At 34.6% G+C, this 70,940-nt stretch overlaps 2 protein-coding genes and 1 long non-coding RNA gene across 4 annotated transcripts; 2 read left to right on the forward strand and 1 right to left on the reverse strand.

The window, feature by feature from the left end:
- The first annotated feature begins 9,296 nt into the window (after positions 1-9,296).
- Positions 9,297-12,149, forward strand: LOC112707633 (uncharacterized). The gene is made up of 4 exons (XR_003156113.2): positions 9,297-9,592; positions 9,688-9,741; positions 9,818-9,981; positions 11,861-12,149. It is a non-coding gene; the product is annotated as an uncharacterized lncRNA (long non-coding RNA).
- Positions 12,150-15,511: 3,362 nt separating this feature from the next.
- On the reverse strand, positions 15,512-30,199 carry LOC112707634 (DNA-directed RNA polymerase I subunit 2). Its single transcript, XM_025759460.3, has 27 exons — positions 29,767-30,199; positions 29,500-29,582; positions 29,262-29,384; positions 28,973-29,049; positions 28,440-28,503; positions 28,162-28,232; positions 27,440-27,517; positions 27,255-27,300; positions 26,918-27,098; positions 26,783-26,835; positions 26,622-26,695; positions 25,683-25,800; positions 25,408-25,495; positions 24,764-24,879; positions 21,713-21,840; positions 21,529-21,608; positions 20,689-20,930; positions 20,439-20,603; positions 19,788-19,952; positions 19,634-19,708; positions 19,347-19,450; positions 19,190-19,265; positions 18,169-18,306; positions 17,919-18,059; positions 17,233-17,445; positions 16,788-17,042; positions 15,512-16,291 (listed from the first exon to the last, which is right to left on the reverse strand). Exons 1-27 carry the CDS (start codon positions 29,930-29,932, stop codon positions 15,878-15,880), a joined length of 3,534 nt encoding a protein of 1,177 aa, XP_025615245.1. The 5' UTR covers positions 29,933-30,199; the 3' UTR covers positions 15,512-15,877.
- A 14,982-nt stretch (positions 30,200-45,181) lies between these two features.
- On the forward strand, positions 45,182-56,293 carry LOC112707635 (uncharacterized). 2 transcript variants are annotated; one of them, XM_025759463.3, is made up of 5 exons: positions 45,182-45,319; positions 45,527-45,611; positions 53,274-53,866; positions 55,114-55,289; positions 55,384-56,293. In XM_025759463.3, the coding sequence occupies exons 2-5, from the start codon at positions 45,590-45,592 to the stop codon at positions 55,835-55,837; spliced, it is 1,245 nt and encodes a 414-aa protein (XP_025615248.1). In that variant the 5' UTR covers positions 45,182-45,319; positions 45,527-45,589; the 3' UTR covers positions 55,838-56,293. The 2 variants fall into 2 exon arrangements, with proteins under 2 accessions (XP_025615248.1, XP_025615247.1); XM_025759462.3 differs by having other exon boundaries at positions 45,274-45,379.
- Positions 56,294-70,940: the final 14,647 nt, after the last annotated feature.

A 70,940-nucleotide genomic window follows, 5' to 3' on the forward strand; every position in this document is an offset into this window, starting at 1 on the left:
AAAGGTGAAGGAGAAAACAGAAGAAAAATTGTTAATTCACTTAGCACTAATGTAGAAAATATTGGTGAATATTTGTTGAATCCAACCTCTGATAAACATCATGTATCCTTCTTTATTTTTTCAAGTGTGGTAAATGATAATTGATCGGTGCAATTTGCAACGACATCTTAACAGGATTTAATACAATTGTTTATCACCTATTCATAAATCTATTATAATTGTTTTTCACATGCATGTCCACTATTTTAATAATCCTTTAAAATAATATCTCAAGATAAGGTATCTTTATGATAGCGTTTGTTTTGATGTACTAGAACAGAGACTGAGAGACTGAGACATAGTATTATATTTGTTGGCTCAGAGACTGATATTAAAATTTTTGTTTTTGTCCCTAAAATTTCAGTATTTCAGTACCTCTAAAAAGTAGAGACACAAGGAACTGAAATTTTAAAGATAGAGACTAAAATTTTAATAATATTTTATACCTAAAATATCCTCATTTTAATTTATTTCTTTTGTGCAAATTAAATTAGAATTTTATTCTTGTTTCAATTTCTATCTCTCACTTTGCACCAAACAAAATACTGAAATTTATTTCGGTCTCTATCTCTTAGTCTCTATCTCTCAGTCTCAATCGTTCAATTTTTGTCTCTCTACCAAATGCTACCTATGTGTTCTGGTAAAAAATGGCATTTCGAGAATACGAATAAACAAAACAACTACGTTACTAGCTAACGACTAAGTCATTAAGACTAATAAAGTCATTGACTCACGAAACTGTCAATTCATGGCATTAAAGGAATACATTAATGGCGGTAAATGCTTAATAACGTTACACCGAAAAAAACAGAATTAAAAAAAAAGGAAATCTCAGCAAGTAACAGATTGTTTACTCTAACACTTAAAGTACTACTGACTTAAGTATTGGAGTGTTTTGCAGGTTGCCCTCCTAGCCTAGTTCTAACATTGCCCAAGTTAGGATTTCGAATCTCATTAGCTCGTGACCTCCACAAAAAATACGAATATTTGGTGCCGTCTGTGGGGATCCTACGTTGTTGGTTCCATGGCTGACCACAAAATACAATCAGTAATTAACCCAGACACTCCTTTCAAGGAGTAACAAAATCAAGATGATGGACATGAGACCGATCTTACTGCCTCTGCTAATCAGGAACATCATCAAATTCTCCCAGGGTTCGAACGTCATGAAATTCAGGATCCTAGAGTATGCTATTTTGTTGGCTTAGGTGAGGACTATGCCCATGCCATGCAAGAAATGCGCCATTGAATGCAACAGTTAGAGCGACAACTCACAAAGAGATCGCAATCAATGCAATCTCGTTCCCGAAGTCGTACAACTAGAGGACGGGAACATAGGATTCATGCTCAACGTCAGGAGAATGATCCTCATCATTCTCGCTCACCTCAAAAAGATAGGAAAGACTTGCCCCAACGTGATGATGGGGATCGTGAACTCGAAAGGAAGGTAAGAACTGACTCCCATTCAGCCCAATCTAAAAGGAAACAGACTCCGCAAAGAAGTCGAGTGGTAAACGGCATAGAAATGCTTGGGAGTATGTGATTATGGGTCAAACTCCATTCGCTCCTCATATCCTCTAGGTTTGTTTACCTAAACATTTTAATAAATCAACTAATCTTAAGTATGAGGGTAAGTCGGATCCTCAAGAGTACATTGATGCTTTCAAGGCAATAATGAATCTCAAAGGAGTAGGTGATACGATCTGGTGTAAGGCTTTTCTCATAACACTATCAAGACGCTATAACTTGGTTCAACTCTTTGCCTTCTGAATTCATATCCTCTTTTATTGACATCAAGTAGCAAATTTCACTACTAGAGAACTTAGGTCAAGCATTTGATTTTCTTGGTGTAGAACAAATAGTAGGTGAGAGCATACGAGATGATTTAAATTGCATTAACAAGGTCTTAGCAAAGGTTAACACTCGAACTTCTGAAGTCGTGTGCTTGTACCTCATTGCTAGTTTGCTGGAAGGTGATTTCGACTAAAAGAAAAACTCAGCTTTGACATCTGATAAGGCCGGGAGCTCGGGAAAATCCCCAACTCCAAGGTCGTCACCATCACAAGGTGGAAAGTAGGGATGAAAATAAGTCAAGTGGCATGTCAAGAGTCTGCAGCTAGCCTGGCCTGTTATAAAATAGGCACAGACTTAGACTTTTGTAAAAGTCTTAATATGTTAATAGGTCATGTCCATACTCACTAATTAGCCTTATTGGCTTGTCAGGCCTACCAAGGCCTGTTAAAACATAATTAAATATATAAATTATTTTTATTATTAAGACAATTATTAGATATTTTAAATCTATTATATTTTATTATAAATACTTTAAAATTTTAAAATTTCCTATAAATATTAAATAAGACATATTACATATAAATATTTTTACTACAAAATAATTTTTAAATAATATTTTTATTTTTGTAAAAAAAAATTTATCATGTCTTTTAACAAGCTACAGACCATCCTAGAGTGAATATCAGGTCAGGCTTAGTACTTTGAAAAAAGCCTATAATAGATTGCAGGTAAGTCCAGGCCAATTAACTGCATGGCAAGACAGGCCTTTTAAGAGTAAAGTCTGGTCTGACCTGACCTATTTCTACACCTAGTGGAAAGGAAGATAATAAATTTGATCCTAAAGGATTCAATCACTTACAAAGTGATTCTAGAAAGAAAGACAATAAATGACCTGTGAGGATTTATACCAACAAAGTTCTGGAAAAAAGTCATGATCTCTGAAAGTTGTATTATGTAAAACTCGAGAAATTGATAAATGATTAGTGAATAAATTAATTATTAATAAAAAAATTAGAAATGGTAACAAAATCTTGGCCAAGGAGATTGAATGAATGAAGAAATGAGTTTCTTAGGTCATTCACAGTTCATTATAATAATGGTAACAAGTTAGAGTTTGACAATTAAACCATACTCTAAGGGTTAACCAATAGCTGGAAAGATGGAAGGAATTATACTTTGTTCTTCAGGGTAGCGTTTGGTGGAGAGACAGAGACGGAAAGACTGAGACTGAGAGACAGAGACTAAGAGACAGGGATTGAAATAAATCTTAGTATTCCGTTTGGTGCAAAATGGGAGACAGGAATTAAAACAAGAATGAAACTCTAATTTAATTTGCACAAAGGGTAAAATTGGAATTAATTAATTGAAATGAAAGTATTTTAGGTATAAAATGTTATTAAAGTTTCAGTCTCCATCTCTAAAAATTTCAGTCCCATGTGTCCCTACTTTTTGGAGGTACTGAAATACTGAAATTTTAGAGACAGAGACAGAAATTTTAGTACCAGTCTCTGAACTAACAAACACGATACTGAGTTTCAGTCTCTCAGTCTCTGTCTCAGTACCTCAAAACAAACGCTACCCTAAGGTTCTTAGTAAAAATATATTACTTCATACTATCGGGTCGTTGAGGAGTGTTGCTAGACGCCAACCTTGATTAGTAAATTTAGTATGACTAGTTTACTACCCGCTTAGTATTGAACCTATGGGGTCACACACTAATGAGTGTTCTAATATTTGCTGTAGAATTATTTAATTATTATTTTGATTTGATCAAATAAATAATTATATTAATTCAAATGGAATATTATTATATTTTTTGCTAGCACCAAAAATATAATAATAGTATGATAATTGAGAATATTAAATGAGATTTGAGAATAATTAGTTATTCTATTTCTAAATTTGAATTATAAAGTTGGATGAGATCCTAACTGATTCTGTTTCAAATTGAGTTATAATATGATTCATAAATTTGAAAGATTCAAATTAAAATAGTAAGATATGATTCAAATTTGAATTGAGATTCAAATTTAAAATCAACAACAAATCTCATACTATATATAGGTATGCCAAGAGTAGAGGAAGATATGAGAAAGACAGAGAGAATAACAAGAGTTGTTATTCCTTTACCTCTACGCACATAAATGTATATGAGCCTAATTCTTAGAGAAGAATTTTATGGTGTGCAAAGAGTTGCAAGAGGTTTCTCAATTTAGATCAGATGTCCATTGGTCAAGGAATTGACAGTAAATGTTGGTCTCGGTGTGGATACGCATAGCGCCTTCGTATCATCGAAGGAGAAAAGGATTTTTACTAGCGTACTCAGGTATTTAAATCTGATCTACTACTATATTATACTATAGGAATAAAGTTTAAGCACAAAATAGATCTTTAAGGATTACTTTCTTTTCTTCCGCTGCGTGTTATGAACACATGGTAATCCTTCAGTGGTATCAGAGCTTTGGTTTTTTGTGTTTAAATTTTTATTCCTATTTTCTTAAAGTTTGTGAATTAATAGGATTAATTCAAATTGTTTGTTAAGCATGTGATGTATTTATTTCCATTGAGATGGTTTTCTAATAAATTAATAGTTAATTTATTTTAATTATTTAATTGTGATTAAATTATCATTTTTTAATATAAAAGTTATATTTATAATCAAATATTTTGTTTGATTTTATTTATTTATTAAATTTTAGTGTGATTTTGATCACAATAAAAGGAATAAGATGCAAAATATCTTTTGTTTGTTTCTTATATATATAAGTGTATATATAAAGGTCAAATTTGATTTGATAATTTTTTAAGGCTAAACGTTAGTACATGAAAAATCAAATTTTGATTTGATTGATGTGTTTTGAACACTATAATTTTAGAAATTAGTTTCTTCTAATATTCTTGATTATAAAGAGCGGTCTGACAACTAGGAGTTTTATTTTCAAGATAATAATCAGTGTATACATTTGATGTATTAAGGATTAAATTTTATAGTTTTTCCTAGACAACCTGAGAATATAAAAATTTAATCAAAAATACTGGTAGAAATTCTCTAATAATAGAGATAAGTCCTAAAAGTTAGGATATTGTCAAAAATAAATTTATCCCTTGTTTACAAGGAACGACCTGACAACCAGGAGACTTGTAATCACGGATAGAATTTATTGATGTATATGATGATACATAAGGAGAATTAATTTTATACTTGAACCTAGACAACCTAGGGGTATAAAATATAATTCAATTAAATAATTGTCTGACAACCAGATAATTATTTGGGATTATAATTATATGTGATATAATTTAATCATGTTTATTTAGAATAGGTATGAGTAACAACTTGACAACCAAGGTACTCATTTACGATTCTAAATAATTTTGCCAGAAATATAGATTTCTTGATTTACTTTCATATTTTAAATTTTTAAATATGTGCATCTTTCGTATGGCATACTTGAGAGTAATAAATTGGCTATACATTGAGAATTGTTCTTATGTATAAAAGGATTTGATGGACATGATAATCCTATTGAAATAATATTGTCCAATAAAAATTGGTGATAGAATAATAAGTACTTGTGAAGTATCTAAAATATTATTTTATTACAATATGTGTTGTTTTGACAACCATGAGTTCTAATTTTAAAAGTATATACCCACTATTTATTACTGAACATCTTGAGAAGATGTATGGTGTCCAAAGTAAGATAGTATGACTATCAAAGATTTTATTTGAACTAGTGGGAGTATTGGGCAATATATTTTGAATTAAACAACTTTAGAAGTTGAAATGTCATTAGGCAAATGGCTTTTGCGAGAATTGTTCTTGCAAGCATTTTTGGAGATTTATTTTGTTACAAACAATTTATAATTGGCCTTAATATGATTAATGTTTGTGATTTTTTTAGAAAAACTCAATATGAGTATTGAGAATGCCAATTAAAATTGCTCTTAAGGGTTGGTTTGACCATTAATAAAGATATTGAGTATTTTTATAAGAGTTTAAAGTAAAATCTCTAACATCTAATTGATATTCTATTGAATAGAGAATCTCTCAACGCACAAATATTAGTACTCTATGTACTCTATCATGTTTAAAGAAACATGGAATTTGATTTAATTGAGGATCACTGTTTGTTAAATATTTGGACTACATTTTAAAATGTTGCTAAATTAATAAATTTCTCATTAAATTAATTTTTTTACCCATATGAGATATGAAAAAGGCATAAGCTGAAACTCAAAGAACATTAGAGTTTGGAGATGTCTTATATGTGTTAAGAGATTGTACAACAATAGAATTGATATTAGGTCCAATAAATGAGATTTATTGGTTACCTTAAAGAAATAATGAGATTATTTTTATCACTCTTCTTATGACAAAGTGTTTATGATAAGAGGTAAAACTCATTTTTTTTAGAAAATGGATTCCATCTTAAAAGAAAGAGTGGGAGTACAAACTAACTTTTTGAAAAAGTAGCCTATTTGTATAATGATACAATTCTATAAAGATAGATCTAATCGTTACTTAGATTTTTTATAATCATGTTCAATAAGGATTGTCCTTAAAATAAAATTATACACTATTGTAGTGGGAGATTTCATGTTTTGAGAAAACGTGATATTTATTATGCACTAGGTGTATTTTACAAAAGGTCAAGCAAACATGCTCAAGAGCAAAAGTGTTTAAGGTCAAAAGAGTTTTGATAAACACAAATGTGCATTGAAAAATTATACACATGATTGATTGGCTCTAGTGCAAGTGGGAGATTATTGTGATAATAGTATGCCCAAGATCCAATCTATCATGATTGGCTCTCGTGCAAGTGGGAGATTGTTGGGAATAAGTAGTATGATCACAATCCAATCAATCACGTGTCAAATAATTTGTTATTGTCATTATATTAAAATGTTAATATAATAAGGTCCTTGATTAAATTTAGAGATTTATCATTGTGATAGTGATCATAATATTGAGAGATAAATCTTTTATAATTTAATCAAAATTGTTCTTGGTCATAGGATTATTAAAAAGGACATTAATAATCCGGAAAGATCAATATATATATAATGGTCTTCATTGGATGAAGATTAATATATCTCATTTATTAAATTATATATATAGATGGTGCATATAGAGATATGACCATTGAACTGACTCACTTTGAGAATTCCTAATGGTTATAATTACCGTATATTTGTCAATAGGATATTCTCAAGATGAACATAGTAATAGAGTTTCCTTTGACCTGCGACTGTCATAGTAATTAACAATGTATTTATTATACTTTGATTCCGGACACCTAATACCTTAGGGTGCTAGTTGAATGGATATTGGGTATAATTTAAATACTTGTAGAATTAATGATCAATCAATAAGGAATCCGTCAATTCTCGGTAAAGAGTTTGGACTCTATGATTATAATGACTAAGATGAACAAAACCTTGGCCAAGGAGATTGAATGAATGAAGAAATGAGTTTCTTAGGTCATTCACAGTTCATTATAATAATGGTAACAAGTTAGAGTTTGACAATTAAACCATACTCTAAGGGTTAACCAATAGCTGGAAAGATGGAAGGAATTATACTTTGTTCTTCATACTATCGGGTCGTTGAGGAGTGTTGCTAGACGCCAACCTTGATTAGTAAATTTAGTATGACTAGTTTACTACCCGCTTAGTATTGAACCTATGGGGTCACACACTAATGAGTGTTCTAATATTTGCTATAGAATTATTTAATTATTATTTTGATTTGATCAAATAAATAATTATATTAATTCAAATGGAATATTATTATATTTTTTGCTAGCACCAAAAATATAATAATAGTATGATAATTGAGAATATTAAATGAGATTTGAGAATAATTAGTTATTCTATTTCTAAATTTGAATTATAAAGTTGGATGAGATCCTAACTGATTCTGTTTCAAATTGAGTTATAATATGATTCATAAATTTGAAAGATTCAAATTAAAATAGTAAGATATGATTCAAATTTGAATTGAGATTCAAATTTAAAATCAACAACAAATCTCATACTATATATAGGTATGCCAAGAGTAGAGGAAGATATGAGAAAGACAGAGAGAATAACAAGAGTTGTTATTCCTTTACCTCTACGCACATAAATGTATATGAGCCTAATTCTTAGAGAAGAATTTTATGGTGTGCAAAGAGTTGCAAGAGGTTTCTCAATTTAGATCAGATGTCCATTGGTCAAGGAATTGACAGTAAATGTTGGTCTCGGTGTGGATACGCATAGCGCCTTCGTATCATCGAAGGAGAAAAGGATTTTTACTAGCGTACTCAGGTATTTAAATCTGATCTACTACTATATTATACTATAGGAATAAAGTTTAAGCACAAAATAGATCTTTAAGGATTACTTTCTTTTCTTCCGCTGCGTGTTATGAACACATGGTAATCCTTCAGTATCCATGTTGAATCTTACTTAAATAATTAGTGAATAAATTAATTATTAATAAAAAAATTAGAAATATAATTTTTATAATTTAATATGATAGAACTAATTAAAACGAGAATTTTGATACTAATTTTAAAAAATTTGGTCCAAGATTGAGCCAAACGAACCGAACCGATCGAATCGAGTCCAAGCCCATAATTAATAAGAGTTTCAGCTGCTCTCCCATGTTTCATAATGAAACACACTAGGAATTGTTGAAGGAGAGCAAAGAACATGCAAAACTCTTAGAGGTGATTCAAATCTACGTAACTTTTGATCCGAAACTCCGATCCCTGCACCATTTGCGGCCAAGCGACCGCAACGTCGAGCTCTACAAAGTTCAGTCATTAATTAGGTATGAAATCCACTTTCATGTCTCAGATTCTTTCCTTCCCAATTTCTAAATTCAATTTATATCCATGTTGAATCTTGCTTAAAAAATTAGTAAATAAATTAATTATTAATAAAGAAAATTAGAAATATAATTTTTATAATTTAATATGATAGAGCTAATTAAAATAATAATTTTGACACTAATTTCAATAAATTAGGCTCAAAATTGAGCCAAACGGGTCGAACCGGTCAAATTAGGCCCAAAATGGACCCAAAGCCCAACCCAAACTCACAATTAATAAGAGTTTCAGCTGGTCTCCCTTTTTTCATAATGAAACACGCTGGGAATTGTTTAAGTAGGGCAAAGAACATGCAAAATTTTTGGTGGTGATTCAAATTCACGTAACTTTTGATCCGAAACTCTGATTGCTGCACTGTTTGCGGCTATGCGACCGCATCGTTAAGCTATACAAAATCCAGTCATTAATTAGGTATGGAATCCACTTTTCGGTTTTAGATTTTTTCCTTTCCAATTTTAAAATTCAACGTATATCCATGTTGAATCTTGCTTAAATAATTACTGAATAAATTAATTATTAATAAAAAAAATTAGAAATATAGTTTTTATAATTTAATATCATAGAGCTAATTAAAACAAGAATTTTGATACTAATTTTAAAAAATTTAGCCCAAAATTAAGTCAAAATAGACCTAACCCATCAAACCGGGCCCAAAATGGACCCAAGGCCCAACCCAAGCCAACAATTAATAAGAGTTTCAGATGCTCACCCCTGTTTCATAATGAAACACGCTGGGAATTGTTGAAGGAGAGCAAAGAACATGCAAAATTCTTGGTGGTGATTCAAACCTATGTAACTTTTAATCCGGAGTTCCGATCGCTGCACCGTTTACGGCCATGCAATTGCAGCGTCAAACTCTACAAAGTCTAATCATTAGTTAGGTATGGAACTACTTTTCAGTTCTAGATTCTTTCCTTCCTAATTTTGAAATTCAATGTGTATCCATGTTGAATCTTGCTTAATTTCGATGTTTTAGTTCAAATTAGCTTGTGGGTTTTGTTGGGTTTGACTCACTTGAGCTACGAGCAAGGTAAAAACCCTAACCCTCTTGTGAAATTGTGAGATTTTGAGTTTAAAGATTAATTATAGTGATATATGTTATTTAGATTGAATGTTGTTGGTAGAACATCAAATTGGAGGTCAAACTTGTGAAATTGAAGCTTTGGATCAATTTCTGGAAGCTAGGTTTCATTGATGAGGGGCGGTGGTTGATAGCTTGTGTTGCGGGGAACGCTTCAGGTGTTCCGAGTTTATCGAAAAATCGGTCAAGGTATGGTTTCTGTTTCTCATAGCTAAAATATAATGTGTCGTGAAAACTTAGCTATAGTTAGTTGAATCTTGTGTTTGATATATATTATGTTAATTAATGTGTTATGTTTGATTGATGATCATTGGTCATGAGGGAATTTGATGATGGTGGAAAGATGATATTTGAAGTGTATGATGATGTAGGTATTGATGAGTATGTATATTGTTATATTGAACTTGAATTGTTGGATATAATCATGATGATGTATATTAAAGATGTTGTGTTAAACTTGGGTTGTTGGATTAAAAACTTGATGGAGATGGTAAATTAGTGTATTGAGGAATGATGTGGTGTAGTTGAGTTTGGTTTTGAGCCACTATGGTAAGATTTGGTAAGTTTTAAAAGTTGAGGTTTGGCAAAATTCTGCATAATCTGATTTTCTAGTAGCAGTTTTGGATGCTTTTTGGTAATGATCTAACCATCAAAATTAGATGAAATTCTTGAATCTTTGTGATGTGTAGATCCATTCTAAAAAATTTGGTTAAATTTTAACGGTTGGATTAGGAGATATAAACTTTTGAAATTTGTTACTTTAAAATTGATTTTTTGCTGCTGCATAATCAAACCAGCAACTTTCCAAGCTTATATCTCCCAATCCTGATCATAATTTTGAGTGGGACCAAAACGACATTGAGACTGGGTTTATTTTCTTGTTTGTGTAGAAATTTCAGACTTTCACAAATTGTTTTGAAGAAGTTGTGCTTGTTTTAAAAATAGAGCTCTTAGCTATTTTGACAACAAAACTGGTTTTTGAAAGCAAGCTTGTAATTAGTATAACTCTCTCCAGAAAAAATGATTTTTCTATGGAACTTTGAGTGATTTAAAGCTTTATAAGTCTAGTTTATTTATGAAAAATTTCAGATACATCAAGTGAAAATATGATTTTTGGTGGATTTTCTAAGAACAGAGTAGCTTGCTGTCTTGGTGCAGAGCTTTCAAACTTGAAATTAGTTTTTGCTAGAGAAAATGTTTTTTTTTTTATTTTATTCAACTTAATTGTTTCAAATGGGTTTGGATCTATAAGATACTTCCGTTTTGGGTCTGGAGACGGAGAATTAGACTTGTAATCTTCTGTGGACGGATTTTTGGAAAAAATAAAGTGTGCGAAAATCATGATGAAGTTATCAATGATGACAAAATTGATAATCAATGATTGATAGTGAATGAATGAATGAATGAATGTAGTAAATGAATCATGGATGGAAAATGTTGGATGTGAGTATGCTTGTATTTTTTCTCTGGTTGTAAGGGTGACAGGGCACCAATACCCTCTAATAGTGACAGGGCACAGATACCCTCTAATGGCGATAGGACATAGATACCGTCTAATGGTGACAGAGCACGATTCTCTCTAATGATATTAAGGCACAATAGAAAGATTGTACCTGGGTTAGCTACCGGACACGTCGGGTTAGCTTGATAATCGACAGATGAGACTCATAAGCCAATAGGACAGGCATGCATTGTATGCATATATATGTTTGTTTGGTGTGTTTTATTTGGAATGCCTAATTGATTGCATCACTACTTGTTACTTGTTTATCTGCTGTGTATGCTTTCCTTGTATGTTATAATTGTGTTTGTAACAACTGTTTTCAGTGGCGGTTGGGAGGTTCGGAGGAGTTGGATAGGAGAGTTTTAGATAGAACGAAAACACTTAGTTTGTTGCCTAATTCAATTTTGTAGTTTAGTTATGTTATAAGGTTTCTTTTATATGTCGGAAATTCTAGGATTGCCTTCTGCTTACCCAGGACATTATATGTTAGATATGTAGGCACTGTTACCATGCTGAGAATCCCCGATTCTCATCCCATACTATATTGTTATTTTTTAAATGCAGGTTGAGAAGCACCACTCTGTATTCTGGAGAATCTGATGAAGCAAAGGACTCTTGGGACTCAGGGGCGTATTTTGTTTATATATGTATATAGATTCTCCACCTTGTATCTTATACTTGCTCCTCCTAGAGGTTGATTTGAAAAAATAGGTTTTGTAAACGGTATTGAGAGTCATGTTTGGGGATTCTCATGTATATATATATGTATATATATTTATATGCTCTATCCGGTTTTAACTTCGCGAGCCGGGTCAGAAGCCTTGCTATATATATCTTTGGAATTCTTCTCTCATACTTATCGTTTATGCGTATGTTGCGCTTTCGGTTTAACGCTTTTGTTCTACCCTTTCCTTCAAAAGCTCCTTGCTATAAAATTTCTTTCAACTATTATTATTTATATATTTTGATTTTAGAGGTCGTAATAACTCGCCACCTTAGTTTTATGACTTAAACATAAGACTCTGTGTGGTAGGGTATTACATTTTGCCACTATTCGAGGAGATCAGGTAACTGCTATAAAGTGTAATAAAGCAAGTTTGACCTTAAGGGATAAAGCCAATGATTCCACTGGAGTATTTTTGGTAGATTTGGACTCATGAGTTTAAGAAAATTCGAGACCAGAATCCAATTGAAATTTGAAGAACCTAGTTTAAGATTGCTACTCGTAAGTTTTGATCATCGTATGGATCTTGACCTTATTAATGAAGTAAGGTCAACAATCAATTTAGTTGAACAAGCAATAAAGCAAAGAGTTGCAAAGAGGTATAATACCAAAGTCATACTTATAAACAAGCTCATGTCGTCACCTCAGTATCTCAGGGAAAGTTAACCCCACTTGAAAAGGATCCCTTATGGTTAAAGAAAATCTAAGTAAAGGGGCATATAAGTTAAAAAACTTAAATGGTTTCGAGGTCCCAAAAAACATAGAATGCTATCTATCTCAAAAAGTGGTGTCTACCTCAAAATGTATTATTCTTAAAAAGTTATCGAAATAAAGGCACTCTTTTCCTATAAACTTATGTTTGTAATGAGGCCTAAATTCTATGTTTATTTGTACCTGACTTCGTTGGATAATTCAATTTAATATATCAAAGATTGTCAATTGCTCCATACATTAATGTTTATTATTGCCTATTTAATGTGCATAAATGTTAATGCCAGCATAACAAATATTTAAAATACATTCAATATCATTATCGGTACAACGGTAGTAACTAATATGAGTAAAATATTGTTTTTGTCCCCAACGTTTGGGGTAAGTCCCAAAGTTGTCCCTAACGTTTCAATCGTCCTATTTATGTCCCTAACGTTTTAAAACTGACTCAATGTTATCCTGCCGTTAGGGATCCGTTAACAGAATCGACGGCGGGACAAAATTGAGACGATTTTAAAACGTTAGGGACTTAAATAGGACGAAAACGTTGGGGACAAAAATGAGACATAGAAATAAATTTTAAATTTATCCTTCAATAATATCAATTTTTTACTATACATAGTATTCAATTATTTTTTAATCGCATCTAAGTAAATTACACTTAATCATATTACTTTCATTTTAAAGAAATTAATTTTTTTTATAATTTTACTCTTAAAAATTTTTACTTATCATGAAATAATGTTTGTAGAATGATTAGTATATAAACTTGCAGAAAAGAAAATATATATATATATAATAAAATATAAATTATACTTTTTGTCACTAATGTATCAAAATTCTTTAAAATTATAAAAAAATAAATTTATTTAAAATAAAAGTAATGTGATTAAGTGTAATTTATTTAGATGTAATTAAAAACAATTGAATACTATGTACTTAATATTATTAAAAGATAAAATTAAATTAAAATTTATTTTTATGTATCGTTTTTGTCTCTAACGTTTTCGTTATATTTAAGTCCCTAACGTTTCAAAATCGTCTCAATTTTGTTCCGCCGTCAATTCTGTTAACGGATCCCTAACGGCAGGACAACATTGAGTCAATTTTGAAATGTTAGGGACTTAAATAGGACGATTGAAACGTTAGAGATAACTTTGAGACTTACCCCAAACGTTGGAGACAAAAATGATACTTTACTCTAACTAATATTAATACCAAAAAAATGGTAGAAACTGCTGGTACAATGATAATTAAATGCATTTAATACTAATATTAGAAAAACGGTAGAAAGTAAAAGTGCATGTTGTAAACTTTAATGATAATAAAGTTTCAAGTGAACTTAGCCTAGTTATCTAAAGAAAAGTTCAAAACAGCTAAAAAGCTTCTCGAAAAAACAGGAAAAGAGCTTGTCTAAAAAACAAAAAAAATGGAAAAAGAACTTCTCAAAAAAAAAAAAAACTTGTTTACAAAGGCAAATAAAAATATTAAGTGCAAAAACTTAAATTACAAATAACTTAGAAAATTTTATGAAGATCTTTATAAGATCTTTATCACTTTTCCATTAACAATCTTCTTGAAAGTATTGACTTCGGAGACGTCCAAGTTAGGAGTTAAGAATTTCACTTGCTCACGCATGTTATGCTCAGATTCTCAACTTTTGTATCAAAAGAAGTCCCAAACTTTTTAACTTTTTTCCAAAGAGTGATATTATCCTCTTGAAGAGAGGCTAAAGATGCATTTAAGCATTGAATATGAGTGATGACATTATCAATGTCTTTGTCTTTTGCCACGAATTGAATGGAGATTTAAAATTTTCACCTCAGTATCCTTAACAAAGGTTGTTGAGCGAAGAAGCATCTTCTGAACTTGGGAAAAGATGTTTTTAAGGAGTATTTTGGTTAATCTTGATTTGGTGATCTCAGTTATAAGACATGAGTCCACGAACTTAAGAGAATGAAAGTCTTTCTCCAAAATGCAACCAAAGGAGGTCGGGAGAACGACCCAGATAGTTCATTAAAAAATTTATTGAGATGGTTCATAAATGCAACCAAAGTAAAAATCTATTCGCGCTTAGTTAGTTAAACTCGGATATTTTTGACAAAGTTGTTAAGTCAACAAACTCGAGTTTAGACACTGTTATGGATAAGAATGACATTTCGTGAATATGAATAAATGAGAAAACTACGGAATAAAAATGACATTTTGTGAATATAAATAAATCAGAAAACTATGTTACTAACTAACGGCTAAGTTATTAAGACTAATAAAATTATTAACTCACAAAATTGTCAGATCATAACATTAAAAATATACATTAAAAACAATAAATGGTTACTGTTACACCAAAAAAACAGAATAAAAGAAAAAAAACTCTTCCCTCTACATCTCTAACACCCAAAACACTATTGACTTAAACATCAGAATATTTTACAAGTTGTCCTCCTACCTAGTTTTAACATTGTCCAAGTTAAGATATCTGAATCTTATTAGCTCATGACCTCCACAAAAGGTACAAACACTATAACTTTCTTTTAACTGATTCCTAAATCTATTAGGCAAAGATCATGCCCAAAAAATTAGGCGACTAAAAGAAATTAAACAATGGGGAAATGCCGAAATGGTTTGGAGTTTGAATATTTTAGAAATAAACTGCTTCACGTAAAGTTTGGTGGATTTAAATGAGGCCCTTGGAAATCTCTAATCAATAATAAAAATTAAAATGGAACTCAGTACCGCGGCAGATTAGTCCTTGACCTGCCGGGTTGGAGAATACCGTGGGAAACCAAAAAAAAAATTAAAATTAAAATACAAATAGCAGACTTCTTTCACTTCGAGTTTTCTTTATGTCACATTTTACAAAAGAAAATCAAAATTCAGCAACACTAAATAATTTAGCTAATATTTTACATTGACAACAATACATAGATGAATGTGAAAACCTCAAACCTTTCGTTACTATGTTACTATCTGGATCTGTTCGAAACCAACAGAAATTAAGATTGCAAGACTAGGAAAACTTTTACTCCCAGGGACGGGAGCAAGCATATGAGCTCCCATTAGATGTTTCATGATTATGCAAATAATAATCTTAACACGCTGTCATGCTAAGCATACTTCGCCATATCCAATGAGAACGCGCCATATCAGGCTCCAGCTTGATTACTTAGCTTAAGAGTTAATTTTATGTTCATGGCTGCAAGCTCTGCTGCCAAGTATCTGAATACATACGGCATTGCAACTGCCTCCATGCCTTTACTTGTTTGGCATGCATCACACATGATCTTCTTAGGAGCTCTTCCAGGTGGAAGCCCCCCGATCGCCCGCACCGGCCGCTTTTGGGGTTGGATGAATACTGTTGTAAGCAAGCTTCCACAAAGGGAACATACATCAGCAATGTGATAGTCAGAACAGGTGTGCAACCTATCGTGCAAAAGATATGCAGCCCCATGCGCAAGTAGAGAGTCACGTTCCATTTCTCCAAATCGAACTCCCCCACCACGTTTTCGTCCTTTGATTGGCTGTTTAGTGAGCTGGTCAGTTGTTCCAGTAGATCGAACCTGTAAAGGAAAATGCATTTGGTGTTGCAAATCGAATGACAACAAAAGCTTTTGTAAGGTAGTAGCCAGTAACCAGTGTCCAAGAAGAAAAGCACATTGAATTACGTGTTTTACACACAAGTTTGAGACCACTCAAGAACCCTTTTTTTTTAATGCATTGGGTCAGATTCTTTGGGTTGAAATTTTCCAAACCAAAACCCAACTCATACATCGTTGGTTATAATTTTTTCAATGCCAACCAACACATATTTTGGGGATTGAGTTGGGTTGAAATGTTTTCTTTGACCAAAATAGGAAACAAAGTGAAATTTAGATAATGACTTTTCACATTTAAGTTCAATTAGACACACCACTTCAAAAGCTTTAAAACCAAAAATTGCAGGAATAAAAGGAGTAATTTGAAATGTTAATTTCTTTTCAAGTGAATCTTGCCAAGCTAGGAGAGAATATAGAAAACAATATGAAGCAGCATTGACAAAACAGAGGATTTGCTCACCTGATATTTGTCCGATACCATATGACGTAACCGCTGGTAATAAACAGGCCCAATAAAGATCTCACACGTTAATTCTGTTCCATAAACCCCACTATACAGAACCTCCAAACCATGATAATTGAATCCTTTTTTTCTTAGCATAAGACCAAGGTCATCGACAAGTGAACCTGATTTTGATTCAGACTCCCCATCATTTTTATTCACTGAACCACGAAATGGAGTTGCATCTACAAATTCTCCATGTAAGCTGCCTCCCTGAAAGAATTAGTTACACATTATAATTGATCTTTAAGGAAGCAGATGTGTAGAGCATCCAGAAGGTGACCAATATGCAAAAATGCTTGCAGAGCAGTCATTACATGATTCCCATCAAACATTCCATACAGAAAGTGTGTGATAATTTATACAATATCTTCGTGCTTATATCTTCATTTAAATGTTGTACCTTAGCAGCAACAGACTCCAAAAGCATTGCAATTGTCATTCTAGAAGGAAATGCATGCGGATTGATTATGAGATCTGGGCGCATCCCCGTAGTTCCACAAAATGGCATATCAATGTCTGGCCACAACTGAGAGCAAACACCTTTTTGCCCATGCCTACTACTAAATTTATCACCAATGATAGGATTCCGAGGCTGTCGGAACCGTATGTTGACCTGCTCCAGAAATTGAAAGCACAAGAAAAAGTTAACAGATTGAATTGAATAATAAAAATTGTAATAAATTTTTCCTTCTACAGCTTGTGCTGTATATATCTTGTAATACTACTTGAAATACACTACCAGGATTGGTTAGTGTAACTGCTACTATAAAACTTCTTCAGGAAAATAACATTCATTTATTTGTAAATTAGAGAACCTCTTCTGACAAATGAACTCTTCAAAGCGGTTCATGGATATTGACTGCTAAAAATATATATAATTTTAATGAATGATGTGGGAAACAATGTTCAAACTTCAGCACAATGGGTGAATGGCATTGATACTACTGTTCATGGATTAAACAACCCAATAGCATAGGTTATAGGGACCAATAAATATCTATTTAAGTTTATTATATCATAAATGTTTCAAAATTTAAACCTACTATCCGATTACACTAGGAAATATATGCAAAAGCATTGACTTGCCTTCTGAAGATCCTTCTTGTTTTTGACATCAACAGCAACATAATCAACATAAACAGGTTCCGTACCCTTCTTTCTTAAGGTTTGCACAGAACTCCTTTCTGTATTATAAATGCTACAGTAGGGTTCATCCGGTCGTATGAACTGGAAATCACAAATTAAGAGTAACAAAGTCGCAGTCAGGAGAAGAATGAGAGAAGGGTGTGCGTGCACACACACACACGCACGCGCACACACACAGATGAAAGCAAACCTGGCCAACATGTGGAAGGCCATCTGCATCAAGCATACAACCAAATTTGTTTATGTTGCTTCTTCTGAACATTCTTGGGGTTTGACTTGACTTGCCTGACTTTCTACCACCCATTTGAGTCAGGTCAATAGTTTCAGTCTGCCATAATATTCAATAAAGCAAATTAACAATCATAATAACATGAAACATTGCCTAAGAGTCAAAACTTGCAACTGAAAAATTTAATATAGGTGGATTACAATATAAAAGAAAATGGAATTAGAGATGCATATAAAAACAGTGTTATGGCAAATTTACAATCAGAATTTGTGGCAAGAAACATTATCTACAGTCAAAGCAAACAACTGAAATATCAATACTTGGACTACACCACCATAATAGGACATGGAGGTACAGAAGCAAACACAGATCAGTGTATGCAGTAGATTACCGATGTCATCTAGTCACAAGAAATGTGCTAGTTTGAAGACTCCAGAAAGAGCATAATAGCAAGGTACTCTATAAGTGAGTATTTGGCCTTTTAGGCCAGACCATGAGAGACTATACTGTTGGAAATGCAGAATATATCTACAAATAGACCAATGGTCAAGGATTCATGAGTTGCCGCTGGGTGTTTAGGGTTAAGAGTGTGTGACGGTGAGGAGCAGGAGCCAGGGACTGGAGTGGGGAACAAAACCATAAAAAATACGATCACACTTCAGCACCACCACTAAAACTTGTACTACATGAGGTCGGCAATGAATCAAACATTATAATGTACTCTGCTGATTATACCTCCATGATATATATATATATATATATATATCTAGAGAGAGAGAGAGAGAGAGAGAGAGAGAGAGAGAGAGAGAGAGAGAGAGAGCAGCAGCAGCAGCAATGAAGTTTCAAACAGAAGAAACTTGATTGAGTATAAACTGCTAAAACTTCAAAAACCCAATCATAATGTCATGCGAATAGTGATGTGAGAAATAAACAGTAACACATCAAAATCAAGAAAACGTAACTAGTTTGTCATATATCAAACCTGATATATTTGTCCGTGAAACATCCCACGTTCCACTGATGACTTGTTTAAAATCATGGCATCCTCCATATCATATCTGTGAGCCGTTTATAGATTAACAAATATGTTTATAAATATAAAAGGTTAAATTACAGTTGCTTTGCTCTAAAGCAGTTACCCTGTATATGCCAGAACTGCAACTATTGCATTTGTTCCTGTTGGAAATTCGTCAATGCAATACTTGGTATATGCACCTGTGCGCACAATGGGACTCTGGGGAGTCTGAAAATAACCACAAAATATTCAACTTATAAGAGGAAAGCAAAATATTATAAAATAATGATATGTGAGATGCAAGGGCAGTAATTAACTACAAAACCAAACATTAGGGAGGCTCCACATTTTTATCTGGAACAGTGGGTATCTGCAATCTATAAACATAAAACATAGCAAATTTGAGCAAACCTGAAGGTGATACAATTTTTGATCTGCACGATGTTGAATGGCTTGTGAAGAGAATGCCATTGTTTGCTTTGCCATCTACAATGAAAGCAACAACAATCTGAAAACATCTGTTGATCAAGCAGTCTTACAGTCTTAAACACACCAAGACAAATACCTGACACTGGTACATATTTCTTGGGCTCTGATTATGATCTGACCAAGGAGTAAGATTAGCCACTACGCTAAGCATTCCTGTCGGATGAATTTCCTCATGAGTTGCAGGGAATGAACTTTTCCTTCCTCCATCTCCTCCGTCAGGACATCTTATCTCCATAAAAACCTGACAAGGAATATAAAAAGGTGCAACTCAGATTGGATAGATCCTGTGTGAAAATAGTCATCTCAATAAAGATAGCTTTAGTTCTTCAGTTCCAAAAAAGAATTCAAACGTTAAACAACTCTCAGCTGGTGAGTTCGGCTACATGGATTAATCATTGCCAAAGTACTGTTATAAAATATAAACCACACTGAAATTTTAAAAACTCTTCTAGTAATTTGCCCCAAGGTCTCCCTTTGCTTCTAGCTACAAAACTACCCTCCATCTAATCCACTCTCCTAAGTGGATCCTTGGCAAAACTTCTCCGAGCATGTCCTTCATACCACCTAAGATGAGATTTTATCATCTTCTCATTAATTGGTGCTATGTGAAATATTTCTCTACTGCAATCGTTCCTAATCTTATTTAGTCTAGTGTGTCAATTCATCCATTTAAGCAACCTTGGCTTAATCCAAATAATGTTAAACAGAGAAAAAAAAATACTTTTACCTGTTCAAATGGCCCAATAAGTTCGATGTTTTCACTTCCATCTGAAGGAAATGATATATTTCTCACTGGCCGAACAAACCTTGAGGGGGATGTGAACAGGTATAGACCAGGATATGCTCCACCCATGCTCAATGGAACATAACCCACTTCCAGATGATCAGGAATCTGCAACACATAATATTTAAGTCAATATGAAAAAGATATATCATACAGTAAACAAACACAATATGATTTTTAAAAAAAAAAATACCACTGGAGCAGATGAAACTTTTAATCGTCTTATGTGAGCCACAACTTTCTCAACTTCACTGGAAGGTATACCACCAACAATACAACCATCTAAAAGAACAGTTAGTAATTCAGGTGGGCCAGGAAGAACTAGCTTTGGTAAAGATGGTATCATTCCAACCTCAGTTAAAACATCCAGGATATCTTTTTTTATACTAAAATAGTCTTTAATCGTTCCTTGAGATTTGATGAATGAAGTAATCCCTGACAAAAGAGACGAGAAAAATTACTGAACTTAAATTGTCTCTAAAGATAAGTGATGAAACACTTTATTTAACCAATAGATATTACCACATAATTTAATTGTCTGTTTCTGTAGTAATACTTTTCCATTCAGAGAGTCAAACCATAGACCTTCCTTAAAGGGAACAAGTGGTTGACCACTTGTACAAACCAAGCATTGGTAGAGTTCTTATGATATTTTATATGGTGAATTTTGCCATACATTTTTATATATTAGCCTTCTGGAACACCTTAAGTGTTGAAGGTAAAATCCTAAAGTACCATCTCACTTGAACAGTTGAATAACAGCTATTAATTAATCCAGAGAAATATAACACAACACTTATTGTGAACACCCTTACAGAAACAGAGGGTGATGCAATATGAAAATTGTTAACAGAAACCAATGGAATATACTGCAGCATACTAGAGTTTTATGATGTAGGGTTACACTACAGCAAATGGAAATAATAAACGACTGTATCTTAGGTGACAAAATTTGATGCAAAATATGGTACAAATATGGATAGGTACACTAACATAATACATCACTATCAGGATAAGGTAACAAATAACTTACTGCAAGTGGATGTCATGTGGTTTAACAATCCACAGGGCTCTCCATCAGGAGTGTGCACAGGGCAAAGAAAACCCCAAGATCTATTGCAAGAAAAACATCTCATAAATAATAGATACAATCAGGTGCATATTATAACAAGAATATGTAATACGCTGAATTACTAATTAAGTAAAAATGTACTTACTCAGGCAAAAGCTTCCTGACAGTTGTAGTACGTAGCCCAGCAAATGAGGCCCCTCGATGAACAGCACGAAAATGTGAAAGAAAACGTAAGAAGTTCAACCTTTCAGCCTGAACTGTATAGCCTGCCCTCTGATCAAGCAAATATAACCAAATGAATTTTAAAGGGCATCATGCTAACATAAAGAAAGATATATAAAGCAATCAACCAATTATATTGTCATAATTGAATTTTGATTGGGAACAATAATTTTATTAAGATGAAGAGAATATTGATACAAGATATGACAGCAAGATATCTTCTTACCAAGAAGAGAACAAACCAAGAAACACATTATTAATGACACATAACTTTTCAATCCCTTACCATATCCAAGACAGGTATTCCTCTAGAATGATAAGGATTTTTTTTAATGGAAAAAGAAATTGTATTACAAAAGTGGATGAGACTTACACAGATACAAAAGGATGTAATTAACACCTAGAGGGATTTGCCATAGAACAATGCAAGATGCTCCCTTTGCATACCAGTTAGTGAAACACCCTTAAACAGACTATGGCAGTTCTTGCAAAATTCTCTAAGCGATCGCCAATATATTTGACAACTATGGTTGCAAGGCACACCCACCCAACATTCACCAACATACCAGATAAAGTATTCATAAAATGTTAGCCACAAAACAATACAAAAATAGATGTGGTATCAATTCTGATTCTGAACTTGTCCAGCATATAACTAACTTTGACAGAGATAACCTTGTGTATCATAAACTTGCAACATGTAAGAAATTAATTCAGTTAAGCAGAATTGTTCAAACAAAGAAGTCAACCCTAGGGTGTGTTTGGGTGGTGGGTAAAATGGGTGAGCTCATGTATGAAATTTTCCACCCATTTTCACCTAATCACCTCTCAACCAAGCATACTCACAAAAAGAACTTTTGATTTCCAAATAGGTGTATCAAGGTGGAAAAAGGCTGTACCAAAGGAATGAATAAGATTTGCAATAAGGAAACATAACATTTCTGATGGAAGATTTCATCCCAAGCTTGTAGCTTAACAATTAAGGATATAGGTATGCTTCAAGGTATGATGACATCCACATAATGTGTATTTCATCCAATCACCTATATTTCTCTGCAAATGCTAATGATACATTAAACTTATGGGCAGCTATTGTTCTCACTAGTGATCCTGCCCTGTCATACACATGTATCATCCAAAAAAACAGTGGGGTTTATCTGCCACAGACATAATCTTTTCAAGGTGTTCACTGCCAACCATTGGTAAATAGGACCCTTTACAGACCATTTTCTACTGCTAAGAAAATAGGGTTTCATCTCACAAGTCCAAAAATGGGCCTAGGGTTTGCAACTCCAATTTCACCATTTTCCACACCAATCTTCCCAACTGTCAGGGCATGATCCACCCAGAAAAGGAATCAAGCCCATTTGAACAGAGTTTCCCTAACATGTTGACAGCAATCTCATATAAGTACTAGGAAAATGTTCTGCAGCAGCAGTCTCAGCTAGCTCCTCAATGGCAATTGTACAGCGGTAGTACTGGTTTATGCTTGCCAACCACCCACCAGCCACTGCATGTATAGCAAAACCTAGGTCCAACCACTTTAACAGTGAAAGCATGGTTGGCCTTCCTGAAACCCTGCACAGCACATCATCTTATTATCCCATCATGATCTCTTCTTTCTTCTCTATGCATTCCAGCCTCAGTTTACTGCCTTAAAGAAAAATTTACTATCCACCTCTGAATTCAGTTGTATCATTCAATTTCCCTTGGGCTTTATTCCCTGGGCATGTTTTCTTCCATCTCCCACATTGTTTCTAGAAAAATAACAGTTATTATATCCCAGAGCATTCTTCAACATTAATGTTTCCCTCTTTTAGAATCGCTTTATATCTCACCAATTGAAGAAGCCACATCCTTTAACTAGAATAGAGCTTCAGGGGGATGAAATGACTTCATGTCTTACCTGTTCACTTGAACAACTCATGAAAACACCCTCCAAATATATCTTCTAAATCACTAGTAGTAGCCCTATATAAGTCTCAACCATATATTCTTAGCAAATCCTTCTTGCACCCAGCATAGCAATATCTCATGGATTTTGGACTATCAAATTTTGAGACCTAAAGCATAACTCCTAAGCTTGGACCACTTAGGATTCTGAATGTAAGACACCTGCCATTCAAGCCAAGTATTGTTGAACCTCCAAGGTCTCTGGCAGCAACAAGTCACTCTCCATGTTGTACGCTCTTGCTGAAATGCCATTCCACCCTATTCAGCTCACCCACCTGTAAGCATCAGCACCCACTCAAAAACAAAGGCATCTCAACCCTTCTCCATTGCTCATTATTTTCCTTCCATGTTCAACACTCTGAATTTTCCTTTACAGAACCCAATTTTGAATTAGATAGACTCTTGAATGAAACTCAAGACTGTGTCCCACTTATCGTATAATTCTTGGACATTGTCCTTCACTAATATCCCAAACCTCCAAGATTTGGCAATGATCAACCTTGGCTAACCCTTGTCTGCTAAGTGACTCGAATATAGTAGGCGACTTTACATGGACTCCGACTTTGCTTCTATTCTCATTCCAACATATATTCCTCCCCAGCTCAAGTTGCTTTAACACCAGCTGATAGACTGATTCAAAGAATAACAAAATCCCAAGTATGTTTGACTTCACAACAAGAATATAATTGTACAAACATGTTCAAGAAATCCATTCCTCTCCTAGTTGCTGACTTCCTAATTTCTAAACTGATGATTTCTGCACCTCTAACACCATCATTATCGTTGGCTACTAAGAGCTACTCTAATACTTATCTATCAAGACCTGTTAATTATAGGCCCAGTTCCTATTAGTATCTGATACTTTAAAGAGTAGAAATATCGAACACTAAGCCTTCACATGGAGGATACAATCCAATTATATTGACATGTGAAGAAATACAAAGAATAATTTAGGTACATCTCTTACAGTTTGCAAACACAAGCACCGGCATAATTTAACTGAGAACTGGCAAGTGCATACCTGCTGCAGATCTAGACCCGTCTGTGTGTTTAATCTTCCAGTTTTCAACATATTTTCAATGGTTGTACCTATATGCCTTGGTGGATTTTTCTCAAAAAGATTTTTTACTTGCCTAACTGCAAAACAAAGAGGCAAACAATGTAAAGAAAAGATCATGACAAATATCATCAATTTAGACATCACGTAGAAGCTTAAAGACTACAGGGTGCATTGAATAATAAGGGGAGGCCAGTAAATCATTTATTAATATTGTAAGTTAGTATAATCTAGAGATATTCAGTTAGTTAGAATAGCTGATCCAGCAAGGAAAGGACAGCTGTAGTTAGCTACAGTTGTCATAACTAACTTATGCATGAAAAGGCAATTATGCCCTTCGTATTAGCTTGCACCACAAGCTATCTTCTCTCTGTATATAAGCACCAATTGGTGCTAAGCTCAATAATAATATTGGAGTACATGATTCAGTTCAATCTCTCTTCTCTCTAAATTCTTTGAACTATCTCTTCTCTATTATTTATGAGGTCTCATGAATATTCCACAAAAAGTCGAGTACAAAGATATTAGCAGATGCCAACAGAAGGGGGAGGAGCAGAGAATTAATCATCGAAAATAACATTGCAAGAGGAAACAAAGATAATACATACTGTTGCCGATATCAAAGTTCTTGCTTTTTTCCTTGATCTCATCTTGAACAAGCTTTTTTCCTCTTTGCAGCCAATCTTCCAGTTTTTCCTAATATCAAAAATAATAATAAAAACCGGTGAGGAAAAAAGCTTAAACATCAACCTCTTATTTTTGTTTGTTTGTGTAAAAGTGATAAGACAGCAGAAAAAGACTTTTAGAAAGGATCCTTCTAATAATAAAACAAGACAAATATGGGGATTAATATATTACAGAAAAGGGGTTCAAAGCTTTCCACCTTAAGATAAAGTGTAATCAGATGGCCAGGGAGTAAAACCTCCTGATTTTGCAAGGAATCAGGGTTGTCAGGTACTGATGTCTGATCTATAAGTGAGAAAAGTTTCTGCAACATGAAGCTAAATGGAGAAGGAAAATAGAAGCTAAAATGAGAAAATAATAAATAGATCTCTAAAAATAGATAGTTAAAAAAGTAGAATAGAGGAACCAGAAAAGAAACCATATATAATCTCAATATATAAGACTTTGAAAAGAATACTACTGCTTGTGTCTCAAAAACAAAAACAAAAACAAAACAAAACAAAAAAATGTTTTTTTCAACTTTTTTGTAAAAGGTTGTGGGAATAAGTTTTAGACAAATCAATTTTCAACTTTTCAAATTAAATTGTGAAATAACTCTCCGAAACACGCACACAAGACTCACAACAGATATCTTATATAGAAGGCCAGTCTGGTGATGCACACAAGCATCCCACATTACACTTGGTCTCGGGGACGGCCCACTGCACCGCCGTACAGATCCAAAGGGTACATAGGTAGCCTAATCTGCATCAGTGGCTAATTCCACTGCTTGAAATCATGACCTTGGGTTACATTTGAATACTGTCTCTAAGACAGAAATAAAAAGATAAAAGATGCATAAACTCGTTTGGTTGTAGAGCTAGAGACAGACAATTTTCCTGTCTCAAGATAAAAACATTAATGTATTTTTCTGTATTTCATAGAAGTGAGGACAGAATATATACGTCTTTGTCTCTGTCTCTATCAATTGTCTCTATATTTCTATCTCAGACAATATCCAAAAGCGGGATAAAGGTTACAAGGAGACAACTAAATTATTACTCTAAGGCTGCCCTTCACAGCAAATATGTTATATTCATAAGAAAAAAGAAGTGCTCACTATGCAAAATAACCAAATAGAAGGAGAAAAGGAGCTAACATTAGCAGATTGAATTTGTCAAAATTATTCTCCAGATGAACAAATATGTAGTCCATTAAAACAGCATCAGCCACCTGGCATTGAAGGAAATTCATGAAATCAACAAACACAAATATAAGGTAAAAAGAACCTCTTCTTCAAAAAAAATAAATAATACATACAACAGGATAGCTGTCATTTTCAAGTCCAGTCATAATAGGCCGGAAATTCTCTCCTGAATTTAAAACTCAGAAAATTAGTATAGAAGTATGCAAATTCAGAGACAATAGGGTCTTCAAGAGAACCGCATTATGTACCAATATACTCTAGACATTGAAGGCGAGTGAAAAGAGACAAATCTCGAACTTCATCTAAAATTATTTTTGCCCTTTCACCGACAAGGTGAGTCCCAACAGTACCCTTTCCCTTTCCGTACTTCTCATTATAGCAGCTTGTCAAATTTAAATAAATTTCACGGTCTGTGGTGTCAATGAGGGCCTGTTACAAAAAGATCAGTTCTGTTGTAAACATATATGTATTAGCAAACCAAATATAGAACAAGGAAAATGGGATAACAGAAACTGTAGAATTCCATCTCATTGAAAAATTTCAAGCCAAAATTTACAGTAATTTAACAGAATCAGAACGTGTTACCTTTAAAACAATGCCCACAGGAAGCAAGTATTCCCTTCCTTTCATCCTGCAAAATGATATTACAATAAAAGTGTCTTTAAAATTTTAAATTCAAAATCATCAAAACTTTCTTAAGATGCAAGTCAAAGAATGTGAACGAAACAAAGAATTTTTTAAAAAGGAAGTAGCAACCAAAGACTTCTTACCAGAATCCTATTCTTGCACTCCCGTTACGAAGATAATACAATTTTACTGTTACTGATGATTGATCTGCTCTTACACACCTGAATAATTTATTAAAAAAGAAGTTATAAACGATTCAGATATTGGGAGTTAAACATTAAAAAAGTTTATTTTCGGAGTTTTTGGACACAAAAAATAAAACAGTAAAGAAATCAAAAAGACAAACTTCCATTTTATCTTCAGTTGAAACATCATAAAGAAAGCAAAGAAACATGCAAATACTTTCCCTAAACCCTTTACTATTCCTGCTCTCCCATTTTAATCCCTTTGGTCATAAAAGTCAAAATTGTAAGAGGATAAAAATCTATAGGTGAAGCATTGCACACCTAGTAAAACATTTAAATACACAACTAAGGCTTGACCCACTAGGTGGGATTTGGTACATGATCAAACGATATTAAATTGTTATAGTGCTAACGGACTAAATGAGATACAATATAGAAAAGTTCAAGGAAAGGTCAAACAAACAAAATCATTAGTTGCAATGCCATGGCATTATCATATATAATACTAATACGAAATGCACGGTAGACTATACGGAAAAGTACAGTAACATTAACGGCAACAATCTTTGAAATGAAAATATGTATGTACCTGTTCTTCATAAAAGGAGATATATGTAAACAACAGGATACAATGTAATTTTGTTCTTTAAAGTAGAAATAAATGCGAAGATATAACAAACCTTATTACAACAGCTTTATCGGTATATCCCTCTCGCCGGTCGCTAAATGAATTCCGCACCATACTCATTGGCTACAACATTTAAGAAACAAGTAATGAAATCAATAAATCTATGATATGGGATCGAGAAATCCATGAATAGCCTTCAAAGCTGCTTGGTCCCAATAGTCCCATTACATGTTCCTGGACTAGCATAACACATTTTAACTCATACAGAAACAAGATAGCTCAGGCTCACTTGCAATAAAGGAAGTGCATAAGACAAAAAAGATTGCTTACATAGTTGCGTTTTGGCATAATTAATAGACGAATAACTCTCTCAAGGCCATTCAAAATGAAGTAACTGAAAAGATAAGGTGTTTGATCAAGGAATCATCAGTCATATTGTCAGGTGGATAAACAAGCAACCTAGGAATGCTTATAAGACAACAAAATAAGAATATGACGGCTTATATCAGCTTTCCAAATAGAGCTGCTATGGTGATTCAGCACCAACTCACTGACTTTAGTCTATATTAAATTTATAATAACAACATTTCATCCATTATTATTAATTAGCAGATTTTCTCGAAAAGGTTTAAATATCATAAGCTTTTATATAAGCATTAACCAAAACGAAGTACTTCAAAAATAAACACCAAGGAGAAAGAGAGAAAATAAATAATAAATCTAGACCATCAACATAAGAACTCAAACAACTCATCCAAACGAGAATATAGTATACCCCTAAGTTAGGAGCATATATTATCCCTGTAATTGAAAACATTGTACAAACCAATGTTAAGCTGCACAGAAAAGGTTAGACTACTTACCCACCCATTTCTGAAGCCTCTTCCTTGCAGGACACCAGCTTTTTTTCATTAGCATCTCTCAATCTGCATTTCTTTGACTGCACAGAATCCATCATATTCATAATATTACTAGTTATGCAACAGCAAATTTCCTGCAACTTCCACTATAGTTCCTTGCACAGCAACACTCTAAAAACCAAACTTATATGCACATGTACAACTTTTTTTCAAGAACGTGTTCGTGCTTATGTGTTAGTGCAGTTCTCAAAACTCAAGAACCCAATCTTAAAGCAAACAATAACCAATCTACCTTTAGCATTATGGGAAGCTCTCCAAAACTAACATGTTCTCTTACAACATTTGGGCTATCATTATATTGAAAGCATACATCCAACATGAACTTCCCTGTATAAGAAATTCCAGCTTGTCTACACTGTTCAAAAGAAAGAAAAATTGCACATACTGAGTCATTCACTGAACATAAAGGACAACAACTTAAAAAAACAATCTGCATAGCAAGAGAAAGAATAAAAGTTCGAAAAACTTGCTTCAAATGGATACAAAGGAGCCCACATTGTCCTTGAAATTCGCTCCTTCGCAGGCTCATTCACCGACGCATTATCCAACGAGAGTACGAAACGTTAAAGAATAGAATAATAAAAAAAAAAACATTCTTTTTAGCAGAAAGTGAAAATTGCAATGGTTAGTGCTGAAAACCGACAACTGAAAAATAGAAATTGCATGAGTTTAGAGCTAAAATATTAGGTGAAACAGGAACGAACAGAAAAATTGAAATATATAATAGAAAAGGATATCTCTAAGCTTTGTGGAAGTGAAAGAGTCGAAAATTTCGACGGGCTTGATGTGTCTGAGCATGGTATCCAAGCCGGTGTCAATCATGTGATCGAAGGACTCTATGTGAGGCTTGAAGAGCTCTCGCAGTGCCCCGAAGTCCGGATTCGAACCCGGTTTAGCCGCCATATTCCTCGCTGCTGAACCGAACGATGTAAGAACTTAGTGGAGGTGGCGGCGGAGTGCTGCGGTGGGAGAGTTGAAGAGAGAGAAGATTGACAATGATGAAGCGGCTGCCAGAGAAGAAAGGAGAGCAAAGGACGCAAAAATATGTTGAAGGGGACGAGAAGGGTTTTGCTGATCATTAAACATAAATTGTCTCAATTTTTTTTTTTTTTTAGCCAATTGTTTTAGGAGAATTATTTCAATGAATTGGAGAAAGAAAAATGCTAAGTCATCATAATTTATTAATTTTGGCTATTATTTAGTTATAAAATCAATTTTTTAGTTTAATAATTTAATAACATATTTTAGTTTATATTTTTAAATATTAATAATTAATTAATAATAAAAAATAATAAATTCTTATACATCTAATTTTTTTTAATAAATAAATTAACCTTATTGATTTTACAAAAACAACTTTACTATGTTATAATTATTTGAGTAATTTTAATTTTTAAAAAATAACAAATAAATATTCAAAATTTTTACGTTCCTTAATTTTCTTGACTTTAATTACTTAGGATGTATTTGGATAAAGAAAACATTTTTAATTTTTAAATTTTTTATTTTTCAAAATCGTGTTTGTTTTATTCACTTTTTCTATTTTTAAAAAAATAAAAATACTGAAGACATGTTTGGAATGCTTTTTTTAAACTCATACACCAAGATAAAATAAAAATAACAAGAATTGGTGAAAGGAAAAACATACAAGACCTTAGTGCTTAGATTCAATAATGTGACCACTAGCACCACCGTTATTGTTACATGATGGCTATGAATTTATCATTTCATGTGAACTCAATCATCGCAACTCTTACCACTGGGTTCTGCATCTAAGGAGGACAATCTTGCATATATAAACAGTGCAAAACTCGAATACCAAAAAAAAAAAAAACAGTGGAAAACTGTGCAAAAACTCTGTTGAAAACAGCTATAATAGTCACAACAAAGAACTTACTAAGGCTCCGTTTGGTTGATATATATGATGAGCTATAGATACAAAGATATAGACATTAAAGATATGGACATAAAATATTTGTGTCTATGTATTGTGTTTGGTAAAAATAAAGAACAAGACGCACATATTTTAAAAAGACTGAATTGCCCTTTATTCTACCACAAATTTTACTATTATTACTCTACATCTATTATCCCAAACACTACATGTCATCACCATTGAATTTTTATTTCTTTTAATATTTTTTATTTCTTCTAATATCATCTTAAATTATCATTCAAATATTAAATATATATTTTTTTAAAAAAAATAAAAAACTAAAACTCAGAATTTATCAAAGATTAATTAAAATTTAAATAAATAAAAAATTAAATGTACAATTTTTTTTGAAGAAAATAGAAAGATAAATTTAGTTATAGAATGTAAAAGAGGAAGAGAAAAAAGAAAGGTTTGGGGAAATGAAAGGACAAATTTTAAAATTTCAATAAGGGTAAAAGAGTAAAAAATTAGTGTCTCACAAGTTGTGTCTTAGTGTCTCACCAAATTTAATGTCTCCGTGTCCATCCGTGTCCTCCCGTGTCCTTCGAAAATCTGTGTCTCACCAAACCAAACAGCAGACATGTGTCACCATGTACCACTATGTCTATGTCTCAGTGTCTATGTCTCTTAAATAAACTACTTTTGTACACAACGTCATTTCTTACCACCTCCAAGCCATAACAATATATAGAAAATTGAGTAAATGGTCAAATTCGTCTTTAAAATATTATTCGTTCTCCAAATTAGTCCTCACAATATTTTCTTAATTAAATTCGTCCTTTAAAAACTTTAAATTAATCGTATTAGTCTTTCAGTCATTTTCTTTATTAATAGCATCAAAATTTATTAGTGTGGCACATTAAGTGATACTACAACACACACATAAGAGTCTTAAAACAAGCCTACTCAATTAGAATGTCTTCGCTGTGTTCTCGGCCATAAAACTCAACGATAGCAATTTCAAAGCGTGAAAGAAGCAAGCATTAGCATGCATCAAAGTCAACAAACTACAGAATCACCTAGATCCATACAAGTTGCCAATCAGGTTCACCTCAGAAGCAGATCAAATCAGTGGAATAAAGACTTCAGAATGCGCATAATGGGAGCTCCAAGACCAGTGTCTCATAGCATGGCTCATAGCATCCATGGAGTCAAACTTCGTCAATCGAGTGGTGGAGTATGAATACACATGCATATCAGATCTGGAATGTTCTTGAAGACACTACAAGAAATGCGCTGAATACCGCCGAATTTAGCGTCTCACGTAAGCGTCGAATTTACCCACGGATTCAATAACAGTTTTGTTGTGGGATTTGTTATACCAAATATTTACTGGCGGATAATCGTTTCTGACGGTAAGGTCGCCAGTAAATATTTAGCGGGAACACTATGCAAATAGGCGCCAAACGTAGCGTCGGAGTTACCGTCAGAATAATCCAACGATAGACATGATTAATGGAACACTACGTTTTGGTTACTCGTAACATGTTACCCTCAGATTAATCTGCCTCTAAATCCGACGGTAATCGTGTCCTAAATTGGAACCGCGAACCCTCTTCCCCTTCATTTCAAATTTGTTTCTCTCTAAACTCTCTCACCTCCCAACCTCTCTTTCGAACACCTCTACTGCCACCGCTGCTGTAAAGGTCGCTATCACCGCTGCTACAGACGCTCCTGCTACCGCTGCTACAAACGACCCCGCCGCTGCCGCCACTCCAAATGACCTTGTCGCTGTTGTTGAAGCCCTTGCCGCTGCTGTAAACGCCCCTACCGTTGCTGTGAACCCCTTGTCGCCGCTTCTGCTCTTCTTTTTCTCGCCGAGGTCAGAAACTCCTGTTAATTTTACTTGTTGTTAGTTATTATAAATTAAGATTTTTGTTGATTATTGTAGAATTGTGTTGATTATTCGAACTACTTAGTGAAATCTCTATTAGATATTTTTTTTCATTATTGTTAATTTGTTGTTAATGTTTTACTTGAAAATTATTTTTCGGTGCTTTAATTTCCTTTTCAAGTTGTTTGCTGCTTTATATTAGAGAATGACTGAAAGTTAATTCAATTTTGGTAGTCCTAGAAAACAATTATTCAAGTATTTTTATTTGAAATTTTGGTCGTTATGGAATAATTTTCATTAGTTCATTATCTTTCACTATGTGTAGTGTTTGGATTTGAAATTCTGAAGGATATATTTGATTGAAAAAAAATAAGATAGAATAATGGGAAAAGTTGTTAGAAAAGTTAGAATACTTTGTTAGAATGCTTTGAAAATTATAATGCTTTGTGAGAATGTTTTGAAAGTTAGAATGCTTTGAAAAATTGTTAACAAAGTTAGAATATATTTTGAAAGTTAGAATGCTTTGAACGTTTAGTAAATAATTGAAGCCTCTTGGTAAGTGGATTAGGATTTTAACCATTTTATGTTGCCATAATAATGATTGAAAAAAATTAATATTTGTTGGGTTGATAGATATTTGGTTTGGATGAAACCCTTGAAGGGTGGAGAAATTCGAACTTTAGGGGAGACTCTGTCGATATTTTTAAAAGATTTTAAGTGAAATTGAAAAATTAGAATTATGTTTAGAGTTGGTGAAATTTATTGTGTTTTGATCAGTGTTAGTAATATATTCTTTTTGCAGACATGATGACAGGTAGCAGAGGTAGATCGAGTGAGTCACGTGGTCGTGGTAGAGGGCGAGGTTCCACCGAATCTCCGAGGACTACCTAGTCATCACCCTCTATTTTGAGTACTTCGTCGACCCCTATGACGTCACAGGCAGCTCCAGCGGACCAGCAATTCATCAAGGTCCCAAACTCAAACTACGTCCCTCCTACTGCTACGCTCCCATACAAGAAGATGCCTCCCACCACCGCCTGTGATCCGGATGAGAATTTGGCCTGATGGCATGTAGGCGTGAGTACTCATCTATTTTATTTCCTTTTAATCCGCAATCTATTTTGAAATTGTTAAGGTTGTATGTGTTTGCTAATTTAAGTTTTTTCATTGATAGGTTCACCCAGACAACAATGCTTGTACACAGGAAATCACGGAGGTCATTAGGTCTATGTACGACGACACATGGTCGACCTACACCAAGGTCCCTACTAAGGTCAGAGAGCGCTGGTTCCAGAAGTGGGGGGATAAGATTTTAATTTGTTCAATTAATTAACTGTATCTAAACTGTATTTTACTTTGACTATATTATGTTGAATCACTATGTCCAGTTGAAATTTACTTGGGATTAGGAGCATGCTCTGATGATCCACAAGATCTTTGATCACCGGACAGGGAAACGCCTTCAGCAAATAATGAACGATCTTCATTAGGGGCGCACCCACCTAACAACCTGGATCTTTGCATACATCAAGCGGAGGTTGGACACCCATTTTGCTATAGACGAGGGGTTCAAGTATCGCCGTCTAACGAACATTTCACGAACTGGGCTTCATCGAGGTTGTCCAGATATACGGGTGGGTCGGCGACCTTCATGAAGACAAAGAGAGGTTGGTAAGTATTGTAATTTTTTAATACTCGTCTGGATCATGAGGCCACATTGGCAGAGATGTTCAATTATACACATGCCTTGAAGGCAAACAATGAGAGGTTTGTTGACAAGCAGTATGCAACCCATTATGTGAATATCAAGTCCCTTTAAGTTTGAAATTAATTTTGTTTACTTTAAAATCAATTAACTGTTATCCTAATCACAATATGTGTGACACAAGAGCAATACACGCAGAGATTGGAGGCCGCGACCTAACAATCTCAGCTACCTAATGGGGACGACGACAGAGCCAGCTCAGAGACCTCAACGGTAGATCCCAGTACAGTCTAGCGCTAGATCGCCTCTGAACCCCACAAGAATTGCCGCTTTGAGTTGGGATTGTTCTTCGCCAGTGGCTTCCGCTCCTCTGCATTAGCGACTTCCTTTGTCCCTGCCTCTGCCTCTGCCGCCAGCCTTGCCAATCCTCATGAAGTTGTAGACTTGAGGGAGGAGGTGCAGAAGCTGACATAAAAGCTTCACCAGCAAGCGGAGCAGGCTAACGAGAGGTACAACGACCTTCTTGCACATGTTGTCATGACCTCAAAACTCAGGTAGAAGTTGGAGCACGTAGAGCGTTTGTGATAATATTAAATATTGGCCTTAATTTTGTTAACTAGAGTTTTAATAAAATAATTAATTGTTTTCAACTATTTGTGGATTAATTGAGCTGAAAAAAAGAAAAAATAATACCGTCAGATTTACTAGCAGAAAAATCTGATGGTAAATTGGCCCCAAAGTTACCCTCGGGTTTATCCAACAACAAAGAGTTGCTCGAATGGAACGAATCCATAGGACACATCACTGGTAAGTCCAACACTGTTTATACCGTCAAACTAAGTCTAATGATAAATCCGACAGTAACTTCTTTACTAACGGATTTATCAAACTAATCCGACGGTAAATCCGATAGTAATCGGTGTATTTCTTGTAGTGAGAGTAATTTGAAGCTCTAGTCAAATAAAAAATCAAACAACTGAAAAAGCTGTTGAAATCATTCTTGAAGCAAGGTTCAACAGTCACCGATTACATGGCCAAGATCAACCAAGTAGCAAATGCAGTTAATGCGCTATGAGCACCAAATTTCAATGAAAAGTACATCGAAGCTGCATTAAGAGGACCCAATGAAGAATATAGTGCCTTCATCACAATGGCAAATGGCATAATCGACCAAATGTCTAAAAGCGAGTTCGAATCGCAACTGCTAGCACAAGAAGAACTGGTAAAGAGATTCAAAAGAATAGGATTGGACCAGTTCAGGAAAATGTAGCACAAAAAGATGAGAGTTAAGAAAGATTGCAAGAAAGAAACTACAAAAATTGCAACAACTATAGTAGCAGAGGATGCTTCCAAGGTACTAGAGGCAGAGGTTACTTCAGAGGTGGAAGATCATTTTGGTTGCAAGGCAGAAGGCCTCAATGCCAGCTTTGTAGAAAGGTTGGCCACACGATAATGCAGTGCTTTTACCAATTTGATAAAAAATTCATGAATCCATAAATGTAACCAATAAACCTGGCATAGCCACCATCAATGGCATTTCATAATGGCTCGAGCTCACAAAGTACTCTACAAAACTACCAAGTAATGAGGCCACAAATACTGAATTCAATAGCATTATCTCCCAATCTACAAGCATTCCTCACGCTGCCTTTAACAATTAGAATACAGCGTGGTACCGTGACTTTGGGGCCTCCCACCATATCACGTTTGATCAAAGAAATCTCACCACAGGATCTGATTATGAAGGTGTAGAGCAAGTCTATGGAGGTAATGGCCAAGATATGAAAATTGAGCATGATAGAAGTTCATTAATGCATGCATCATTGTCTAATAAACCTTTGAAGCTAAAAAACTTTCTACATGTCCTTACCATCTCCAAGAACCAAGTCAGTATAGCTAAATTTTCCCTGGATAATAATTATGTGCTCTTCAAACTCTAGCCTTGTGCAATGTAAAATGTCACATAACTAAGAAGATTCTTCTTTAGAGACTACCTAAAGAAGGGTTGTACAAGTTTGATGGAGTCCAAATAATTTCCAGAAATATTAAAAAAAATGCTACTAATCCAACTTGTCACAATATAAATGTTGAAGATAGAAAAACATTACTGAAAAGTCTATCAATAATGGAGTTGATGTTGCAAAAGCTTGCTTAAGTTCACAAGCCAATAAAGCTATCAAGTAAGAGTCTGATGCTTATACAAACAAAATGAGTAATAGAGTCTATTTGAGTGAAGTTGCCAAGCCTAATGGTGATGGAATTGTACACACAGAGTCCAAAAACATAGAACAAATTAACAATTTAATTGTCGAAGTTATAGTTCAAACACAGTTGTGAGTCTGTTAATAATGGACTTTGTCCAGTTAATAGCATTGTTGCATACCTTAGCTATAAAAATATGTAAGTCCTATAGTTCAATTGTGGCATAGAAAATTAGGTCATCCATCAGAAATGGTGACTAAACTTGTAATGAAATAATGTAACATTTCTGATTCAATAAATAAAGTAGGGGTGTACATGATCTAGTCCAGTCCAAGCCCGAATACTTTGGGGGCTAATTTGGTGTGATTTCACTATGATTAGGGTCGGGTAAGGGTCTCAAAAATTGATCCGGTCATTATTTAGGATCGGGTCTGGGTCAATGCGAACTCAGCTTCACCCGACTCTATGTGCACTCTAAGAGGACTGAAAAAGGTATATATGTTTTAAATTAATTCCAATATTATGTTATATTAACTATAAGCTTATTGTTTTGTTTTCAATCACACTTGTTGAATTAGAAAATAGATCAAAGAAGCATGAAATTAAAAATTATGGACAAATTCAAGTTTAAATATAAATATTAACTTCTCGTTAACAAGTATATTTTTTTTCTTCTTTATAAATAAGTGCATCATAATTTTTTAACATAAAGTTTATTAAGACCCAGACTTCACTGGTCTAGACCTGATTTTAGTATGACTCGAAAATAATGTGATTTCACCAGATAAGGATCTCAAAAATATATCCAATCATTATTTAGGGTTGGGTCCGAGTCAAGGTGAACCCGGCTACCCGCCCATGTACACCCTTAAAATAAAGAAAGCCCTGATCCGTCTATGTGCAATGCTTGTTGTATAAGAAAAATCTAGCAATGACCTTATCCCAACACACACACAACCTATGAACCTTTAAAATTATTTTTTTTTTGACGTTTGGGAGCCAGCACTTGTTTATAGTATAGCAGATTTTAGGTTCTACCTTTGCTTTATTAACGCTAAAACCAGGTATACAAGCACGTATCTACTACAAGCAAAGTCCCAAGCCTTTAATGCATTTCAAAAATACAACAAAGCCATGGAGCTCAAGACAAGTGTGAAAATCAAGGCTCTACAAACAGACAATGGTGGTGAATATTTATCCTCAAGCTTTAAACAATTTCTGATAGCAAATGGAACACAAGATAGGCTCACATGCCCCTATACTCATCAGTGAAACAACATGGTTGAAAAAAGACACAGACGCATTTCTGAAATCACTTTAATCTTACTAGCCCAAGCCAACCTCTCTCTAACATTCTGGGATGAATCCCTCACAGCCACATACCTAATAAACAGACTACCAACCTCAACTTTTAACAACCTATCACCACTTGAATCCCTCACCAAAACCAAACCTGACTACAACCTACTCAAACCATTTGAATGCACATGCTACCCATTTCTTAGACCCATACAATACCCACAAATTTGACCATGGATCCTAAAAACGTACTTTCATAGGCTATGCCACATATCATAAAAGCTACAAGTACCTTTTACATAATAGAAAAGATTTTATCTCAAGAAATATCATATTCAATAAGCATGAATTTCCTTGCTACCAGTTGTTCAACGCTTAACTACAACAAGTACCAGCAATACCCCAACCACAACACGAACCCCCAACACTCCATCCACACCCATACCTCACCAGTTTTATTATCTCAAACCCCTAACCTCATCAAGAGCCTTAACTCCCAGCAACCAGACCTTTTACTCAACCAACACTAACCCAACTGCAAACAGCCCAACAACATCTTCACCCACCCAACCCACCTCACTCATCTCATAATGCATTGCATTCATTACATGAAATTTCCAATAATGCCAATTACATCTCACAATGCATTGCAATAACTAACTCTGTATCTAATAATTCTGATCCTATTGATCATTTGGTTGCTAATATCCCTGCTAGTCTGCCTTGATAAACATAGGTGCAAGTGAACCTGGTAATTCTGCTTTAACAACCAATTTACACTCAATGCAAACAAGAAGCAAGGCAGGGATTATAAAGCCCAAGACCTATGCTGTAGTGGTGAAAGAAATGTCATCACTAGATCTGTCTTATTGTGTACCTTAAATTGTTGAGCAAGTATTAAGCAACCATCACTAGAAAAGAGCAATGGAGGAAAAGTATCAAGCGCTTATGAGAAACCAAACCTGGAAATTAGTTCCAAAACCCCCCTCTTAACATTGCCCCCACTATCATATACAAATGGTTATTTAGAATAAAGAAACACTCAAATGTTATAATTCAAAAGTACAAAGCAAGGCTTGTTGCCAAGGGATTTTGCCAAAAGAAAGGGGTAAACTTTGACCAAGTGTTCAGTTCAATAGTTTGGCCACCTACTGTCAAAATCATGTTGAGTCTAACATTAGAAAAAGGGTGGAAAATAAGGCAGTTCAACTTCAACAATGCCTTTCTAAATAGAGACTTAGAGAAAGATGTATTCTTGTCTCAACTTAAAGGCTTTCTTTCACCAACCCAACCCTATCATGTATGCAAGCTTCAAAGATCTCTATATGGGTCAAAGCAAGCTCCATGGGAATGGTTTACTAAACTCAAGCAAACTCTCAACAAATTTAGCTTTAGCAACACAAGATTAGACATGTCCCTATTCACCAAATTCACTAAAACATCAGTGATCTACATACTTGTCTATGTCGATGATATACTAGTGATAGGGGACTACCAAGATGAAATCTCAACTTTAATAAGTCATCTCAATTCAACTTTTTCTCTAAAGGATCTAGGAGAAATGAATTACTTATTAGGAATTGAACCAGTGAAAAAAAAATTGTGAAATCCTATTGTGCCAAACTAAGTACATTAAAGAGCTACTCATCAAGGTAGAGATGCAAGATGTGATGCAATGGAAACACTAGTGGCTTTGAATAAAAAACTATTAGCATTTGAGGGAGAGGTTATCCCAAAACCAGCACTTTACAGATCAATTGTTGGAGGCTTATAATACGTAACCATCACAAGACCTGAAATTACTTATGCAATAAACAAAGTAAGTCAGTTCATGAATAAGCCTTGAAAGCCATTGGAAAGTTGTAAAGCTTAAGGTACATAGCTGGAACAATCAACTTTGGGTTGAGGTTTCAGAAGTCAAGTGAGTTCAGAATCTATGATTTTAGTGATTCAGATTGGGGCACTGACATATATGATAGGAAGTCCACCAATAGTTTTTGCATATATCTCGGTCCAAATTTGATCTCTTGCTCAAGTAGAGAAACAACATATGGTGTCAAAAAGCTCTACAGAATCCGAATATAGAGGAATAGCTGCTAGTCTAATTGAAATAATATGGGTTTAGAATCTGTTGAGTGAAATGCAAATCATATGTACCATGAAATCAAGGAGTGGTTCGAATACTGATGATATAAAGGAGTTGACCTATAAACTCTATTCTATAAATTATGGTAAAAAATTCGCTTCTAAGATAGGCATTGAAATATGCTTCATTTGGAACAAAAATGGAGAAGCCAACTACCAACACAAAGTGGAGATTCAAAGAGAACCAAGGTCAATATAACTAGAGCATACTCATCATTATCAAATCCATAAGCACCTTAGGCTGAGAAAATTAGTGTAGACTCTCCCGCTCGTCCACAAAGATCAAAGAAGAGCAAGAGAAAGGGTAAGGAAAAATACAAATGTCTGGAAAATTTAGCAAAAAGAAATCATCGGTTGTTAAGAAATTATTTCTCATGGAAGATATTAAGAACGTTAGAAAAAAAACTAATGAATAGGAAAAAGAAAAGAGAAGAGGAGAGGAAACATATAGAAATTTTTTTTTTACGATCATCGAAAAGGAGTTACAAATCTAAGCGGCAATAAAGGAACAAAAATTACAAATTTAGATGTATATTAAAGAAATGAAGATAAATTCAAAGAAAAGAAAAATGAAAAGGATGGGTAAGAAAAGGGAAAGATAAATCAATATGCAGATACTTAATATACTGATACGTATACAATGAGTGAAAAACGACAAGCTAGATAATTAACAAGTAATTTACCTAATGGTTCCTTATATTTATAGAGTTAGATAGTTAGTTTTATTTTCATCGTGTATTTCCATATCTGATGTATTTTATTTTATTCATTTGTGATGTAACTTTTAAAATTAGTCAATATTATTATATGTTGTTGTTTATAAAAAGTAATGGTTGCAAAATTAACTATTTTCTAGTTGTTACAAATTGTCCGTTTTAAATTAGACAAGAAAAAGCTAGCCCTTATGAAGTAGATGTTGCAAAACTAGCTGTTGAGAAGTAGCTACTTGTTGCGGAAGCACTTATAAATATCAATTATCATACATTTACAATTACAAACTCCAATTCAAAGCTAATTTCTCACTGCAAAAAAATACTAAATATTATATTTTAACAACTGGCTAGAGATTTTGATGATATGTTTAATGAGGTATTGTATGATAAAAGAAGAAGGTGAAATAACACACTTATGGATAATTGGATTGAGGGATGTTTGTTCAATGATTCAGAAGAAGAAGATATCAAGAGAAGCTCTTTTTCAAATTCTCGTAGATAAATCAACAGAGATTGATAGGAAGAACATGATCACCTTTTAAATATTACTTTGCGAATGAGCCGGTGTATAATGCTGACATTTTCGACATAAGTTTTAAATGAGAAGACACGTGCTCCTTTCTCAAATGTCTATCCATATTTCTAACAGAAGGTCGATGCAACTGGAAGAAGAGGCTTGTCACCACTGCAAAAATGCACTGCTATGATACAGATATTAGCATATGGCATTGCAACTGATGCTACTGATGATTATGTGTGCATAGGCGAGAGGACCGCAATTGAATGCTTGAAAAAATTTGTTAAATGCGTCATTTCGGTATTGGAGGATGAATACTTGTAAAAAACAAATTCAAATAATGTACGGTGCCTGCTACAAATGGTAGAGGATCGTAGCTTTTCTGGCATGTTGGGTAGCATCGGCTGCATGTATTGGTAATGAAAAATTGTCCAAAAGCGTAGAAAGATATGTACATGAATGGTTATCGTGGAGTTGCAACTATAGTACTTGAGGTTGTAGCATCTTCGGACCTTTAGATATGACATGCATTATTTGGGATTCTTAGTTCAAATAACGATATCAACGTGTTAGTTCGTTCACCACTATTCGATGATATTCTAAATAATTGTTCATTGGAGATAAATTACACTATCAATGGTAATAATTATATTATGAGATACTATTTAGTGGATGATATTTATTCTGAATGGACCACATTTGTCAAATCAATATCAAAGCCATATGGAGAGAAATGCAAGTTATTTGCACAATACCAAAAAGAGCAAAGAAAAGACATGGAGAGAGAATTCGGAGTGTTGCAAGCACGCTTTGCAATTATACGTGGTTGAGTGCGCTTTTGGAGAAAGAAGAAGCTTGCAAATACAATGATAGTTTATATTATATTGCATAATATGATAATTGAGGATGAAAGAGACTATTATGCAGAAAATTTTGTTCAAGGTCTAGAATATGACTATGTAAAAAATGGCTTATCACAACCTTAGTTGGGAGAGGAAAATTTTGCACCATATCACTAATCTCTTCAAATAAATGCCCAGCTACAGAATAGGTAGCAACATCGAGAACTGAAAGAGGACTAGGTTGAACACATATGACAATTTCACAGTGCTTGTTGTCAACTAGAGTTTAACTATGTTTTTATTTATATTAAGTAATTTTGCAAATTAGTTTAAGCTCGAATTATATATTGTGTATTATTGTTATTTATGAAGTTATTACATTTTTTCGAATATTAATATTTTTGTAATAGTGAATTATTTCTTAATTTATAAATGTTAATAATATTACTGTAAAAAAATTAGTGACTATTAATTTTAATTATTTTAATTAATTAATTAAGCAGAACCAGAAAAGAAACTAAATTTTGTTCCTCCTAATGGAGGAAAAAGAGATGTTTTGAGATTTTATTTATCATTTATGACGCAAAAACTGATGTGAAGTTACTTTTTATGACAAGTGGACCATAAATAAAGATTGGGATGAATTCTCTACTATACATGGTCTAAGTGCTTCTTGCAACGAAGCAGATGAAAGGTGAAGAAAACATTAATGACAGAAGACAAAAAAATCAATGACAAAAACATATGCGAATATAAGCCAACGAAAAGGATAACCATGATAACGAGGAAGAGAAAGCGAGACGGCGGTGGAGGGATTCGATGGTTGGGTGCGAGGAAGAAGATAAAAGTAGAACCATCGGATCCAAGGGCCAAGACTAGATGTTCTAGTCTTTGGAGTTCTGATTTTGGGAGTTGAAGAACGAAGAGGGAGATAAAATTTATTGAAGAAATTCATATTCAATTTTTCTCTACCTTTTTCTCGTTTTTTAGGGATTCAATAAAACCTGTCCGAGTCTTGGCTCAGTTTGATCGATCGATTTCCAATCGACTTTTCAATTTTAAAATGATTTTTAATTTCGGCGGTTTTTTTAACTTACAAGCCATACTTTTTGTTAGATTCTCAACTAGTCTCAGTTCGACCGATTCAGCCGACAAGTTTGAACTAATTTTCAAAATATTAGTTATGTTTATTAGGCAAAAACTAAGCTGTATTAAGTATTTTATTGACCTTTTTATAGTCAATATATATATATATATATAAAAGTGATGTCTCTTATTTTATTTTGAAGTTACAAGTTGAAATACTATTCATGATTTATTGTGTTAATTACAAATAGTTGTATTTAATCCAACAGGATTATATTTCTAGTTCATTGATTTTATTGGTCTACTATTCGTTTGGCCAAAATTTAACCTCTTTTTCAATGGGAGTGGATCCTCTTCAGTGAGAAAAAAACTGGATGATATCCAGTGTTCAATCTAACCATTTATTGCGCTCTCTCTCTTATTTATTTCTGGTCTCACTCATAGAATCAAAGATGATAGATCACACTGGATTCTATCAATTGTTAAAAAAATTGGAGAGGATCTTTTTCCCTTTTTCAATATGACCAGTGATCATTTTGAACCTTAATTTATAGTTTAGGAGCATAAACTTTATATAGTTTTCGAAGTGAGTATAATATTAAAACCTCTATAATATCAGTCACAAAATGAATTGCAACAATTTTTTTCAATTTGTCTGGAATTAATCCAAGAAACACTCCTTCCCAACATCTTTTTTTTAGTACCATAATTCCATCTTTCCACCATTATATATTGATGAATAGGGGTTTATTTAAAACTAATAGAAAATATTAGAGGTAAATATAATACAAATTAAATATTAATGGTAATTTTAAAATTTTTGACAAATATTAAAGATAAAAATGAGATTTTACTTTTATTAAAAATTTATTTATTTAATATATTAAAGAGTTTAATTTTGATATATTAATAATTTAAAATATTTTATACAATTATTTAATTATATTTGTTTTTTTAGATAATAATCAATATGATTAACATAAAAGAGAGTACTTTTGTGTGACATCTAGCAATTGAATGTGTAAAAATAACCATGCATAAAAATTAAATGAAACTAAATTATATTCTAAAAGATAAAGAACTTATGTGACTAAATCTTTCATTTTGGTCCCTGAGATTTACGCGATTAATCATTTTGGTTTCTGAAATTTAAAATTACCTATATTGGTCCTCTAGATTTAAGTTTGGGCACTAATATGGTCCCTCGACTCTTTCCGGTGATGATTAGGCAAATGGAGTGCTGAGATGACACCCTTCCTGTCATGTTGGACGCTGTAACAGCTAGCTAACATGGCGAGGGTTGTATTTGTATCCAATTTAGTCACTGAAACCCCAATTATCTTATTATTTATCTGAGTTACAATGACAAAATTTGAATAAGGGGGACTAAATTGGATACAAATACAACTCTCGTCACATTAACTAGCCGTTACAGCGTCTAACGTGATAGGAAGGTGTCATCTCAGCACTCTATTTGTCTAATCATCACTGAAAAGAGTCGATGGACCATATTGGTGCCCAAACTTGAATCTAAAAGACCAGTATTGATAATTTTAAATTTCGAGAACCAAAATGAATAATCGCGTGAATCTCATGACCAAAATGAGAAAATATTCATTGGTCTCTAAAATTATACTCGAGTTTTAATTTAATTCTTAAATTTTTCAATTGTCTCAATTTAGTTTTTAAACTTTTTAATTGATTATATGATAAAAATTACTACAGAAACTAACATGATTAAAATTTAAAAAATTTAAAAATTAAATTAAGACAATTAAAATTTAAAAGACTAAATTGAAATTCGAATATAAATTAGGAACAAAATTGAGTATTTTTCTCAACTTATATTGGTTTTATAATTTTTTGAAGTACCAAATGGAAATAATAAAAGTAACTCGATTTACTGATTCGTGGGCCTGGGCGCCTCGCTCATCTTCCCGGAAAGCTTTTAACATACGGTGTCCCTACCAAACAAGTTAACTAAGCGGAGTTTGGATATAAAATCTTATAGGTAATTTCTCTCTAACCCCTTCTCCCTCTCTCTCTCTTCGCTTTGTCTCTCTACAACCAGGTTCTCTCATCTCTCACTCTACGCCTCTGTGTTCTTTCTTTTCTCGCGTTTTCTCTTTGGTTTTCACTCGCTTTTCTGTGTTCGCATGGGAACTCTGTGATTGTTGTTTCAACTCGAATTTATTTATTTCTTTTTTGTCCGGTTCAGGGGGGATTTTCTTGTAGGAGGATCTCATGTACTCGCTGGTGGATCTCAACTATATTCACGATCATGATGGCCCTTGAAAAATCAGGTGCGTTTTAATTTTTCTGTTTTTGTTGTTTACCCCCTAATGAAAATTGTGTTTGATTTCATATATTTTGATTTGTTTTAATTTAGTTTTGATTCTGCTTAGTGGCAATTTTTCGTTCTATTCGGTTTTAGGTTTTGATCGTGTACGTTTTTTTTCTTTTTCTTTTTTTTTGGTGTTTGATTGCAGGCGCATTTTTGTTTGCGCTTCGTTTTCTTCTTGTGGAAATTTTTGTTGAGTGGTCTGGTCAGTGCTTGTTTTATGCTGGTTCAATTTGGTTTGATCACGGGTTTGGAGAGAGAGTTGTGTGAATGTGGGTTTGAATGAGCGGTTTGCATATGAATATACAGGTTTATCTGTGATCATGTTGTAGATTTAGCATTTTTGCCTATTGAGGCTGTTTGAGTAAGGATGGTAAGTGGGTAGCTTCTTGGAGAATGAGTTGGATGGAGGCTGGGTTTGATAGATGCTGTGGAGCTGATCTGTTAATAAATAAGAGTTTAAGGGTCGGAATGGACCTTGCAGGGAAACCTGTATCTGTGAAGGGAATGTTTGGAAAGAAAAGAGGGGGGGGGGGGGGGGGTTGTACATCTGCCAAAATTTGAACTCAGATTTATTTCCTTAAGTTAGAGGCCTGGTCTCAATGAGGAGATGTTATAAGCAAATCATCATTCTCTAACAATCCTGAATTCCAAAAGATAATTGTCAGTTTGCACTTTGCACTTTGCACTTTGCACTTTGCACTTTGCTTAGGTTCAATACTTCATGTTTTAAAGAGATGGGAACTCTTCTTACCATTGTATAGGTTTTAATTATTCATCTATTCTATAAGTTCTTATAGTTCCACTCATTTTTTAAAAAAGTCCTGTAGTTTAAGAATTTGTAGTCATATCCCTAGTTCCTCACACCGAACAAAAATTTGTAATCCATTACAAAACATTAAATTAAACAGAATGTCCTTTTAATTGTACATTCCAGTATATTTGTGTTTCACAATTTCAAAGGATCACTGTATACATCACAATACTCCAATTAACTTGGGCTTCCACAAGGCCTAGGATCAAGGGCGTTAGCTTTTGCTGGAGCAATGAGCACCTCGCTTCCTCTAAAAATACCCGCTTGAGGTTCACTTCTACAACTTTGCAATGGTCTTGGAGAACAAGATGATGAGAAGGATTTGTGATGAGGACCCTACATTCTTCCATGAAGACACTTTCAATCTAAGTTCCCTAAGAATTGGACGAAGAGGACTTGAAGAAGATTCATGGTGCATTGCTTGTGACCACATTTAGATTTAGTCCACCTAGGGCTGAGTGGGAATCCCCACTGCATGTTTTAGCTTCCTTAATGGAAGCACTACCGGATAACCATTTTAGTATTGACAGCGTCAAGTCTAGCCATGAGCAGTTGGAATGGATTGAAGACTTCTTGAAATGGTTCATTTCTTAGCAATGTGATGTGTTTCTTAGGATGACGTGGATGATGGTAACGTTTCTTCAAGATTGTGTATTGATCTTGGCAAGTCATATGTTTCATATGTCTCTCTTCCGCGCTTAATTTATTATTTGCAATCATAATCAATCACCCTTTGAGGTGAATTGAGATTTGAGGGAAAGCTTTCCATAAGCCAAAGCTTAATTCAATTATTTTAGATGGCCATATGCAATTGGATAGATGGTTGGACTAGCAAGCGCTTTCATGTGTGAGGGAGGAGATAGCAAGCCCTCCTATAGATCAGGTTGATTGGTGTATGGGTGTACCATTACAATCTAGATTGTTTGATGTGTGATGCACCACATTGGGAATGTGCTCATAATCCATTTGATCAAACTTTTTTGGGATCTAATTAATTTTTTTTAAACTATAGGGACCTATTTAAAAATCAATTAAAGTTATAGAGAGCTATTAATTGAATCTATTAATTATTCTTGATGCATGTTGCATCAAATAAGCGATACGATGAATAATGATAACATTGATAAAATGAACATTGTCGAGTTCAAAGACCTTCACATAAATTATGTGTTATCATTGACATCGTGCAATAAATGCTCTATTCCACAAGTATGTCGCAACAATCGTATTGAATATCTCTTTGAATCCTATTTCTTGAATGTAAATGGTTGAACGTTTGAACCTAATTTTAAATCATTGTCTTTCTGACTTTCAGTTCACATGTTCACTCTGACTTAATGGCTAGTTATAATTGGTGTTTATTTGTCTTGTTGTGCAAGGGGAAACAGATGCCTTGTTGTTTGTTTTATGATTCGGGTCACCATAGCTTGTCCTCCTCTCTCCTATTAACAGGATGTTGCAGGAGTGTATCCTAACATCTTCATCTTATGCATCCTGTTAAATTGGGACTTTACATTAGTGTGATGCTGAATGCACTAGAATTTTATTGTCATGTGGCTTAGAACATTTGAAGCCACATGAATTTTAAGGATAGATTTTTATGTCAGCATGACTGTTATGCAATATGCATTGAGATCTGCCATATTGCCGTATATAGTTTTCACTCTCAAATTCAATATAATTTCAAGCTTCAGTCTCAAAATGAATGACCAGTAATTTTGATTTCATGTTTTTGTATCTTCTCTTTATTAGTCTTTCTTGTTTGTTTAGTACTGTTTCATCATATATTGTACATTTTAAAGTATTGTCAAATGATAATATAATGTAGCTACAATGATTACTAGTGGCTTAATAGGCACCATTATTCTTGTTAAGTTGTCTTTTATCTTTTGGAGTAATAGCACAACTGCACAAGTAGGTCTCTAAAGAAGTTTGCAATGGATTTATAGACCCCTAAGAAAAAAGGGTACCGAGTAAGTCCTGAGGAATTTTGTGATGGATTTGTAGGTTTTTGAGGAAAAAAATACCAAGTAAGTCCTTGAAGAATACTAGACACGTTTCATCCTTCTATTATTCTGCTGTTCCATTTTGTCAAGGACCTATAAGTCCAATGGTGCAAGTCTTCAGGAATATACTTGGCACTTTTTTCCCTCCAGGATCTATTAGTCCATCACAAAATTCTCCATTAACCTACTTCTCCTATTACTCTATTTTGTTGCATGATTAATAGGAAATTTTCTTTATAAATTTTGATGTGTTTGAAAAGGTACACCAAATATTCAATATACTCAATACAATATCACATCAGTAAACACCTCTTAAGAGTTGGATTGAGTTAACCATTGTTGCAAAAATGGAGACCAAACCTTAGTGGGAAACTGTGGCTGCAAATAAAAACTGCTCACAATTGGGAACTTAATTACCTTCCTTTGCATTTGTAATCCCTTTAGAAATTGTTTTAGAAGGTTAATAATGCGGAAAAAGAAGTCGAAAATAATGGAAAATGGACCTGAAGTAGAATAGTCAGTTGGCAAAATTTATCCTCTTCCTTGAGAGACTAGAATGCTATGTTTTATAGATAAATCTTTTGATTGTTTTGCTCTTGTATAGAGAAACTCTTATCCTCTTGCTTTTATTATTCATCTCTTTTAAATGATTATTTTTATCCAAAAAACTTTAAATAAAATTTTCCCTCAATGAAGTAACTACCTCTATTACTAAATGATTTAACTACTATGGAGTTTTTATAGTTTCTCTCAATTTTCCTTTGGTTCTTATAGGCTAAAATTTATAATCATGTATCTATATTGCATACGAATTTACAATTAGGTCTATGTTTGTTCAAGTTACAAAAGTGTGAGGTCAAACAAAGTATTGCTTGAGTAGTGTTAGGTTGACATAACAGGAATCCTTTTAGTTTATTTAGTTGGAGCACTAATATAACTAATGATGGGTGATGCATTCCAAAAGTACCTCCATTAATTTTAGTTGCATCTATAGTTCTACATAATCACATTTTACCCCCTTCGCTCCATATATATCGTGGCCAATCCCTAAGTGGTGTTCAGTTAAGGTTATTTTGGGTCCAGAAGAAATTCATCTCAGGATTGTATGATTGTATCAGTCATTTTATCAAAAGAGCAAAGTGTACCTTTTTTGTTCTTGATGTTTTTGAGAAGTTTCAAAATTATCCTTGCATATATTTGATTCAATTTTACTCATAATATATGAAATGAGTTTCAATTCTATTGTCATTGTTGATTTTTTGACGGTGAATAGGTAGCCAAACTTTATTTTTTCAATTCCCCCCAACTCCTTCCTTAATCTTCCTCACTTCCTCAACAACACCAGTGCTGCCACCAAGACTGGAGTCGCTAGCACCAACCAATGCTGTGACTACCATGAGCAAATTGTCAAACCACCACTTTGTTCCCTTCTCTCACTCAACCACAAACCTCTTCCTTTTCCCTTTTTTGAATCAGAAGTGGCACCACTACTGCCGCTCTCCGACGCCAGTTTGATCATGCCCAAGATCCTTCTTCCAAAGTGCACCATATCAGTTGTGCTCCATCTTTGTTTCTACCATTTCGACATAGGTGCATCATTTTGCATAAGGAGAAGGCTATTTTGGTCGATGATGTGAGTTGTGTGGAGGACAAGGAAGATATGAACCCTACGGTTGGTAACAATTGTGTTGCAGAACCTGGGAAGCTTGTGGCGGTGGAATCTAATGTTTTGGGGAGGGTGAGACATGATTTGGGGAGAGACCTTCTAAGGTGCTGGAGGCAATTCTTAACCGATAGGGAAAACATATTGCTCTTATAGGGTCATGAACACAAGCAGATCGAATAGATGTTCTTAATCATTACCTATTGAGAAGAAAGCTATAAACCAAAGCTAAAGCTTTCTTCCTCCTCTGAGGTCACTTTCATTGATAGAGGAGGTGCGGGCTCTTACAATGCCTTTTCTTGACATCATCAGTCACTTCCTCTACCTTTTGCCTTTTGTCTATCTTCCATTTGATCCACCTTACTAATTAGATGCTTTGCCAATCTTCTCCCTACATGTCCAAACTACCTAAGATGAGATTTTTCTATCTTTCCAACACTAGGCTCTCTTATATTTTTTTTTCCTTATTTAGTCTTATACTTGTTTGGCTACTCATCCATCTAAGCATCATATTTGTCACATTAAATTTATGTTTATGCTTATTATCCTTTGCTGTCTAACTCTTCTTTTCATATAACATAGCTGGTCCAATGGTAGTGATACAATTTAAGCATAAGTTTTAAGGTGCATGCTATGGTGGCTATAGTGCGTAAAAAATGTTGCTAAAATTAAAATGTTTTTTACTATTTTGCGCTTTTTTAATTTAAAAAAATAAAAGAAAAAGTGTTACCAAAATGTAAAAAAATAACATCAATTTTAATAACACTTGTATAGGGCACTATAGACTCCACTATTTTAAGGTATTTTTTTGTTACATATAAAACCAGGTGCATTTTGCTCTTTGATTAGCCCACTTGAATCCTAGGGTTTATAGCCCTCTTGATTTCTTTCATATCCTGTATAATACTTGTAGGATACTTAAATCTTTATACTTGTAGTAAGGTGTTTTTTTCAATTTTCACTTCTGTATTACTGTTTTCCCTTCTTGCGGTGAACTTATATTCGATATGTTCTGTCTTAATACAGCTTATACACAAACCATTCACTTCTAAAGCTTTATGCCCGAAATCTAGCTTTTGATTTAAGTATTCACTTGATTCTCCTATAAGGACAATGTTATCGGTGAAAAGCATGTACGGGTTCTTGGATATGCTTAGTAACCAATTCCAAAATCAATGTGAAAAAATATGGGCTGAGATGATTGTTGATGTAGTCCTACAGCAATGGGGAATTTCTTTATCACACTACCTTGAGTCTTCACACTAGTTGCAGCCCCATCTAAATATTCTTAATTGCACTAATATATGTAATCCTTATTCCCTTCTTTTCTAAAACCTTCCATAAGGTATCTTTATCTCGTGCCTATTCTAAGTTAATGAACATCATCTGTAGATTCTTTTGGTTACTCTGGTACCACTCTATCATTTTCCTTCAAGTATATAGCATCATTGGGGGAGGATCTACCCAACATAAAATCAAACTAGTTCTTTGAAACTTGTGTATCTCCCTTATTCTTGTAGACAGGAATCAAGATGCTCTTTTCCACTTGTTGACATCTTGTTAGGCATTATAATCTCATTGGAAATTTTTTTAAATTTGGTTAAATTTGATAGCAATCTTAATGCGTAAAAATATAGAAACTTCTAACAGCATAAACTAAATTGTTAACTGTATCACTGAATCGCCGAGTATTAATGAGAAACTTTTAGTTCCCTTGTCACTCAAAAGTAGAGTATGAGCTTTGGCACAACATTGTGACCTCCAGGATAGTAAAAGCAGTCTATTCACTTCTCAATGGTGAAGTTGCAAACATCTACTCTCCAATAGCTAACCAGGTGATAGACTGACAGTTTGGTCTATTGGGCTACCCTTGTCACTCAACTTGTTACTCAATAGTATGGCTCTAAAAAGTAGAGAAATGTAGTAACTAGTAAGTTATTGCCTAAAAAAGCTAACAGAAAATTTTAACAAGGCATGCTTTGTTTTGGTATCCTAACTATCAAGGAGTAATCACCACAACTTGAACTTATTACTTCTACCCAAATCTCGAATTCTCCATAAGCCCCATTTCTTTGTAGCCATCGTATAAACGTTTCTTTTGTTGCTTCTTCTAGAATTAGGCATTCTAATAATGGTCATAGATCTCTTCAGTGTTTATCTTAGTCCATTGTCCTTCCTTCCCATATACCGTGGCAATTCTGGCTATCAAGAGGTAGACTTTTGGAACTTCATTTTGGATGAATTATTATTGTATTGGGAATACTAGTGGATTGAAAGGCAGTTAAGTGGCTATCAGTCCATTGTCTTTGTTTTTTATTTTTAGTATAAACATTAAAATAATTATTTCATTTATTTTTCTGAAGCTAAAATAAAATTAAGAAAAGTAACTTTCAGTTGGTGATTTATAGTAGTTAATGGTTAGTTATCTATATTTATATATAAATATAAATAAAAATATAGTGAGAGTTGATGAGTAATTATTAATTAATTACATATATAGATATTACTTACCAAATATAATTTTCTAATATATGTACAAATAAAGATATAGATATATGTGTAATTTGAAGATTATTATTATGATTATTATTATTATTATTATTTTGGAGTTGTTCTCCATAAATTAGTTGGGGTTGGAAGAGAAATTCTACACATACTTTCTTGGAAATAATCAATTTACTATTTGCCTTGTCCTGGTATGAGAAAGCTCAGATTTTCTCGTAAATTTGAAGTTCAGTTTCCGTATATTTGTTTGTGACTAAATATCATTTCAAAAGGCTACTAGGTTTTATAGGTGACACCGCATAAATTTACTAGTCTATCATTTCCATATGGAAGTGGTAATGGAAAGAAAACTAGCTTAATAGCATGTTGGTTTGAATTTATCAGATATATCTTAGTTGACCAGATAGGCGTTAATGACTTATTTCACAATGCTTTATTGATTTAATTGAAAATAAATTACCTAATGTTGATTTGCACCTAGCCATACACTTTTTCTCTGATCTGTTCCGTGTTGCGATTGTGAAACCTGAGTCCCTACTACCCTCTTTGTGGAAAAAATTGTTTCAGTCTCTGACCTTGTAGATAAAATGTTCTCATTTTGATCTTGTTTCTTTCTCTGCTTTTCTTTTTGTGCAGAACATATGCAAATAAACTGTGAGGCATCCCTCAAATGCCTCCAGGGCAAGGGTCCCCCTTGCAATTTTCAGTGTAATGGAAGTTCTATGGAAGGCTTGAAACAGCTTAAAAATGAGCCTGGTACTCATCCAGCTGGGGATGTTGCTGAACCTAATCGCTCTGTAGGCAGTGAGTTTCTTGATCCTTCCATTGAATTTCGTGGTAAACCTACTTATCACCATGACTATAGCACCTGGACAGCCTGCCATTATAATTCTCACAAGGTTCAGCAATGCCAAACGAATTCTTTTGAGGGCCATTTCTGTCCTTATCCTTTTGAGAGCCAGCTTCAGTATGTTCCATATAATATGGTTGCTCAGGGTTACCCACGGGAGCAATATCAAGAATTTCAGTATTTTGTTGTCATAGACTTTGAGGCTACCTGCGACAAGGATAAAAATCCCCACCCTCAAGAAATAATTGAATTTCCATCTGTCATAGTGAGTAGTGTCACTGGCCAGCTGGAAGCATGTTTCCAGACATATGTGAGGCCTACCTGCAATCAGCTGCTGAGTGATTTCTGCAAGGATCTGACTGGTATCCAGCAAATTCAGGTTTGTTAAGGCAAAACCCAGTCTTTACTTTCTGAAGGAAACAACAGAAAAGGGTAGGACAACCCACTATTTTGTCCTTGTGCTGCTGCGCATATAAACTATCCTGGTTTCTATGATATTTGTAATTTGCAAATGGTGATTGCCTTTGCACAAATGTCAGTTTCTACAGTGATCCCTACCTATCTCATTCACTATTAAATGGCTTCTGTGATTGTTAGCAAAAAGTTCATAGTTATTTGTTTTTTGTTTTTTTTTTTTTTGGGAGGGGGGGGGGGGGGAGATATTTTTAATTGATGATTTGAGTTCTGGGTCTTCCTCTGTTAATTAAATCTACCAAAATTTACTTCTATCATATATCATTGTTGTCTGTTTATGCAACGTGTTAACTGGTTGACATGTAGGTGTCTCTTTCTGTTACTGTTAACAAGTTCAAATCTGACATTCTACCAACTAGTGTTTTACTTTTCTATGCAAACTGGGATCAACAGAGGGAAATGGTGAAAAAGAATCAGGTATAGGTGTGTTATTGGGTATTAGTGTTGGCAGAGGGGTATACACTATATCCTCCCAGTTCTCACCTGCATCCTTGATACTTCAATCTGGCCTACTAACCACTGTCTCCTGGTAATTCTAACTGACATCTCTTCTCACCCTTTTCCATCCTTAGCCAACTAGTTGGTTTAGCTTCGTGTTTAGTAAAGTGGACCTCACTAATATCTTGATCCCTCCATTGCTCTGCTGGACCTTTCCTACAATCACTTTCTTAGTTCTCTTTATCACTTTTTATGTCATTAATTGGAAGAAAGTTGAAGTGACTAAATTGAAAGTGTAAAGATGTTGAAAACAAGGATGGTTAGAAATAGATGATCATCTTCAGTCCAGTGATACTCGACAAGCTCCCTTTTAGTCCCCAAGTTTCAATTCTCTTCTTGTGGCTGATTCTCATAATTTGCATTGCTGTATCTTTAGCATCCCATGTGTATGTGTGATTGGATGATTGATATCCATTGAGTTTTACCTAATTAATTCATGTTTCATAAATGATAAACTGTTTTTACTTTTGCATTATGGGCTCAATGGCTGTAACACATAATAAGATGCATGCTAGATTGAACTTCATGAATATAAAGGTGGAAATCTTTATTTTAGTGTGTTCATATCCAATCATTAAATATTAGTTTCACCTATATTTTGTCTGTCACTGTCTGTGTAGATTGTTAATTATATTTCTTATTGTCTGGGTTCAGGTGGACAGAGGTGTTACATTGAGTGAGGCTTTACTTAGGCATGACAAGTGGCTTGAGAAAAAGGGAATAAAGAACTCCAATTTTGCTGTGGTTACTTGGTCCAACTGGGATTGTCGGGTGATGCTCGAATCCGAGTGCCGATTCAAGAAAATAAGGAAGCCACCTTATTTCAACCGGTAAATATTGTAGTTCAGAAGTAAATATCTACCTATGTTTTATCAGAATTTGATTTTTCAGCTGACTTTTGTTTTGCTTCTTAACTTCTGTTAGCTGGATTAACTTGAGGATTCCTTTTCGTGAGGTCTTTGGTGCTGTGCGCTGCAATCTAAAGGAGGCTGTTGAAATAGCTGGCTTGGCCTGGCAGGGCCGTGCTCACTGTGGCCTTGATGATGCCAAAAATACTGCTCGTCTGCTGGCGCTACTCATGCACAGGGGTTTTAAGTTTTCCATTACCAATTCAATAATGTGGCAGACTGCAGACCGATCATTGGTATGGAAGCAGGGTCCTGAACAACCAACCATTTTCCCTTTTTGCCCCTACAAAGGAAGGGAAATGAATACCCCCATGCTTCAGTATCACCCATACTGTTACTGCGGGGTAAAAAGCAGTAGGGGCATGATCAGGAAACCAGGGCCCAAGCAAGGGAGCCTTTTCTTTGGATGTGGAAATTGGACCACAACTAGAGGTGCTCGCTGCCATTACTTTGAATGGGCTTCTGCCTAACTGGCAGCACCTTCTGATCTATTATGATCAAATCGTATGTTTTTCTTATATGTTCTATGTAAAAAAGGGGGAAAAAGTATAAGGAAAAAGAAAAGAAAAGAAAAGAAAAAGAGCAAGTGGAAATGGGTTATGAAAGTAGTGATGGTGTTACTAGTGGAAGCATGTACTCCTAGCTGCTTGGTGAGGTTTCTGCTTCATGGAAGTGTAGAGAAAATTAGTTGGCTCATTTGCTTACTATTGTGACTGCCAAACATCAAAGTAGTCTTAAGAAAAGAGGGAGCGTCAAAACTGTAAAGCTGACTTGTTGACTTGGGAAATGTGAGGAAAGGGTAGTAGTTAGGGTTGATGCTTTTACATGCCAAGGCATGCTAAGTTATGCATTAAATAATCCATGAAGGTAGTAGGACCGTTTGTTTCCTTGCTATAATGGAAAAATAGCTATATTTCCTGTGGCCATTTTGCTGCATATGTTACAGTTTAACTACCACCATGTTAACTGCACCTGCACTGAACTAGGAAAGAGTAGCCGAGTGTAAGTTGCATCTTTCTTTTTGAGCAATGCAAGCATTTCTCCTTGCTTGTTAATTTTAGTATTTTATATGATAATAAATCATTCTTAAACTGAAGAGTAAAATAAGAGTGATCCCCAATTTGGTTCCCAGTAGTTTTTGCATCGGTAATCTTGTATTGTTGTCAAGGTTTCTAGCTATGCAAATTGTGGAACAATAGTTCTTCGGGATTTGAAAATGACAAATTTATCTTTCACCCTTTTTTCTTTTATCGGACAATTGCTTTACTTCTGACATTCGAGCACAGCTGTTTTTGAAGGAGGATTTGGTTCTGACTCCGTCTGATGTCTCTCCAAAGATGACATTCTTTGAAACAACTGAGACCAGGGATACCACTAGTTTTGAGGTCTTTTAGGTTCAGCATTTTTTTCTTCCTCTTTCTCTGCATCCATAATTATTTCGGACAATGCTCTAAGATATCTATTATAAATTTATAATATATAGAGTAAATATCCATTTTGGTTCTCGGAATTTTAGATAAGATATTTTAGTCCGTAAACAATTTTTATTTATTAAAAATATTTGATAATTACTTTTATTGGACATATTAGTTTCTTATGTGCGTTAAATCAATTTTTCAATGTGTGTATATCTTAAATTTTTTAGAGATCAATTTGGGTATTTATTTTTATATATAAAAAGAAAGTCTAAAACAGTGTTATAGAGAAAGAATGACACATAAGTTTTTAAATTTTATATAAAATTGTCATGTCCATTGCAACAATATAGAAAAAATATGTATTCTAGAATTACATTTATACTACCATAGAGAATAAGATCTATATAATTAATATAGCATTAGTTTTATAATTTGACACACTAAATTATCTAATTCTACAAAAAATATTATAGTATAAAGAATGTTGATTCATATCAATGGTCTAAATTCTAATATAACATTCTATTTGGAGAATAAATTTTAGGTAATGCTATGACGAAAAATTCAATTTTTTTCTATAAGTGAGGAACTTATGTGTCAGAATTTTGAGTTTGATGCTTAAAAAAGCAGGTCTGGTTAGGATTTGAAATTCGTCAAATTGAAAAAATCGTCAAACCCACACCGCCAAATTGGTGGGTTTTGGCGGGTCGGGTCGGGTCGGTCTACCGGATCGAAGATTTTTATTTTTATTTTTTATTAAATAAAAGAGTTATTACTATTATAAAATTAATAATTATAGAATTTTCAAACACTCTTTTTTGTTTTTGTTTTTATTCTTCTTTTAGTTGTTAATTTTATTTATTTTATTTTATAATTTCGTATATTTGTCAAATTATGTGACTTATTTTTTAAAATAAAGATAGTTCTATTAACAAATATTATTTTAAACAATTTTATTGAAGTTAAAAATAAAAAAAAGATAATGAAAAAAGTATATTATAATTTGATTATTTTTTATTTGTATTTGATTTTTTAATTATTATTTTTCGTTAATTTTAATAAATTTTATTTTTAAAAAAAAAGTCAAGTAGGTTAGTCCGCCGACCCGCCAATCCGCCATAAAGTGGGGCGGGGCTAGCATTTTGAACACATCTTAGTTGGCGAGACGGGTTGGGGCGAGCTAGCCCGCTTTGCCACTCCTACCTACTATAATAGATGCGTTAGTATTTGTTCCCCTTTTAGCTGAAGTAATTAATTATAATTTTATTATTTAACTTCTAATTTAATTTGTGGGTTTTTTTAGACTTCTGTAGCTCCAGAAAAGCTCCTTCGACTTCGAGTGCACGGAGGTCAGATCCTGACCGCATCTGTAGTTCTTTTTCTGTTTCTAAATCAGACTTTTGCTCAAGCTCCTCAATTTCAGCCAGAAAATACCTGAAATCACCATAAAACACACAAACTCAAATTAGAATCCAAAAATGTGAATTGTGCACTAAAACCTATGAAAACATAATAAAACTTAAACAAAACATAATAAAAACTATATGAAAATGACGTCAAAAAGCATCTAAAATATCCGCTCATCAGAACACCAAACTTAAACTGTTGCTTGTCCCCAAGTAACCAAAAACACAGTAGGATTAAAAAGAAGTAGAAGGATATAATAAATCCCAGAGTTTTTAATGAAGCTCAGTTTCAATTAGATGAGCGAGACTAGTAGTTTTTTGCTTCTGAATAGTATTGGCATCTCACTTTCCATTGAAATTCAGAATGATTGGCATCTTTAGGAACTCAGAATCTAGATGATACTATTGATTCTCCTAGTTTAGTTTTTCTTTTTTATTCTTGAACACAGTTTCTTTAGAGTCTTGGCCGTGACCCTAAGCGCCTTGTTTTCCAGTATTACCACAGGATACATAAATGCCACAGACACTTAATTGGGTGAACCTTTTAGGATAATGATTCAGCTTTGCTAGAATCCACAGCTAGTGGTGTCCAGAGTTCTTAAGCACACTCTTTTACTTTGAATCACGACTTTAACTGCTCAGTTTCAAACTTTTCACTTGACACCTTCACACCACAAGCATATAGTTAGGGAAGCAGCTCATTTGAACTGTTCAGGCCAAGATTTTGTTTCTTTTAGGCCCTCTTAACCGTTGATGCTCAAAGCGTTGGATCCTTGCTCTTGCCTTTTGGTTTAAAAAGCTTTTGACTTTTTCTTTCTTTCTCATCTTTTTTTTTTTGCATGTTTCTTTCTCTTTCTCTTTTTTTTGCTGTTTTTTTCTTACTTCAAGAATCAATTTTTTTGGTTTTTTCAGATTACCAATAATACTTCTCCTTTTCATCATTTTTTCAAGAGCCAACATTCTTAACTTCAACATCAAATATGCACTGTTCATTCATGCATTCAGAAAATAAAAGCAATGCCACCACATCAAATGATTGAACTATTCTTAATATAAAATTCAAAATCTTTGTACCTTTACTGCTTCTAAAAAAAATCAAAATTTTATCCAAGTTCAATGGGATGATAAGAGGAACATTTTATAGCTAATTGAAAAATAAAAACTTAAATCCTAATAATGCTCATGCAATTATGAAATTAAAAGACAGAAATTTAAATAGAAACTTAAATACTACTAGTGATAATGTAAATCTAAAAATAAGAAACAGAAATTAGAATAGCCACAGAAATTGGGAGGTGAAACTCAACCACCTTAATCATGGGAGACGTTAGGCTCTTCAAGGGATAATCTTTGACGCTTCAGTTCTTCTAGCTCACGCCCGTGCTTCTCTTGTTCATTGACCAGTTTGCAAAGCATGTTAGTTTGGTCTTTTTGTTCCTCTCTTAATTGATCCAAGGTGGTTTGCAATTGTGCAACAGATGCTTGCAGATGAGTCCAATATTCAATTGGAGGGATCTCTTACGTCTGAAGAGGCTCAAGAGTCTTTCTTTTGGGATGATCAGCTGGTACTTGGGCGCTTTCCATCACTTGCTTGGTGATTGATCTTTCTGCTGGGATAAATGAGTCTTTGTTAATCAGAACTCCAGCCTCCTTGCATAAGCAAAAAATAAGGTTTGGATAGACCAATCTGACTTGAGTTGACATCCTGTTTGCAACCTTGTACAGCTCAAAGGGGATCAGTTGGTGGACTTCCACCTCATTCCCCATCATGATGCAGTGAATCGTTACTGCCCTTCTGATGGTAACTTCAGAGCGGTTGCTAGTAGGGAGTATAGAACGCCCAATGAAATCCAACCAACCCCTAGCAACTGGTTTGAGATCTATTCTTCTCAGTTGGTTTGGATTACCTTTTATGTTGTTGATCCACTTAGTTCTAGGCAGATATATGTCTTCTAGAATCTGATCCAACTGTGGATTAGCCACCACCCTCCTATTAAAAGATTTTGGATCATCCGTTTGTGGAGGTAACTTGAAGATCTCTCTCACCTTATCAAGATGAAAGTAGAGAGTCTTCCCTCGCACCATGGTGTGAAAAGTATGGAATCCTTGTCCATCTTTCTTTCGCTTATCTGTCATCCACAAATTTGCATAGAATTCATGGATCATTGTTATTCCAACATTGATCTCAGGGTCGGCCAGGATCTCCCAGCCTCTCTTTCAAATTTGCTCTTGGATCTTCGGGTATTCATTTTCTTTTAATTCGAATTTGGCTTTCGGGATCACTATCCTCGTACACATTATTTTGTAATAATTGTCTTCATGCTATTTTGGGTAGAATCTGGGAGGTTTGAAAATAACTGTTTGGTTGTCTTCTTTCTTGCTTCTTGAAGTGGGATTTCCACTTTTTGGAGCCATGAAATTCGAATGGAGTGAGAAGGCAAGGCTCTTTTCATACCAAACTTAAAATGTTGCTTGTCCTCGAGCAAAAGAGAAGAAAGAAAACGAAGAGGAGGAGAATAATTTGAAAGTAGTGTGGATGAAGGAGTGTGTGGGGGCGAATGTTATATATATAGGGAGGGAAGGGTGGGTTTTCGAAATTAATTAGATAAAAGATAAAGAAGATATGATTCATACTTTAGTAAAAGATAGAAAAAGATAAGTTTTAAAATTAAAAGATATGAAAAAGATAAAAAGATAAGATAGAATGTATGAAAAAGATTTAAAAGATATGAAAAAAATTGAAAAAGATTTGAAATTTTGAAAAAGATTTGAAAAAGAATTGAAAAAGATTTGAAAAGATTTTAAATTTGAAAAGAATTTGAAATTAAAATATGATGGTTAAGAGAATATTGTATAGAAGATATGATTGAAAAGATAAAAATTGGAAAAGATAAAATTTGAAAAAGTCAACAACTTCCCTAACATGTGTTGGGCATTTGAACGCCCAGAATGCCTTGATTATGGCGTTCAACACCATGCTGGTGCTCCCTCTGGGTGTTGAACGCCCAGCCAGTGCCTCCTGGCTGGCGTTCAATGCCATCTTGCTGCTCTTCTCTGGGCGTTGAATGCCCGACCAGTGCTCAATGCCAGCCTTGCTTCCTCCCTTCAGGGCGTTGAACACCCAGCCAGTGCTCCCTGGCTGGCGTTCAACACCAGGTTTGCTACTCCTTGAGGGCGTTCAACACCCAACCAGCATCCCCTGGGTGGCGTTGAACGCCAGTCTTGCTGCCTCTTAGGGGCGTTCAACACCCCTCTGGCCCCCTTGTCTGGCGTTCAACGCCAGCAAAGTTCCTGCTCCAGGGTGTTCTATTTCCAGCTCTGACTGTTTCTGTTTCTATTCTAACTACTGCACATGATCACAAAATTAAATAAATGTAAAAATTAAACTTACATAACTGAAATAAACTTAATAAAAAATAGAAATAACTTTAAATATAGTTCGGTTGCCTCCCAACAAGCACTTCTTTAACATCACTAGTTTGACGGTACTGCGCTCATGCCAGCAATAGGGTGGATTTGTCTTGCTCAATTTTACCACCCAAGTAATGTTTCACTCCCTGGCCATTAACAGTAAATCGTTTATCAGAGTAATTGCACTAGAGTTCTATATGACCATAGGGTGATACATTAGTGATCAGGAAAGGTCCTGTCCAACGTGACTTAAGTTTTCTAGGGAAAAGCTTCAGTCTAGAATTGAAGAGCAGAACTCTCTGTCCAGGTTCAAAGACTCTGGAAGAAATCTTTCTGTCATGCCACTTCTTGGCCCTTTCTTTATAGATCTTTGCATTTTCAAATGCAGCAAGTCGAAATTCATCCAACCCATTTAGCTGGAGCAACTGTTTCTCTTCTGCTGCCTTTGCATCAAGGTTTAGGAGTTTGTTTGTCCAGTAGGCCTTATGTTCCAACTCCACTGGCAAGTGACACGCCTTCCCATATACCAATTGATATGGTGACGTTCCTATAGGGATTTTGAAAGCTGTTCTGTATGTCCAAAGAGCATCATCAAGCTTTCTTGCTCAATTCTTTCTAGAGGTATTCACCGTCCTTTTCAGGATTCTTTTTAGTTCTCTATTTGAGACCTCAACTTACCTATTTGTCTGTGGGTGATATGGGGTGGCCACTTTATGGCAAACTCCATATCGGTTCAACATAGAGTCAAGCTGTTTGTTGCAGAAATGAGTTTCTCCATCACTGATCAGTGTCCGAGGGACACCAAATCTACTGAAGATATTCTTTTGAAGGAACTTCATTGCTACTCTAGTGTCATTCGTGGGTGATGCTATTGTCTCAACCTATTTTGACACATAATCCACTGTCACAAGGATATAGGTGTTTGAGTATGAAGGTGGGAAAGGACCCATGAAGTCTATATCCCATACATCAAACAACTTAATTTCTAGGATTCCTTACTGAGGCATGTCGTGACCATGAGGTAGATTGCCGGCCCTTTGGTAACTGTCACAGCGACGGACAAACTCTCAAGAATCCTTAAAGAGTGTGGGCCAGTAGAAATCACTTTGGAGAACTTTTGTGGCTGTTCGCTCACTTCCAAAGTGTCCTCCATAATCGGAGCCATGGCAGTGCCAAAGAATTTTCTGTGCCTCCTCTTCAGACACACAGCGGCGGATTATCCCATCCGAGCACCTCTTAAAAAGAGATAGTTCATCCCACAAGTAGTATCTAGCATCATGAATGAGTTTTCGGGCTTGCTGCTTACTGTATTCCTTGGGGATGAATCTTATTGCCTTGTAATTTGCAATATCAACAAACCAAGGTGTTATCCGGATAGCAAAGAGTTACTCATCCGGAAAGGTTTCAGACACCTCAGTAGAGGGAGGAGATGTCCCTTCTACTAGTTCAATCCGATACAAGTAGTCAGCCACTTGATTTTCTGACCTTTTTTTGTTTCTGATTTCTATATCAAACTCTTGCAGGAGAAATACCCATTTTATCAGCCTGGGTTTAGAATCATGCTTGGTGAGTAGATATTTAAGAGCAGCATGGTCAGTGTAGATAATGACCTTAGATCTTATTAGATAGGATCCGAACTTTTCAATGGCATAAACCTCTGCAAGTAATTCCTTCTCTGTGGCAGTGTAGTTTTTCTGCGCGTTATTTAAAACACGACTGGCATAATAAATGACATGCAGAAGCTTGTCATATCTCTGCCCCAGAACTGCGCCAATAGCATGGTCACTGGCATCACACATCAGTTCGAATGGTAGGTCGCAATTGGGTATAGAGATGACTGGCACAGTGATAAGCTTAGCTTTCAGAGTCTTAAAGGCCTGCATACATTCTTGATCAAAGAGAAATGGAGTGTCGGTAGCTAGTAAGTTGCACATGAATTTTGCGATTTTGGAAAAATCTTTTATAAACCTCTTGTAGAATCCTGCATATCCCAAAAAACTTATGATTCCCTTGACATTAGTGGGTGGTGGTAATCGCTCAATTACCTCCACCTTAGCTGGATCCACTTCTATTCTCTTGTTTGAAATCCGATATCCAAGAACAATTTCGTCAGTCACCATGAAGTGACATTTTTTTCAGTTTAAAACCAGGTTTGTCTCTTGGAATCGTTTGAGAACTAGGGCTAAATGGTCAAGGCGGGATTCAAATGAATCTCCAAAGATGGAGAAGTCATCCATGAATACTTCAAGAAACTTCTCCACCATATCAGAGACGATGGAGAACATACACCTCTGAAAGGTGGCAAGTGCATTGCATAGGCCAAATGGCATCCGCCTATAAGCAAACACGCTATATGGGCATATAAATGCTGTATTTTCTTGGTCCTGAGGATCTACTGTAATTTGGTTATAGCCTGAATAGCCATCCAAAAAGCAGTAGAATGCATGACCTGCTAGTCTCTCCAGCATTTGGTCTATAAATGGTAAAGGAAAATGATCCTTTTTGGTGGTGTTATTGAGCCGCCTGTAGTTGATGCACATACGCCACCCTGTAACTGTCCTCGTAGGAATCAATTCATTCTTTTCATTATGAAACACTGTCATACCTCCCTTTTTGGGAACCACTTGGACAGGGCTCACCTAGGGGTTGTCAGAGATGGGATAAATAATCTCAGCCTCCCATAATTTTGTGACTTCATTTTGCACCACTTCCTTCATGGATGGATTCAGTTGCCTTTGTGGTTGAACCACTGGTTTGGTGATATTTTTCAGCAGGATCTTGTGCATGCATCGGGTTGGGCTAATGTCCTTAAGGTCACTTATTGTACACCCAAGAGTTGTCTTGTGTGTCTTTAGCACTTGGATTAGTGCTTTTTCTTCTTGTGGCTATAAGGCAGAGCTTATAATCACAAGGTAAGTATCTCCATCTCCAAAAAATGCATATTTCAAGGCGGATGGTAATGGCTTGAGCTCGAGTTTAGGAGACTTGTTCTCTTCCTTAGGAGTTTTCAGAGGTTCCCTTATTTCCTCTGGCTCCTCTAACTCAGGCTGAGCATCATAAAAGATGTCGTTCAGCTCTTCTTCGAGTCCTTCAGCCATATTCACTTCTTCCACCAGGGAATCAATGATATCAATACTCATGCACTCCTCTGGAGTGTCTGGATGTTGCATGGCTTTGACAGCATTTAGCATAAACTCATCCTCATTGACTCTTAGGGTTACTTCTCCTTTCTGAATGTCAATGAGGGTCTGTCCTGTAGCTAGAAAGGGTTTTTCTAGAATGAGGGTTGCACTCTTGTGCTCATCCATTTTCAGCACGACAAAGGCTGTGGGGAAATCAAAGGGTCCAACCTTAACATTTATGTCCTCAATCACGCCTGATGGAAGTTTAACAGAACCATCAGCTAGTGAAAGACATATGCGGGTTGGTTTAACTTCGTGAGTTAAACAGAGTCTCTTTATTAATGATGCAGGTATTAAGTTAATACTTGCTCCAAGATCACATAGGGCTATCTTTGTGCAGGCATCCCCTAAGGTGCAGGGTATCATAAAGCTCCCAGGATCTTTGAGTTTCTCTAAGCTCTTTTGGATTACTGCATTGCATTCTTCAGTGAGGAGGACTATTTCTACCTCTCTCCAATCTTTCTTATGACTTAAGAGTCTTTCATGAACTTGGCATGAAAAGGTATCTGCTCAAGAGTCTCTGCAAAAGGGATCTTGATCTCAAGTTTCTTGAGATAATCCGCAAAGCGAACAAACTGTTTATCCTTTTCCGCTTGGCGGAGCTTCTGAGAAAATGGCATCTTGGTCCTGTACTCATCAATTTTAGTTGATGTAGGCTGAATGCCTACAGAATTGGAAAGGGGGTTAGTAGCTTGCTTAGGAAGGGTCTTATCAGCACTTGCATGTGTCTGACCATCCCTGGCGTTCAACGCCCTTACTGTCGCCTTCCTGGCGTTCAACACCAGGAACATTGTTCCCTTGTAGGCGTTCAACGCTAAGGGTGGGTATCCCTTCTTGGCATTGAGCGCTAAGAGTGTTGCCCCCTTTTGGGCGTTCAACGCTAGGAGTAAGCACCCCTTCTTGGCATTGAATGCCAATGACATTTCTCTTTGGGCATGCAACATCCTCAGAGGTGTCTTGGATAGCAGTCTGGTTATCCTCTGTCGACTTTTCTTCCCCTGGTCTCCTGTTGTTCTGAGGTTGGGTGTTCAATGTTTTCCCACTCTTCAGTTAGATTGCTTGACATTCATCTTTTATCTGCTTAGATAATTGCTGTCTAGTTTGACTCAGCTGTGCTTCTACATTCCTGTTAGAAGTCTGAATTTCTCGCAAAGCCTCTTGTAATTCCAGCAACTGCTGTGTAAGGGCGTGTAGCTACTGAGTCAATGGTCCATTTTGTTCTGGAGGGTTAGATTCATTAGATATTGCCTTAACCTCTCTTTTTATGGAAGTCTCATCACCCGAAGTACAGATGCTGGTTATGGCAACTGTCTCAATAAATTTGTGAGCCTCTTCAATTGTTTTCCTTATATGTATAGAGCCACCAGCAAAGTGGTCTAAAGACATCCAAGCCATGTCTGTGAGGCCATAATAGAAGATATCTAATTGCACCCATTCTAAAAATATTTCAGTGGAAAATTTTCGTAGCATTCTTCTATACCTCCCCCAGGCATCATGAAGAGATTCATTATTCTCTTGCTTGAAGCCTTGGATATCTTCCTTGGGAAAAAGTATTGATTCAGAAATTTGTCTACTAGCTGCTTTCATGTTTTCAAGCTAGATTTAGGTTAGTTATCTAACCACCTCTTTGCTTGATCTCTTACAGCAAAGGAAAGGAGTAGCAGTATGTAGACATCCTAATCTTCTCCCTCAGTGTGTATTGTATCAGTAATTTGTAAAATATTTGCCAGAAATTCAGTAGGCTCTTCCTGTGGAAGTCTAGAGTACTGACAGTTTTGCTGCACCAGAATAATGAGCTGAAAATTTAGCTCAAAATTGCTTATTCTAATGGGGGGTATACTGATACTTCTCCCATAGAAGTCAGGAGTGGGGACCATGTAGGACCCCAAAGTTCTTCTGAACTGTTCATTCCTATTTGGGTTCATAGTGAAGAAAGGTAGGAGAGATTGGATTTAAGAGGTAGAAAGGGAAACTAAAATTAAAATATTTTTATTTTTATTTTTATTTATTGATTGAATTCGAAAATGAAAAGAAAATTAAAGACTTAGATAACTGGTTGATTAAAAAAATTTGAAAACTAAATATGTGATTTTCGAAAAAGAAGAGAGAGAAGGAGGAAGAAAGTTTTCAAAAATAGAAGAGAGAAATTAAGAAAGATTTGAAATTAAGATAGAAAGAGAAAATAAGTAACTAATTAAGAAAGATTTGAAATTAAGATAAGATAGGAGATTTGAAAATGATTTGATTTTAAAAAATTGAAAAGATTTTACTTTTGAAAAATATTTAATTTTAAAATTTTAAATTTTAAATTTTGAATTTTGAAATTGAGTTTTTAAAATTTGAATTTGAAATAAGATAAGATAGGATTTTTTAAAATTAAAGAAAGATGAAAAGATAAGATAAAGTTTGAAAAAGTTTTGAATTTTAAAATTTAAAAGAAAGATAAGATAAGAAAGGATGAAGTTAAAAGAAAAGATTTGAAAAGATTTAAAAAGATAAGATTTAAAATTTAAAGTTTGACTTTAAGATAAGATAAGATAATGATTTGAAAATTAAAATTTGAATTTTTGTTTGGAATTTTCGAAATTTTTATGAATAAAGATAAAAAAGATATATTTTTATTTTTTGAATTAATGAAGAAAGAGAAAAACAACCAAAAGACACCAAACTTAAAATTTTTAGATCAAAAGACACTAATTTTTGAAAATTAAGAAAACAAACACCAAATTTAAAAGTTTTTAAGATCAAAACAAGAAAAGAAATAAGAAGAACTTGAATACCACAAAGAACACTCAAGAACAATTCGAAAATTCAAAGAAAATAAAGAACACACAAAAGACACCAAACTTAAGAACTGATAGTAGACTCAAACAAAAGACAAAGATTAATAAAGAAAAGAAAAGATTTTGAAAATTTTTTGAAGAGAAAACAAAAGACACAAAACAAAATAATAAAAAGTACCTAATCTAAGCAACAAGATAATCCGGTAGTTTGTCAAATCTGAACAATTCCCGGCAACGGCGCCAAAAACTTGGTGCACAAAATTGACTCCTCACGTTTTGTATAGATAGACCCACAAGTATACCGGGTCGTCCAAGTAATATCTCAGGTGAGTGAGGGTCGATCCCACGAGAACTGTTGGTTTGAGCAAGCAATGGTTACCTTGCAGATTTAGTTAGGCGGATAGAAAATATAGTTGTCACGAGAAAATGCATAAACCAGATAAATAAATAAAACGTTACTAGATAGGTGTGAAATCAATGGTATGAGAACGGTTGAGGCTTCAAAGATGCTTTGTCTTTTTGGATTAACTTTTCTTACTGTCTGCTTTAATAACTTTCTGATTCATTCAATGGCAACTGTAAGTGATTAACTCATGTCCTCTCATCAAGTTAACCTCCTCCACTGCAGCAATCCACCATGTTGCAAGTGACTCATGTCCTCTCATCAAGCCACCTCTTGGTTTCTCACTGTAGAAGAAGATGAAGCTCTAAGCAATCCACTCCCCTTCATGATCCTACTCAAGGTGCCACAGAGAAGGCAGATCTTTTGAATAAGGAAATGCTGCTTCTCAGACTCTAGCCTTAGTGCCACAGAGACCTCACTTACCAACGGTCAACGGGATTTCATGTTACGTATCCAAAGTTGCCTAGGTACTTTATTGGAATCCGCAATGCAATCTCTAGCTTTGGTTTAATACTATCCAGATCAGGACTCGCACGGAACCCATGTAGAACAAGGGTGATTGTCATGGGTCACCCTCAATTCATAAGATGAAGGATGATAATGCATAAGAGAATAGAATCAAACATATTGAACTAGAACAATAATATTATTAATCCATGAAACTCAGCAGAGCTCCTAACCTTAATCTAGGGAGGTTAGTGACTCATACTGTTCGAAAAATACAATAAAAAACGTGTAAAGTGGGTAAAGATCCCTAACAAGGGTGATCTTTGTTGTATATATACTAATCTGCTAATTAAGAATTACAGAAATTAGATAAACCAGTCTTGTAGTGCGAAAATCCACTTCTAGAGCCCACTTGATGAGTGTTTGGGCTGAGCTTTGAGTGTCTCCACGAGTTAGTACCCCTTAGGGGCGTTGAATGGTGCGGAATTTACAACCCACAAATTAACCGGCAAGTGCACCGGGTCGAACCAAGTAATACCTCAAGTGAGTGAGGGTCGATCCCACGAGGATTAAAGGACTAAGCAACAATGGTTGGTTAAACTACTTACTTAGGCAAACAGAAAATAGTGTTTGAGTGTTCAAAAGCATTAAACAGTTAATTCAGAGTTTGAAGACAGACAGGTGAATAAGTTGGGAATAAAATATGGGAGAAAACAATTAAGGCTTTAGAGATATCTATTTTCCTGATTGACTTTTCTTATTAACTATTTTAATCATGCTAGATTCAATTCATGGCAAACTATATGTGACTAGACCCTAATTCCTTAGACCTTTCTAGTCTCCTCTAACTTTCAACAATCACCAATTCCTTAGTCAATTACTTCCAATTAGAGGGTGAAGTTTAATTTCTAGTTTATATGCCACAAAAATTCTAATTATCCAAAAATAAGAGGATTATATGTGACGTATCCCGTTAAATCCAAATAATTAAAATTTAGGAGAAATTGTTTTCAAGCTGTTGTTCAAGTAAGGAGCTTTTCCAAGTAAAGAGCTTTTCCAAGTTATACAAGAACTCAATTAGAACATGGGTCATACTTCCGTTCCACCCAAATTCATAAAATAAAGAACGAAAACAATTCTTGAAATATAAATCAAACATGAATTAAAATAGAAAAATAATAGTATCAATCCATACAATAGACAGAGCTCCTAACCTTAACAGTGGAGGTTTAGTTGATCATGGTTCAGAGAGAAAACTAGGATTGTAAATTGGGCTGAGGTGGAATGAAAAGTTAACTAATGTTTTTTTTTTAAAAGGAAGTTTCTTTTCCCTTTTATATCTAATCCTAATAAATTTAAAATCTAGTTTCACAAAACTAAAATAATATATTTTCCTAATTTAAAGATAAAAATAAAGTTTTAAATCAGAATTAAATAAATAATCAGCAAGTCTTAAATTGATGGATGGGGACCACTTACTTCGTAGGGTCCACGCTTAAATTGGGAAGTAACGGAAAGTGTTCTCCTGAGTCCTCTATTCTGCAGCCTCTAATATGTGTTTTCTGAGCTGAAAGCTGGGTCAAAAACAGCCCAGAAATTGCCCTCAGCGTTTTCTGCACGTGGCGCATGTCACGCATACACGTCAGTCACGCGTACGCGTCGATGGTCTTCTTCGCATATCACACGTACGCGTCAAATACGCACACGTGTCCGGTGCAAATCTTCAAATCACGCGCACGCGTCGCCATGGAAAGCTCCAAATCACGCGCACGCGTCAGGTACGCGCGCGCGTCGCTCCTCACTATCATCTTCTTTAATTCTTGTGCTGCAGAAACTCCATCAAATCAAGCCGAATGCTACCTGAAATAAACAGAATTGCACAAGACTCAAAGTAGCATCCATAGTGGCTAAAAGATAATTAATTCTTGATTAAACTCAACAATTTAAATACAAATTCACTAGAAAAAAGATAGGAAAGATGCTCACGCATCATTGAACGCTGGCTAGGGACTCCCTTTTGGCCGTTGGATGCCAGCTGCTCCCTTTTGGGCGTCCAACGCCAGGAATAAGGTAAGTGGCTGGCGTTGAACACCAGTTTTGGGCCTTTATTTTCGAAGCAATTTATAAACTATTATATATTTCTGGAAAGCCCTAGATGTTAGCTTTCCATAGCCATTAAGAGCGTGCCATTTGGACTTCTGTAGCTCCAGAAAAGCTCCTTCGAGTGCATGGAGGTCTTGACAGCATCTGCAATCTTTTCTCTGTTTCTGAATCAAACTTTTGCTCAAACTCCTCAATTTCAGCCAGAAAATATCTGAAATCACCATAAAAAACACAAACTTAAAGTAAAATAAAAAAATGTGAATTTATCACTAAAACCTATGAAAAATAATAAAACTTAAACAAAACATAACAAAAACTATATGAAAATAATGTCAAAAAGCGTATAAAATATTTGTTCATCATGAAGATAATTGAATTATTACTAATTTTTACTTAACCTCTAATTATATAGATATTATA

The sequence above is a fragment of the Arachis hypogaea genome, chromosome 8 (genome assembly GCF_003086295.3).
Source record: "Arachis hypogaea cultivar Tifrunner chromosome 8, arahy.Tifrunner.gnm2.J5K5, whole genome shotgun sequence".
NCBI classification, from domain to species: domain Eukaryota; kingdom Viridiplantae; phylum Streptophyta; class Magnoliopsida; order Fabales; family Fabaceae; genus Arachis; species Arachis hypogaea.

Bases quoted from the DNA above. Each gene is read 5' to 3' on its own strand.
- LOC112707634 (XM_025759460.3), bottom strand. From the start codon at position 29,932: ATGGCGGCTAAACCGGGTTCGAATCCGGACTTCGGGGCACTGCGAGAG. The intron at 28,233-28,439 runs GTAAGCAATCTT...TAAATGTTGTAG, and splicing joins TTATGCCAAAACGCAACTAT to CCAATGAGTATGGTGCGGAA. The intron at 17,446-17,918 runs GCAAGTCAATGC...TTTCTGGAGCAG, and splicing joins ACAAGAAGGATCTTCAGAAG to GTCAACATACGGTTCCGACA.
- LOC112707635 (XM_025759463.3), top strand. From the start codon at position 45,590: ATGATGGCCCTTGAAAAATCAG. The intron at 45,612-53,273 runs GTGCGTTTTAAT...CTTTTTGTGCAG, and splicing joins GATGGCCCTTGAAAAATCAG to AACATATGCAAATAAACTGT. The intron at 53,867-55,113 runs GTTTGTTAAGGC...GTCTGGGTTCAG, and splicing joins CTGGTATCCAGCAAATTCAG to GTGGACAGAGGTGTTACATT.